General features: G+C 48.1%; 2 protein-coding genes across 2 annotated transcripts in view; one reads left to right on the plus strand and one right to left on the minus strand.

Annotated features, from left to right (window-relative positions):
* LOC144150254 (uncharacterized) overlaps positions 1–10,081 on the minus strand; it is a 15,517-nt gene extending 5,436 nt beyond the window's left edge. The window contains exons 1-5 of the mRNA XM_077682111.1: positions 9,846–10,081; positions 6,500–6,537; positions 3,080–3,161; positions 2,929–2,957; positions 2,009–2,063 (exon numbers count right to left, since the gene is read on the minus strand). Of these exons, the coding sequence (XP_077538237.1) occupies positions 2,009–2,063; positions 2,929–2,957; positions 3,080–3,161; positions 6,500–6,537; positions 9,846–9,888 (247 nt within the window). The 5' untranslated portion in view covers positions 9,889–10,081. The remainder of the gene's footprint in view (positions 1–2,008; positions 2,064–2,928; positions 2,958–3,079; positions 3,162–6,499; positions 6,538–9,845) is intronic.
* Positions 10,082–31,325: 21,244 nt separating this feature from the next.
* LOC144149345 (chymotrypsinogen B-like) lies at positions 31,326–60,542 on the plus strand. Its single transcript, XM_077680905.1, has 8 exons — positions 31,326–31,434; positions 37,604–37,640; positions 38,392–38,471; positions 39,250–39,333; positions 46,432–46,550; positions 53,193–53,437; positions 59,064–59,206; positions 60,328–60,542. The coding sequence occupies exons 1-8, from the start codon at positions 31,375–31,377 to the stop codon at positions 60,496–60,498; spliced, it is 939 nt and encodes a 312-aa protein (XP_077537031.1). The 5' UTR covers positions 31,326–31,374; the 3' UTR covers positions 60,499–60,542.
* Positions 60,543–60,948: the final 406 nt, after the last annotated feature.

Below are 60,948 nucleotides of genomic sequence, written 5' to 3' on the forward strand. Positions count from 1 at the left end.
TTGGTTTACTGCTTGTACATAGTTCATTTGTCGCTTTCATTTTCATTCCCCATACCTTCCATATTCATTCCTTTCTCTTTCTGTCCCCAGTACCCTCCCCCCAGAGGGAAGTAGCAGGCCCAAGATCAATTTCTCAGGCCGACCTCTTCTCCTTTTTCAATAAACATTTACTCTCTCTCTCTCTCTGCGTAAGCTGGCACTTCGTACTCTGTTAACACTTCTGCCCACGATATGCTCATATTTCACGAGTTGGCTTTTTAACTGTGGTACCACATCGAGCAATGAAACGCCGATATCGTTTAAACAATGCAGCAACTGGCAGCAATTTTCGCGTGTTTGTGGCTCATTCTACATGTCTTACTATTCGACGCGCAGAACTTGAGATGAAAAGGTCACGGCTGCAGGATTAGCCAAATCATCCTTGGCCGATTGTAAACGTTTAAAATGGCCTTGTTGACCAGCTGACTTCCAGCTCTTTTGTCACGAATTCTTTGTCAGCGTTGTAGCAGGAAAGCTGCCTCTTGAAAGTCTACGACCAGGACCTTGTTTACAGACCACATGTTCTTCCTTGCGAATTTAGCAACCCAGACAGCTGCATAGCCAGTTGCCAAATATTTACGCCCGCTCTAGGTTCATATATGGTTTAACTTCGATTTCAAGTGCACTATTTCGCGCCGCGGCTATGGATTCTGTAACTCCCTAACTCTCACTCCATAACGCCCTGCTTTCGATAAGAACGAACACGGCAGTTATTCATTTTTTTTTCTCCGCCTTTGAGAAAACAGCTCAGTCGTTTGCGAAGGAAATTATACGATTATATACGGAAGGTATGTGATGACCGATATTGGTGTTGAAGTAACAAATGCGATTCCTCTCTGGACAGGACAGCGCAAAAAAAGGCCGCGTAAGCCTTGCTCTGCTGGAAACGACCGAAGACAACGGTTCTCTGCCACCCCTGCCTCGTAACACATTACCTCTCCCTTATACCTATCACGCTCTTTGCTTCCCCTTCTACTGCTCGCATGGCTAATTCAATTGCGATTTGCCGAAGTCAGTACAATTGTCACGCACTCGCGCTGCTTTCGTTGGTTAGATACCACATATAGGTAACCGGCAAGAAGCGCAAAGGCTCAAGGGTACGTCGTCTGCTCCCGCCACTTCTGGTTCGATAGCTCCCCTGGCCTCCCGTACACCGGCGGCTTTCTCGCGCGTATATGCCTTTTTATGTGCTTTCACCAAAACAAGAAACTCATGCACCGCACCGTCAATGAATGACAACGATTGAGACGCCGGCGTACGGGAGGCCAGGGGAGCTCTCGAACCAGAAGTGGCGGGAGCAGACGACGTACCCGTAAACCTTCGAGCTTCTTATCTCTCACCTATTGCCTCAGACACTCCGGAGATATTCTTGGCGCTGCATAAAGTAAAACATGTATGACCCACGTGATTGGTTTTGGTCATTTGGAGCGGTTACGCCAAGGTATGAGTAAACACCGACTTCGAATAATTTTGGCGGGGCGGTTAAATTTAGTGACTCAGATGGACAGCGAGACCAAAATGTGCGCGTTAAGTAGCCCAAAAAGGCCAGTCTATACTTTCGGTCACCCGCGCTGACAACGTCGCCGCCGGCCTCAAACCGACGGCCACACTGCTCCCGTGAACCCGATTAAGGCTCAAGTCTCTATCTACCTCTCTATCTCTCTCTCTCTCTCTCTCTCTCTCTCTCTCTCTCAGCTGGACAGGGAAAACTAGCGATTTGCATAAGCGCTTCTATTCGCCTCTTCCTTGTACACTTCTGCGCGCTCTTCCATACTCGCATGTATAAACTCGCCCACACGCAAATGTTCCTTCCAGAAGCTTGGCGGGCAACCGTATTCTGAAGACCCTTGAATGCATTCATAACTATTCGTCATTTTCGCGCAGGCTGTTTGTCCAAACGAATCTGCATGGTGGGTGCGCCGTTATTCACATCAACATAAATTTTAAGGCCGCATTTCAAGATACTCACATTCGTATGGGTCTGACGGGCAGTCCTTCAGGCGGCACTCGTAGCCAGGTTGACACTGGCGCAAAAAAAAAATGAAATTTTTCAGACTCTTCAGAGAGATCACACATACCTTTCAAGCTAAAGCGATTTGCATTTTTATTTACCTTCACAATACCAGCTGGCTCCCGAAAGTTTCTCAAGACGATTTATTTAGTACTCCTTGAATCAATGGCAGGCGTTCTTCAGTTGCATGTCGGATTAGCATTGAGGGACTCTGCTAAAACTATTGAGGGAGTTTAACGCGCCGAAACTATACACCCGGGCTAGGACGCGCGCCGTAGTGCAGTACTCCAGAGTAATTTAGACAATCCGGGGATCTTTAACATGCGCGGAAACCTCAACACACGATCGTTTTCCCGCGACTAGAAACTAATCAGCCCAATGGAACGTGGCTGTTCCGTACAGTTCCAAAATCCCGAAGAACAGCAGTTGGACAGATTTAAAAATACAGCTAGCGTTTACATGGCAGCGACAGTTTTTACCGCGTCGACGTCATGTAAACGCGGGAATGCGCTCGGAAGACGCAGCGAAGTCGCTGTGCCAGAAGGCTTGGACGCATTTCCTTACAGCTTCTCTGGCTCGTTGCGATGTGGTTCTGTCACAGCCATGTAACCGCAGCAATAGCCGGCTTGCTCCGCGCCCAGAGGCATCACTTTAAAGCGAAGCTTTCTATGATTCACCGATGTCCTCGTTCGTCGCGAAAACGCCTTCTTGCAGGGCAGCGAACTTTGCACAATGGGTTCCTTAAAATGACCATCTTGATAAGCGAATGGGGAAAGTTTGGCGTTTTAATCATATTTCCCTTAAGAATTGGGACTTACATTTTTTTTCGGGAATTAAGGCAAGGAAAGGCTAGTACAAAACAGCGCAAGATAACTCACCGTGCACGAAGACGAGGAAACGTCCACGCCTGCGAACGACAGAGAAAGCAAGAGCCTTATCCAGCAAGCGCGTATAATCTGCTAGAGCAATGTTATAGCCTGCATGGCAGCGTAGATATCGCGTATACATAAAAAAGAAAAAACTACTTACAGTGACGCTCGGTCTCGCAGTTAGCGCGGCTGGAGTAGTTGGCGTGCAGAACGCAACGCTGTCGTCCCGCACAGTCAGCATCCTGGCACAAATAAAATGTCATTTAAGGAAGGAACACAAATGGCAACATGCATTTTCGAACGGCAGACAACCAATCGCCACACTGGAAATGATTCTTGGGTGGAATTGCAATGACATGTGAACGTCCGATACCTAGAAGATAGGGTTCTCCAATATACACATGTCCGCCGTGCGAGGCACGAGACACGCATACGTTGGAGCCGGCATTTTGGGCCACTCGCTCACCGCCGCAGCAAGTCGCTGTAGAGAGATCACGCTATAATTTCGGTTGCAACGCGGGTTTCCTAGTGAAGCTTGAATAATCTTATTCATTTCGCGTTGCTGTGTCTTGTGGGGAACGAAAACTGTGCGTTGAGCACTTTAACCCATTAACGGCGGCACGGACCGTTCAAAGGGTGCTTCCACACTACAGGAACCTTAGCAGAAAGCATAAACATTATCCCCCCATTGAAAAAGGGGCGTGGAGAAAAAAAATCGATTTTGTAGAATTCAAATTTGGCGCCCTTGGAAGACCGCCTCATAGTCTCTACAATGGCAGAAAGAGGGCGCCAGGAGTCCGCTATAAGTAGGAGTTACTGTATAAACATCCCCCTCGCGAGGGGCACGATCAAATGCAGAGCATTTCCGGGGGCGCACGACGTTAAGTAGTTTGCGTTACGTTAATGTTGTTGCACTTGTGGCAACTGCTGACGAGAGAGCGCTCGTCAGCAGTAATTTGAATGAGTCAACGATATAAGGCACGTTCGTAGCGTCCCATTCTGTGTCGGCTTTGTGGCGCAGTGGGTAGAGCACCATGTACATTGCGTTCCGCCCGCAGGGTCGAGGGATCGAAACCTGGCGCCGGATAGTATTTTCTTTTTTATATAGTAGGGACAACGACGGTGTGGACTACGGACGTCAACGCGGGTGACATCGTGAGTGAAATGCTCTGCATTCAAAATTTAAGTTGGCCTCACTGATGTAGAAGACAGCTCCGTCACAGACACAATGACGCCGACTGGAACGCAAGCCTGATGTAGTAGCGACCCATCAGCCACTTCCTCGCCCGTCTTTATGACTTCAGTGATGTGTTTGTGCGATCGGCGGTCGCCGACTAAGACCATCAAGAAACACGCTGTGCGATGACACTGGTGCCTCGAGTTTTGCGCGATCGTATCACTTGCATGCTGACGTGCGGGTGGGGCTCATACGTATTTATATCCCCCATTATGTTAGAGAGTTTTGGCTGACCGTTTCTGGCGCTCCACTCCACGCCGATAGCAAGCGGGAGCGCCATTGCGTATGCGTAGCGCGAGGGCACTAGCGGTGATACCGGAGCGGGGACCCACCTTCCTAGCCGGGGCCTCTTAGCGGTAGCTCACGATACCACGCGGGCTTTTACGATGTCTGCCCCCTGCTACGGCGAACTCCGTTTCTCCAGTTGAAGCGCGAGCGACGAAACCGCTAAAGCGCTCCCGAATAAGCAATGGTGCCATGCATCACAACGACGTTTAGAACACAAGCGAAAAACGTCCACCGAAACGCGGGCCTACTTTTATGCACCTCCGAGAGAGACAGCCTTGCCTTGGCTATCCGAAAGTTGAACGGCCTCTTTTAATAAATATTTAGGACCGTTATATCGTGTCAGCGACTATATGCTATAAAAAAAGTGAAATGAGGCAATAAACACCGCACTTTTCCTTATTTGAGTGCCTAAAATACCTTGTCTTATAGTTCGTTTGGGTGAAATTTTGGTTTACACGCGCTCACGGCACGAGCAGTGATGCCAATGATTCCCCGCCGAGAGAGATAGGGTTGCGCTAAGCTAAAAGCGTTTCGGCTGCTATCGCTCCGATCGCGCTGAGCGGGCCACCGGCAGCGGAGCGGACCGTTATAAACGGTCAGCTAAACCTCTTCATCGAGCGCCGACATCGCGTAGCGCGCAATGTGCAAGCTCTGATATTATCTTTTTGGGACGAGAGGTGGTATTAAAGAGTATTTTGGGGTTGGAGTTCGGTTGAGTGAGTTACCGGAACCTAGAATTAAACGAAGTGTTAGTTTGCCTTTATGTCGCTGTAACGCAAAAAAAAAAAACGGGATAACTTAAAATTATGCATAATTAATATAAATATCAATTCCCAACAAGGTTAAAAATCGCACCACCAGCCATTCCTGCGTAGTGACAGCACATCTTAGCAGTTTCCAACGTTGAGCGCTTATTTAAGCCAACTAGTAAAAACTGTTGTATGAAAGCGATATTCTACGCATACTTCGCGTTCGCGTTAGGATTTTGAATTATTACAAACGACGAGATTTTACACACCGAAACTACACCTGCGCTATCAGTGGTGCCCTAGTGGAAAGCTACGAAATATTTTGACAATTTGGGTATGTTAGCCTACGCTGGGATTTTGACACTGGCGTTTTTGCCCCTCGCCGTGACCTGAAAAGTGGCTGGGGCGCTTTGGGATTCAGTTTGATGGCATACTTGCGTAGATCTGCCTCGGATGTTTAATAAACTTTTTTTGAAGTGCAGAAATCGTATCGACCAACGTATCGTAAAAGATACACCAGCTTTCGGATTTTTTCACTCGCACTTGGGCCTTGCGACCGCGAAGAAATGCCTACTATCATTTCTGACTCCTCCTAAGCGATTTGCAAGAAAACTACAGCTGGATAACTGGCCGCATGGAGCCCCAAAGGCAGTTTGAAAGATGGATTCCTCCATCGTAAGCGTGCCCGGTGGGTCTACACGGATATTTTTAAGCGGTGTATCATACACTTTTTTAAGAGGTATATGCCACATTATGTGTCTATGTTATGTGTAGGTACACATATACCTACATGTAAATGGATATATGCTACATTATAAATAATCTAGATATATATACCTATATATATGTAGGTATGCGTATACTTACTTTTTATGCGTTTATGATATATTATGTTATTTATAACAATTGGAGAAAAATTTTTGTCGCGTTTGTTATTATTTGTGTCAAACTAATTTGATTGTTCTCATTATCTGGATATTACAGGGTTAGGATGAATCTCTTAAACCTGATCCTCCGCACACAGGGGGCACGCGCCTTCAATGCTAACTACGCAAGAAAGCTTTGGAGAACATTCAGGAACTGTGGAGGGAATAGTCGAAGTAATGTCATGCCTAGAACACGACCTATCATACGTTGATACCAATCATGTAATTTGTTAATCCCCTAGTACCCAATTCTGTCAATTGGCGAAAGGAGTGCTATGTCTTTTTTAACATGTACTCATAAGTACCAACGCTGATAATATTTTGTAGTGTAATTTTGGGAATTGGACGTCTTCAATGCAGTTTTATTCAAGCGTACTCACCGTCTGGCACGTCGCTGCGGAAACTGCCAGAACACAGCCTGAAAAAAAGGGGGGGGGGAGAAATTAATCACATTCGTGAATCTATATTGCTACTGCCGGTTAGGGCTTCCAAATGCAATCGCTCAAAGGGATACATTCATTTGTGAGCGAGAAGAATCGGAAGAGAAAAAAAGACGCTTCGAATGTTGAATTTTCAAATATTAGTGGCAGTCTCGAAGGGACGCTATGCGTACGATGTAACAAACAGACGTGTGGTGTCACGGTGCGATCTCATAATCGCCGCTAGTCAGCAGACGAGCCTGTCTATCTTGCTCGATCGGGATGCTTTTCCACACCGAGTCACGTTGTTGCTAGTCGGAGCCTCTTTTTCCTCGGAATGTTAGAAGGTTTAATGTTTCCGACGCGCTCAAATGGTGTAACAAAGCGGCAAGCAGTAACCAATTCGCTCCTTTCGACTGACTGCTCTAACACTGGTATTTCTACCTAGAAATCTAGGGTCGTACAGTCGCAGTCGCACGTCTGCACTTTTTTTTTTTTTACTTGGGGCATGCGTGAGCCTGCTAAGCATACTTGGATACGAAAAATACAGAGCGAATCAGTACTTCTATGCCTTAAGATGTGGCCGCGAGTACGGAGTTGCTGTTTTAGCGCAAGAATGCGACTGTTTCGGTGTTTTGAAGCGCCAAGCGGCCCACAGCAGGGTCACTCATTCTTTGGCAGAGCTGGCCGCAGTGACCGGGCCGCAAGATGTTCGAAAAAGAATTTGGAATTTTTGTTTTGGTAATTAGACGTTATTTATTTGGCATAATTTCATATTATATATGGGGCACAATTTAGTTCATGTATGTTCATATTTTACGCCCTTGATTTATTTCGGTCAGCTTAGCGTAAATTTTTGCGCAAATTTTGCAATTTAGAGAATATGTTGGCGTTGGAATCCGTTTCTATCAGAGAGCAAATTTGGTGTGAAGCCACGGCTGGCAACCATGCCTACCGAGCATTGACCGGTCCACCGGACGGTGAGGAAACAAACTTTGGTGCGCAGTTGCGGTTCTTCCTGAAGTGACGTATCCCTTCTTTTGTCTGTTTTAACGCTGTCTTCCTTTCCGCGCTCCTGTTATCTATGCTCCCCATTTCAGCTGCAGGCGAGCGAGCGCTTTTGGCTGCCACTTCCAGTTTCTACTGCGGTGATGACGTCTCGCAGTGAGCGTTGGACGAGACCAGCTGAAAGCGATCGGCTGGCGGCCACGGAAAACAGCTCAATGAGCGTCGTAACGCTCCCCCGCTAAAACCACTACGGCAGATGACTGCGACACGGTTTTCTTTGTTGGAGGCAGGGATAGGAACTCAGACATTTGGAAGGATGCATAAGGAAGCGAGAAAAACGTGCTCAAACACAAATGTAAGAGAAACGTTTAATACCCGTTTTTGCGGGAGACATATATAGGGCCTTCGAACCGTGTACGCGAGTTAAAACAACAGAACGACCGAGTACTTGGGGAGATGAGTGGCGTCAGCCGAGCTGGCAGCGCCATTGGTTGCGGTGGCACTGCGTTCGCGCTTCTAGGGAGACGAAGTCGAAGCGTGGCTCGCGACCACCTCCGTCCATCGGACTGCGTCTCAACGCATCTGGTAATCCCTCGTAAGCGTTGTGCAATAAATTATGCAGCACATGTAGGGCCCAACAAGCAGCAAAGGAGAATAGACTGGGTAAGACGACGCGAAATTCAGATGTAAATGGACAACAAAAAAGCGGGGAGTCAGTGCCGCGGCTAGCGAGCAAACGTGACCAGTGAGATGGTTAGAATGCGAGGAACGGTTGGTCCGAAGTGCGAGGAAGAAGCGCCGCCGTGTTGCGGGCTCATATAGCCGTAGAAAAGCTTGCGCGTTTGGCCGAGTTTCGATTTCTCGAGGGAGACGCTTCGCATTCCCAAACATTCATCAATGGGACCCTTATGGTTTTGCATATGTAAGCAAATACCTGGGAGTTGCATGACAGCAGCTGTCCGCGGCGTGTGGGGCCCACGGCCCAATTTTTCCTTATTGAAACGCTTGCCTACACACAGAGAGATTTGAATAAAACATGGAGGTCTAGACCCTAGACCCTCCGATTGACGCCCGTTCACGCTTCCATGGAGGGCAGCGAATACGCCCCCCAACAAGCGTGCGCTTTTACCCCGCAGGCTGTGGAGCTGCACGAGGGAAGTCACCTGCTTGTCGTTTGCAGATACACAACCCAACATTATCGCTTTCGCAGGCAGACCCTACCTCTGCCCCACCGTGACCTATCCAGGGAACAACAAACTACCACATGGCTCATACAATCCGGCCCCTTCCCACGCCGATGCGTCTTCGCTCAATGCACACGAGTAGCTACGACGCTGAACGTAAATTTTGCTCAGAAGTAGGTACACTCCGCCACATAATCGGGGTGTGCGACGTTAGCCCAGAGAACCCTCCTGTCTTCCCGTGAACATCCCAAGTAGAGCAACGGGAGGTGTTGCTGTCCAGCGCTTCTCTGCCTGTCCAGCTTCAGCTGGTGGCCACAGTACGGGTGACGCACACTGCGTATGGGCTCTTATGCAGTAAGCTCTATCTTGGGCCCGTGGGTTGTTTTCAATGCTAAAAAAAGCATTTCCGCCACGTACTCTTCTTTCTCGTGATCCAATCGAATCCTGCAACCATACGGTTGATGCTTCCTTTTACGGGGAAGCTCTACATAGTTAGGGCAAACAGTTAATCTGTTAGCGAGCATCAACCCCTCCGAAGTTTAGAGGGCGCGTGCGCGATAGCAGCCTAGTGCGGGGGGCGACAAGCCACAAAAGGAAAGGGAACATGGGTCTATCCAATCCAACTGAAGGCTACGAGAAATTCTTATTAAAGGGTGTTCCGGTTTACTAGTTGCGCTGCCGGACAAACAAAAAATATTAAATCGACCCCATTTTTTAACCTTACAACAACACATACAACGGCCAAGTCGCAGCTGGCTGCAGTAAGAACGCCCACTTCAATCACATAGCGGCCACTCCCCCTGGCCACTGCACCCAAGCCTCTGGATTTGCCTTTGCTATAATACTGCTCTCACCGCTACACTTCCAGCCGCGCACAGCTGTCACGACGTTTAGCATAGTTTGATGTCCCAATAAATACGAGCACAGCGCAAAACTGCAACCACCCTATCATGCACTCGCTGAAACAGTGAACACCAGTATCGCAGGTTCGACTAATAGAGTAGTTGCAAATGTTGCGAACGATGAGGTGCCGGTAAACTTATTGAAATCAGTTTTTTGCCCGGGGCAGCCCCCCCGCAAGTACTGCGACTAAAACATTTTAGAATTGCGCTTACCCAGCGCCGCCACTGCAGCCAGCATCAAATGGAAGAACGCCATCGTAGAAGTGAGCCGAGCGTCTAAGTCCTTCCGGAGTAGTAGCACCAGGCACGTCCCACAAAGCAATTGGCAACTGGCCGGACGGAAACAGCTCTCCGCGTCTTTTTTATGCCTACCGCCTGAGTCCGCTGTGAGGGCTTGCAATCGAAGCGAAAGCTTGCCGCACTGGTCGCCAACTGAGCGCAGGGGGAAGTCGAGTCGCGCCTGCGTAGCACACCGGTTGCTTATCTTATGAGGGTCAGCAGCCTCGCAACCCGTCTGGCATTTCAGCACGTGCGGTGTGTGAATGCACGTGGAGAAGGGGGCGTTGAATGGCTTCCTGCGCTTCAAATACGTTGAACTGTTTGCCTAATTCATGATGTTCCTCGATAACGTGTTACGAAAGGATGTGAAAAGGAAGAACGGGAGAGGGCTGTGAATTGCGAAACTGGCGGCAATTTCAAGTTTTCCGAGTTTCCTCTTGCAATACATGGCTTCCTTCAACGAGAAAATAAACAAGAATCAAGATGCTTCTCACACGCGGTGCCGCGATTCCTATTTCATGGGCAGCAAGAAAGGGAAGATCGAGGGAGTGAGTAGGTGCCTTTATAGCCATATAGCAGTGTTTACATACAACCCGCCGCGGTGACTCAGTGGCTAAGACGTTGTGCTCCTGAGCACGAGGTCGCGGGCTCGATTCCCGGCCGCGGTGGCCGCTTATCTGATGGAGGCAAAGAGCAAAAAAATTCACGCATCTCCACGAAGTGAGTCACGACGAGTGGGCGAAGCACTAAGGATCGTTCTGACCGTAAATCACCCGTGAGAGGGCTTGCTGCTGCTGCTAAAATTATTTCCAATCCAATGCAATACAATTCAATTTATTCCAATCCAATCTAATGCGAGGCTCCTCGCGCATGCGCAGCACGGCTCTCCAGGAGCTCTCTCTCTTTCTCTCTTAACCTGTTGTGAACCTTTTATTTTGTTCTTGTTAACCTTTCGTAAACCTTTTTTTCACAGGTGTTTCGATTTACACGGTGCTGTGCCGTGAGCACGGACGCCGCTCGCCGGACAAGCTTCGGCCTTGAGGTTCTTCGCCCCTCAAACGCCCGTGTGCACGATATTTCCGCGCTTGTTAAAGATCCCAAGGTGGTCAAAATTAATTCGGAGCGCTCCACTACGGCGTGCCTCATCGCCTTTCTTGCGTCGGCGCGTTGAACCCTACAATCAATCAGTGCATACATACAGCGGTGTCATGCCTCTTGAGCGATATATATAATTAGCGTGTCCCCGTCACACCTTCCAACAAGAACATAGGCGTTGGTGTGTGTCCGCACCTGCATTAACTATTTATGCCGTTCCCACGTCGTATCGCGTTCCTGAAGGTCTCAGAGCTGGCGTATTGGGAGTAATTGCCTGTTTATTACCAATGGAAATATTAACTGCCGCGTTGCCTGTAAATCTGGCACCGGTGTGTCACAGTGGTGATTCCCAAAATGGTCGAAGCGCACAGCGATTAAAAGTTAGGAAAAATTTCGTGAATTTGCTGGTGAAATTCGAACCTGGCGATTATGGAATGCGGGTCAATCACGTACCCCCTACACTGCATCCCAGACTTGGTCTTAGCTTACTAAAGATAAACCTACCAAAATTTCGCTGAAACACGTTTTCAAACTTTTTTTCTAGATCTTAAATGCTTTCGGAACGTAGTCAACAAACACATCCGAAATTTAGAGTAGGGGCACAAAGTACTTTCTTCAACCATAAATTACTGCTCTATGCCCATCACAAAATTGGCCGCGTATCTGCTCCTTTCGTCTTTGTAGACACTTGCCAAGGAAATGTCCCCCTTTGCTTTCCCGCTCACCTCTCATGCTGTTCTCTGGAACGCGTGCCTCTAAGTACAGAACTCGGTTCGAGACGAACCGGGGGAGGCCAAGGCAAAATCGAAGAATGCCCTCTCCAACAGTTATAAATGGACGATGCCAGGAGATCGATACTTTTCCTTTTCTTTTTGCGATTTCCGAACTTGCCGCTGAAAGGCCTCCGTTACTGGCAAGCCCGGATCGTTGTTTTGTCCGCAAGCTTCCACATGTCTCACAAAGTGAACCGCGTTAGCACGCGCTAGAACCGACGGCAACCGGCTGCGCGACCTCGGCCTCAACTGGAGAAGAGAAGAGCACGCGAGAGGTCACGCCACGAACGCTAGGCAGTGTCCTCGAAGTTGGAGTTGGAGATTATGATGATGATGATGATGTCCTAAAAAATTTTGGCACGTACCCACTAGGGGGATTGGCCAGGGCTAAATCGGTTGTTGACATTAGTGGAGACTTCAAAATACTAAATTATTTCCGGAAACATGTTGTAAAAGTAAACTTATAGTTATTAATAAAACCCGAATTAACCCTTAATTATCACCTTTGAGCAATTCAAATGACCTGAAGCAGAAAGAAAATTCTGAATGCAATTATATATGTCCCTTTTTGCAAACCCCAACTTTGATGCACCAACAGATGATACATGTAGAATCGAAAAAGACCCCAAAGGCTCAACAGGGTCCTTCAAAAGAAGTTCTCTAGCTGTTGAGAAACGGCGGCAGTCGAGAAAAAAATGTTCGATTGTTTCAGGGACCTGGCACCGCACACATAGTTCCGTAGGTGAAAGTGTGATCTGAAGAGATAGAAATTAAGCCTTGCAATCCTGCAGCGCAGCTCGGTGAAGGTCTCCTCGCATTGCCGAGAACCACAAAAATGAACATTCCACCGAAATTTAAACGTTGGTACTCTTCTAATGATAAAAGCGAGTCTCAACGAGTAGCGTCTAAATGCCAATATCGCCTTAATTAATTTTGAAGATGCAAATAGAGCCAGATTAGCAATACCGAATTGAATGGGAGCTGTGACAGCGACATTAGCTAAATGGTGCGCTAGCTCGTTGCCCCTTATGTCCGTATGGCCACGCACCCAAGACAAGTGTACCTCCTTCACGTGCATAGGAACAAAAAATAATTGTGTGTGGTACAATGGAGAGTCGGAAGAGGAAGTTGATGCCTATATAACTGCCGTCGAATCGGATACTATGATAATTTTTATACATGCTGCGGTACTTTGCATAGAGCGAGAGCTATTTCTGAAAATTCGGCCATAAAAATGGGTGTGTTATCCGGGATTCGTAGCAAATAAGTCTAATCTAGAGATTGTGAAAAATACCAATTCCAGCTTTCTCGTCAATTTGAGAAGCATCAGTATAAATCACAGAAGAATCAGGATACTTGGATAAATATTCATTTAAAATAGTGGCTAATAGCGAGCGTGGGCGAAGTTTTTCAGCCGAAGGGAAGGGGTTTTGAAAGAAAAACTCAGTTTCTCGCTCAATTGTGGATACCGGAATAACTTCATATAGGTTAACCGAAATACAACCCAGGCATGATTGAACGAATGGCAGACTTGGGGGGAAATACGTTTAGGGAACGGAGATCTAAAAAATAAATACGGATGACAAATAAATACAGGCTTGTCAGCTGCAGAGGGGGCTTCGTACATGCGGAGGTAAGTTTGAACCGTCAGCAAGAGAAATCGGACCCTGAGCTCAGGAACGCGTGCCTCTAAGTACAGAACTCGGTTTGAGACGAACCGGGGGAGGCCAAAGCCAAATCGAAGAATGCCCTCTCCAACAGTTATAATTGGACGATGCCGGGAGATCGATACTTTTCCTTTTCTTTTTGCGAGCCCCTCACGTGTCACAAGCACACGCGCAAGACTGCACGACGCCGGGCGCTCCTCCTGAGACGCACGCTCACATGCGCTCGGTATTTTCTTCGATTTTTTTTCTCTTCATGATCTGCGCCACCAAGAGCTTAAACAGCTCTGTGGTTGAAATCACATGTCTTCGAAAAAAATCGCACTGGTGGGGCTCATACTCAGGCCGGTAACTCGAAAATCTGCAATTGTAACCTTACGATACTTAGGCCTAACAGCGAAGCTCTTTTAGTAGTTGCTGAAAAAAAAATTGAGGGAGTGTTGTAAGCGGATTAGGAGATGGCGATGGGGGCATACAGGCAGCGCCGGGCTTTTACCTACGTGTGAACGGAATGTCGGCACCGAAATGCGATTCAGCTTTTTTTTATTCTTTTTCGGGATTTTGTATTCTTGTTCAAAATTCCAGCAGCGTACAACAAAATGTATCTTACCGCTTGATTCCCGCAGAATTCGCTTTCTACGTCCAAGGAAAAATGAAAACTATCTTTTATTACAAGCGACTACCTCCTGCAGCTCCGCGTATACAAACGTTTTGAACAGTAGGAAGGAAGAAATGAACCTTGGCAGCTGGCGGATTACGTTCTTTTGCGATGGCTGTGTGTGGATGACCACAGCACAAGACCGCCATGAATGCGGGAATGAATGGGCGAAATGTCTTCTAAAGGTACGTTGGTATAGGACATGGACATGCACACTAAAAGTGGTAGGTGTACGGTTACGTCAAAATGCAAGCTTCTCAAGCAACAAATGCGTGCTGTAATCAGGCATACAGCAAGAAAAAAGTATTTGCATTGTTAAAAGTAGTTGGTTTAGAACCGAATCGGAGTTTTATTCCAACGGACAAACACGACGCTGTCCCTTTCCCTCCCGAGTCGTACGCTCTACATTGTCTGCGCACAATCAATCCCAAACCGCTCGACTGCGTAAGACAGCAGTGAAGTCGCATCGTAGCTTGAGACGTCCACGTTGGAGTCTCCCACCAGAACAACGGGCGTGTTTTCAGTGGGCGAGTGAAGCTTGGCTGGTTGTAGGAAAGGAAAAGGAAAGGAAGTGCACTCGGGATATTTTCGAGCTCGGCAGGGAGCTCACCTGCATACAACCCAGTGGGGGGAAAGGAGGTAGAGGGGAGTGAAATGATAAAGGAGAGTGCTAAAGAGATGGAGATAGAGATGAAAAAGGATAACACATAAGACTGTCAGTCCGGGCACATGAGTCAGTCACAGCAGTCCGGGCTACAGCCGCGGCGTGAGGCCGGTCGTCTCCAGGTAATGGAGCAGATGGGCGAAGACTTCCCGTTGGGTTGCCGCAGGCCTCTTCGGGAACAGAAGGTCCTCCATGCCGGCGCTGGGAAGGCCTCGGCGCTGGAACGCTCGCTGGAGCTCTGCTCTCGGCCCCGCGTGGTGGGGGAGGAAGCAGACTAAGTGCTCCAGCGTCTCTGGTACCGAAAAGTCCGCGCATGCAGGGGTGTGCTTGCGCCCGTTTCGGGGCAGTCGCTCCGCCACCTTGCAGCAGTCGAGCCGCCTGCGGAGCAGCAGGCAGCCCGTGAACGCCCTTCCCACCTTCCCCCACTCGGGCACGTATAACCGGTCATGTGCGCGTGCTTAGACGGGAAAGACACCGGCCAAAACGCTGCTCCGCAAGCCCTTCAAGGTGCTCGCGTCTGGACAGGAAGAAACACTGGCAATAACTTCCCTCCATCAGCATTTCAAGAACACATCCCAAAACATTAGCTCTAGAGACGATTTTGCTGACGGACACGATATGTATAAACCGAGAACTTCGCTGCAAAATTTCCGTTCTACGCGACCTTGGTGACGGCACGATATGTGGAAACCGAGAAATTAACAGCTTCGTTGTAAAGAAATTCTCCTTTATGGCCCAGAGTTCTCTTTAACTACTTTTTGCAGTGTCGAAAACTAGGCGATACACACTGCGCACGGGTAAAGTACAATACAAATCTAGTGTAACCCCAAGTATTGAAGAATCTGTTCATTGCACTAATGGCGGCTACGCTATGCTAAACGCATGTACAGTTTCAAGGGAAGCCCGACCAGAGCAGGCAATTTTACCGGAAACATCTGTTAACATTTCATCGTTAGAGGCTTATGAATTAATGCCGTCTGCTCGCAGCGCGAGCTTTTTTTGTCGACGTCGCTATCGGCCGTACGTTGCCCGCTCGTGTTCCAGTTCATAGGCCCTGCGCCGGGGACACAAGGTCACCGAAAGGATGGAGCTCGTGTGCAGCGTTTGAATAGAGAAGGGTTTGTACTGTTTAGGCGAGTTTTGACCCGCTAGCTGAGTCACATGCACGTGCAGGATTTGGCTTCTCTGTTGTTTCATGGCAGCAGACGAGATTCAAGCCGATACTATATGTGGAAAGGCCACTTCTTTTAAATGTCTGCGGGTTGAGTTGGAAGCAAAACAAATAAATAAGTGCAATTCGGCAGCTGTTTATTCCTAATCTCACCATGAGAAAACAATTAAAACTGCGGTGTGAAAGCACTGAAAATATTCCTCGGACCGGCTAAGTATGCTTGCTTTCTTTGAAGGCGAAGGTCTGACGATACTTACTAACATCTTCTTCGCTGCAACATCGCATTTGCGTCACTCTCTTAGCTTCAGTTCTTTTTTTTTTTTTTTTTGCTCATTGGTGTGAAATAACCTCAACGGCCTTCTTTTGTGCTACACCGTGTGTGGTGTACGAGATTTAGGCGCACGTTAAAGATCCCCAGCTGGTCAAAATTAATCCGGAGCCCTTCACTACGGCGCGCCTCATCGCCTGCGTTGCGTCGGCACGTTAAACCCTACAATCAATCAATCAATCAATCAATCAATCAATCAATCAATCAATCAATCAATCAATCAATCAATCAATCAATCAATCAATCAATCAATCAATCAATCAATCAATGAATCAATCAATGAATCAATCAATCAATCGATCAATCAATCAATCAATCAATCAATCAATCAATACAACGTGTATGCGTACCTTCACTTCCGGTCTTCGTATACTGAGAATTACGTCCGCAAGCAGACGGGCACCCAGCACAGCTTTCCTAAAATCAAGATATTGCGTGGCTGGTGTGTACCTGTTTTGATCCCGTGCCATCACTCTCAGGTCTCATGCGGCGCGCATTCTCTTACAACGTTTACCTTCAGAATTCGTAGTTTTGTGAACTTTGTTAAGTGCGAACATTTTTAACAACATTTATTTTGCCACAGGGCATAGATGAGGGAGTATGAGCTGTTGATGACGAAAGTTGGCGATATTATCATAAAAATGTTCGCTTCGCGGTTGAAGTCTCGGAGGGAACCATGATGGGGCCATGAGTCCATGCAGTGTATGCATATGTGTCGTCTACGTGGAGGCCCGTCGCCGCCACATGTCGCGTCCTGGTCGGACGCAAGGCCAACTCCCGAATCCTGGCCAATCCCCCCCCCCTCCCCCCCAATCTGTGTATGTGTCACGAAGGGAAGAACGATTCTTTTTCTACGCTGGCAATGGGGTGGTGGTGGGCACCCACTAGCAGCGGTGGTGGGTGGGTGGTGGGTGGTGGGTGGTGGGTGGTGGGCACCCACTAGCAGCGGTATATGTGTCCAGGGCGCAGGAGGTCCTACCCCCACATTTCCAGGCCCCAGCCCCTTTTCTTCACCCACCGTGGATGTTCCCTCCCATGAAGATCACGACCACTGTTCCTGGCTTCAAGCGAAAAGCACCCATGCCGGCCCCAGCTTTGAAATTTTTTGCCTTGGAGCTCATTAATACTTACTATAGAGCCCATACGCATGTGTACACGGATGGATCAGTGACGGGTACCTCTTCGGCGATTGGGATTTGGATTCCCTCGTCGCGAACCACCATTAGCGTCCCACTTAGCTACAAGACGTCAACGATGGCTACCGAGCTCGCTGGGCTGCGGGCTGCTTTTCACTACATCCTAAAGCAGCCACCCACTAAATGGGCTTTTTTCACTGATTCCCGGTCTGCTCTAGTGTACTTAAGATCACTGCCGAAAGATCAGATGACATGGGAGATACATCATCTGCACCTCCAAGCAACACAACAGCGACACAGCGTCGAACTGCAATGGCTTCCTGCTCACTGCGGAGTCGCCGGAAATGTTGCAGCTGATACTGCAGCCTCTTCGGCCCACAGCCTCTGTGTTCCACCGCTGCCCGTTCCTTTTACAAGAAAGGATGCGGCAACCCTCGCTCATTCCATTGCCTGGAGATCACAGCGGTGCATTTGGACCGACAAGAATCGTCAGTACACGCCTCTGCATACCATTGACCCTAAATGCAGCTTCAAGATGCCTCCTGGGCTCAGCAAGCGTGAGGAAGCGGTAGTGCACCGCCTTCGTCTCAACGTGGCGTACACACGGCATTTCCTCAGCAAAATTCAACAGGACATTTCACCACTCTGTCCAACATGCCATGTAACAGAAGACATCAAACATGTCATCTGTACCTGTCGAAACTTTACAGTGCCAAGGCAGACTCTCCAAACATCTCTGTGTATACCACACCACGCAGGCCTTGAACTAAGGGCAGTTATGGGCCCTTGGTCGGACCCACGCCAGGCCGTACGGGCTACCAAAGCTCTGCTCGTATTCTTGCGTAGCACTGGCCTGGAACAAGTGCTGTGATGAACTTAACTTCCAAACTCTGTGTATGTGCTTGAACACTCGTGTGCATTACCTCGTTATTTATTTATTTATTTATTCATTTATTCATTCATCTATTTATTTATTTATTTATTTATTTATTTATTTATTTATTTATTTATTTATTTATTTATTTATTTATTTATTTCAGTTCACAGACTCTCATGTTTTCGTTCCCTCATATGGCGTAGCATGCTAAGCGATATGGCTCGGCTAACCTCGCTTTTACCATTAAATGCATTCTCTCTCTCTCTCTCTTATTGAGCTGTTCTCTTTGAGAGTAATCTTTCAGTCCAGGAATTCATGACCCAACGGGGAGGTCTTCTCTGGACGCCAAAAGAAGCGTGACCTCAAATTGCCTGCTGGTCGTCAGCTTCTTTCACAGCTCAGAGAAAAGGAGGGGAGAGAAAAGATGGGGAAAGGTTTTAGTTTTGTGCACACTCGACGATGATGGAAGGTAGAGATGGAATTAAAAGAAATGAGAACAACGGAGCGCACAGCCTCCGACTAATGCTGCGCCATCTGGCTGCAAAGTCAGTAAACTGCGCGCGTGCGCCCTTCTTACAGGAGGCGATGGTTTGACAGTGTGGCCCACATTTATTGGAAATGCTTGACTAAGAAACGACGCCGGTGGTTTATTTTGGGGTGCCTTTTCACGCTGCGTCGCCACTGAGCATGGATGATTGATGAAGGGCATAATATCAGCTTGCTGTGCGCTTGGCTCCCGAATGTAGTAGATAACAGGGTGCTCAGTGGCGACAGAGCATAAAAGGACGCCTAAGAATAAATGACCGGCTTCGCTTCTTTATCAAGCATTTCCCCTAGCAGTAGGCCATACTCTCAAACGCTCTGAAAGCACTACGCGTGTGCGCATTTTACTGACAGTGCTGCCAGACGGTGCGGCATGCGTCGGAGGGTGTGTGCTCCGTTCGTATTTATTTTAATCCCACCTGTACGGTACCTCGTTTATTGCAACATTGGCATACTGAAGAGTTTCGGTCAGAGTACATAGAATGGAGCCGGGTGCCGAGGTAACGCAGTTGGTGGAGCTCTGGGCGGCTAATATGCAGCCCCGGGTTCAAATTCCGTATGATTAGAGGTGTGTTTTTTTATTTATTTAGTGTCTACTGCGACGGAAATTTTCAATTATGTTCAACAACAGCGATGCGTTCTCGCAGATATGGCAGTTAAGGCTTTCGCTTCCAAATAAAATGAATCCCACGCATAAGTGGGAATCGATATTAATGGAAGCTTCAATTGCATGCCGTTCCGAATGCGTCCGCCACAAAGTGTATTTCGAATTATTTCACTGCACCAACACACAAGAAGCTCGCTGCTCCTGCAAGGCAACGACACGATGCTGTTCTGGATGTCGCTTGTGAGAATAGTATAGCCCCACAGAATTTCAAATTTCCAGGGACTATAGTAATAGTGCCGACCACGCGCTCGTTTTCCGCGGCGACGCATACGTGGCCACCACACAGTGCAGACACCAGTTCCAAGCACTGGCTTCAATTTTGCTTCGGCTGGTGACTGAAGCGCGGTCGATGGCGCTTCCGTCTGCGACGTGAATCGGTTCAGTCGGTGGACGCAGAGTGGTTGATAGCGCTTGCGTCGGCGCCGCGGAAACCGAAAAAGGAGCTTGCTTGACCTTGGCTCAGCTTGAAGGTCCGAGAGACGTTACCAGGCACTTCCTGTATTTCTAACACGAGTTAGGTTTAAAAAATTCAGTGCCCGTCGGCTTTGTGAAGAATGATGACCGCTAAATCTGGTCGCAGTCCAAGAACTGCACGAAACAAGCACGTCGTTTGTAATTTGTGATTAATTAGCTGAAGGAAACCTGGACGAACTACAATCTCCTTCTCGATGAAAAACATGGGGTTGTCCGTTTTCCTCTCGTAGAAGTCCATGTGCTGAAAGCAGATGGGAGTTTCGCAATATCTACACTTTTTCTGACGAAATTGTGAAAAATCGATAAAACTTGGAGTCGTCATTCCGGCTTGTTAGAGTCATCTTAGCGGCTAATTATTATTACAACGTTTACAACAGCACTGTGAACTTATCAGGACAAGTAAATGCCACTCCGTGCAATGATAGAGTCGTCATAGCGGCCAATTTCAGTTTAATTTTTTCTAAGATGTGTGCATTCGGTTGAGAGCTGCAAGCCTACCCCAGAATTTCGGCTTTGCCACAAGAATATATTTTGTCGAAGCGACTTTTTTCTATACAAATTGCCGACACACGCAGTTTTCGTCAGAAAATAGCCTAAAAGAGCACCGCTGTTTGGAGGGTCGCCGTCCTTGGCTTCCGCTGGGACCTCGGTTTATAACTCCCGCGTCTGGTAAGGGCAGCGAAGGGTTGCACGATATGGGAGCGCTTGGTTGTTTTAAAGACGATACTCTTTCTTGGGCTACTTAAACCCAGAAATTTTGGTCTGTCTGTATGTCTGTCCGTCTGTCTGTCTGTCTGTGGCTCGATTCAGCCACCTGGCCAAAGTAAAATGAATATTGCGCAATAGTCTTATATACTCACAGCCAAATGTAAACATCTAAGCCCGGTTTATGTGTTCATACTTGTCAACTTTGTTGAACAAGAACAAGACATTACGCAAATATAAGGCAGGTAATTAGTACACAAGGGATATTTACAGTGTTCCTTAATTAAAATATTCATGGATATTTGATTTTTCGATAAAAATATTCTACATCTACTGAAGAAAACCGCCGCCTCCTGGCGGCATATGAACAATCACGCGGCAACAGCAACGAAAGGTTCCACTAGCTAGGTTCCGCGTTCTGCTTGGAACGCACGTGGAGCACGGCCACGCGGTTCGAAAAACCTTGTAGTCGGCCGCCTTCATTCACGCGCGTCTCCGCCGTACTGCAGCGCTGGCATCGAGGAACCTGGCCTGTAGCAGTGGAACGCGGTAAATTCAAATCGCCTTGCGCAAATCTTAAGTGTGCTTACCTTGGGATAAGCGCGATGGTACAGGAACAGCATGAGAGGTGAGCGGGAAAGCAAAGGGGGAAATTTCCTTGGCAAATGTCTACAAAGACTACCGTCTTTTGACGACATTTGCAACAAAAGGAGCAGATACGCGGTCAATTTTTTTTCCCCAGGTGGTAACGACGGCTGCTTTTTGAAAAAAATTCGTGAGTTGTCAAGGGAACATATGGGAGTGAGTTGAAAGCTGTTACGAACCACTCGAGAAATAAGTATTTTTGTGCGGCCTCCTTTGTTTTAAAGAATTGTTAGTACATGAAGCATTTCACATAATTCAAAATGTCCGAGGACGCCATGGCACTTCTTATGGGCTGTGAACGCGATGTTATGAATATCCAGTTGAACGTCTGAGACGCCTTGTTGAGAACGCCTGAGTCGAAAGGTATCTTCCCGTTTGACGCACTTTACTTCGTGATGCGCCTTTCGAATGGCTCCGATCTCTGTTCTACGCATCGCGCTACTGCTAGTTCCTGCCGCCGTGTATGGAAGGGCTGACGACGCTGTTCTTCGCTACCTCTCTGTTCGCGCTCGTTTGGCTGCGTTCCTGCACTGCCATACTTTTTCTGCATTGTGCTATAGATCGCGCTGTGGAAGTCTTCCCAGGGATACGTTCTACGGCTTCCGGCTCCCATGGTGCCTGTTTCGCTCAATAAACGCTTTATTTTTTTCACAATAAAAAGTTTTCGACCAACTTAATCCCCAAAAACGCCCTTCCTTAAAGTTGTGGTGGCGTCCGCGACTGGGCCAACGCAAGGCAGTTAAATGTCCAATATTTCAGTTTGCGGCCTTCGCGTAGCTAGAAATGTTTTAGTTCCTTCGCCGAGTTTGTTGCCTGGCTGATTCGTTACGCCTCATTAGTTTTTCTGTTGCCCCTATTCACCGTCCTACAGTCATTCCCCTCCGTGAGCTCGTGTTATACTTTACTCTACTTTCCCTTCCTGCGAGCTTGTGCTTGTTGAGCTCGTCATTTCTAGTTCTTGTCCTAGTAATGACTTCGTGTGTACACGTCAAGTTTTGTTAAAAATAGATCAGCCATTTACTTACATTCGCTGGGGTTCAATGCCCAGGGCGTCCCCCGACAGGCATCGTAGGCAGTTCGGCCCTGCACCCGCCGCGGTGGCTCAGTGGCTAAGGCGTTGCGCTGTTGAGCACGAGGTCGCGGGTTCGATTCCCGGCCGCGGGGGCCGCTTTTCTGATGGAGGCGAAAAGCAAAAACGCCCGTGTGTACGAGATTTTGGCGCACGTTAAAGATCCCCCGGTGGTCAAAATTAATCCGGAGACCCCCTCCACTACGGCGCGCCTCATCGCCTTCGCTGCGTCGGTGCGTTAAACCCTACAATCAAATCATCATCAGTTCGGCCCTGCAATCACTGAACTAGGAGTGCCACTAGTCTCAACAGATTTATTTATGTTATTTATTTTCATACCTCAAGGGCCTCGGCGGTGGAGGCATTACATGAGGGGTGGTACAACAAGTGCACTACTACAAGAAACGATGGTGGTGGAGAGGGTGTTCGAGCATCATAACAGAACACTAGATACGTTAAAAAATAATTGATAGAAAAAAAATTACATAGCAGAACGCGTTTTACATCGAGAATCAAGAAGTATCGAAACAGCTTGTAATGAAAAACGCTGTAGTACAGTTGTACGAAACACGTGCAATTAGTATTCAAATTACGAAAAAGAGCAAAAGGGCGGTATATACGACACAAAAAGATCAGATGGCAACTTAAAATGGGTATGCAGCGCTCCAGTACTCCAGCTGCACTGAGAACGATAAAATAAATAACAAAAAAGTAAAAAAAAATAAAGAAGAGGAAAAAAAGAAAAAAAGGAAGACAAGAAAGAAACGAGGTACAGGCACATCACGGGCGCCGTGAGCAGCGATTTAAACAAGGCAGGTTCTTTGGTGAATACCACGCGATTAGTGAGGTCGTTCCATTTTTTGGCAGTGCGAATGAAAAATGACTGTGCAGATGTGTTGGTACACGGGCGAGGATATGAATTTGTGATTTGTTTTTGCTATGACTTGACGTATGTGACTTCGGCGTGACGTAAGAGTTGGGTGGTAACGAGCAATGAACCATGTGAATTATAATGCCAGCCTTGCGATCTTGCGATCTTACGACGGTGGTTCAGGCGAAAAGGCCTGCGCGCGATTTAAGGTTTTTGACGCTGGTGAATGATGAAAAATCTGAGAAAGTGAATCTAATTACACAATTTTGAATAGCCTCTATATTATCCATAAGATAGGGTTGAGGCGGGTCCCATATGGCGGCGGGGTATTCAAGTTTTGGGCGGATTAGAGTTTTGTAGCCTAGTAGTTTTAAGTTTGAACGGGCGAGTTTCATTGTAATATCGTGATAAATTGAACGGAACCCGCCGCGGTGGCTCAGTGGCTAAGGCGTTGCTCTGCTGAGCACAAGGACGCGGGTTCGATGGAGGCGAAAAGCAAAAACGGCCGTGTGTGCGAGATTTCGGCGCACGTTAAAGATCCCCAGGCGTTCAAAATTAATCCGGAGCCCTCCACTACGGCGCGCCTCATCGCCTGCGCTGCGTCGGCGCGTTAAACCCTACAATCAATCAATCAAATTGAACGGAGTGCGTGGCTTTAAGTACATGACCCGCATCCTGGTGACGCGCCGCGTATGTGCAGTGCGAAGTCACGAGAGTTTGTGACCAACCTTGATAAGGAAAGACCATAGAATTTCCATCGTCTGTTGGGCGCTGAGCCCGAAATAAAAAATAAAGGGATATAGCTGCATGAGCCGTTTTCGCTCATCGCAGCGCACAAAGATAACGCTGGCCTGAGCGGGCGCCGAACGCGGTGGGAAGACAAACCAAAACGCTCACACGCCGAACGACGGGTATTTCCATATCAACGTTGGACACAAACTCTCGTAACTTGTTCGTCTCCAGGATTCGTGGCATGTACTAAAAGCCACGCGCTCCGTTTTTAGTATTTCAATTTATCACGATAGTACGCTGCAGATAACCGAGCGATCTTCTAGTGCTGGCAATTATTGTGTTCACGCGTGCAGTCGAATATAAATTACTGGTAATATGAACGCCTAAGTATTTTTACATTTTTGTGGTTTGTCAAGATGACCCATAGAGAATATAGTTATAAACTAAAAGGCATGCGCGTAGGGTAAATGACATTAATTTGCCTCTTGATACGTTTGACGACATTTTTAATTGCACCAGTTTTCAATACGGATAAGGTCAGAATGAAAGTTCAATTATTTTTGCTTACATTTAATTTTGGCATACAGCACACAATCATCCGCCAATAGGCGTATATTATTTGTAATGTCACACGGCAAGTCGTTAATATAAATCAGGAACAGCAACGGACCGAGCACTCTACCCTGTGGCACGCCGGACAAAACGGGTACTGTGTTAGATTGGGCGCTATTTATCGACGACAAATTGTTTTCGTTTAAGGAGGAAGTTTCTAATCCAGTTAAGGGCTAACTGTTTGAGATTGAGTAGCGATAGTACATGCATTAAGCGACGATGAGGTAACTTGTCGAACGCCTTTTTCTAAATGGAGAAAAATTACATCTGATTGTATGTTACTGTCGAGATTTACATGCAGATCATGTGTGAATGATGCCAGCTGCATTTCGCAAGACAGCCATTTGCTGAAACCTTGCTGTGAGCTGGACAGGAAATTATGGCGCTCGAGGTAATTAATGATATGCGAGACAAATACATGTTGAAAAATTTTTGATGGCACGGATGTGATAGAAAGGGGGCGGTAATTTAACGGGGATGTCCTATTACCGCTTTTAAAGGTGGGGGCAATCTTCTCTAGCTTCCATTTTATGAGGATGAAGATTGACGCTCAAGCATGACACTGACAGGTTCTTTGGCGTTTTTTTAGGATATTAGAGTTAATTACGTCGGGTCCTGTAGCCGACGATAGTTTCATTGTGTTTGTGTGCATTAATCTGCCGGGTGTGATTACTATCGGTGGCATTTGTTCAGTAATAACTAGTTCTGAGGAAGTAATAACTAGTTCCTACGAACTACTCTCATTGTACGATGTTTGAAGCTCAATCGGCTGCACAGCTTCGCTACCGATCATTTATTCACAACCAATTTTGTTGCGCACTGCGAAAAAACAATCGACTTACAAAAGTAGGATATCAAGCCGCAGGGACACTCCATCCCTTTTCCATCGACTTTCGTACGAAGTCGCAGAATCTTGTTTGTGAGATTTCTTCCGGTCGCAACCGCCTAGAAACGAGAATGAGTGATTGTAGTGGGGGCTTCCGATCACGTTTGAGCGTAACACTTGAATGGAGACGTGCAGGTAACACACCGACTAACCCTGGCTGTCTCACCTGCCGAGAGTGAACATAGTGGCTTGGGAGGAACATATGCAGCGGATTCGCACGAACATTATTCGACACTGCGTGGACCCGGTGAATCGAAAACTATAATTAGGACCTCGACATAAGTCCTGTGGACAAGTTTGTTCTCTCTCTCTCTCTCTCTGACTGATAACTACGTTTTTATTAATGGCCCATATTGCACCATGTCTACTTATATTACCTCACCGTAGCGCCAAATTTCGGAGCTTTTAACAGGGAAGCTGTTTTACAAATCGTAATTTTTCGTGTCTGTAGGTACAAATACCAAGAAATTGCCGAGCTCGCGCACGTGAGCGCAGGCCTCTCCGACACCGCCCGGCAGTTAAAAAACCAATAAATTCCAAGCCCTCGTCTGTGCGTCCCTCGCGGAGGACGCCCAGAGTTCCCCGCACACGTGTGTCGAGCCAAGCATACCCACCGAGAAAAATTGCCCAAGATTAGCAAAAAAAAAAAAAAAGAAGAAAAGAACTCCAGTGGTCGTCGTAATCATGGCAACATGCACTTGCCCGGAACAAGAAAGACTCCAGCGTTCACCGTAAGCGTGGCAACACTTGCTTGGAACGAGAAAGAGACGTCATAGCGTACGGCCCTTCATGGTGACGCCCAATGATTATCACTTCCAAAAAAAATGTAAAAAAGCTGACACTTATAGCGCTAATGATGTAGTAAAGGTCGTTGCGGCAGCGAAGAACAAGCAAATCGGCTGCAATCGTGGACATATGAACCTTCGTCATGGTCGTGAAGGTTGCGTACGGTTTCGCTCTTCTAGTCTTGCGATTTAGTGTGAGCTTCCTGTATTTTTTTATATTCCTTGCATTTTTCGGTTAATAAAAAGCATCTTTCGAGGCCGGAATGGAACTGAATCATGGGCTGGTTGTTTCAAATATAAGAAAGGTGTACTGATCATGACGCATTTAAAGAACCACCGCCGATCTTGGCTCGTCGCACAAGCAGCATCGCCACGAACATGGGGCACGTGCTCCGAGCAGTTCTTGCCAAACACGGCCACCGCTTTCAAATGTCAGACGAAAGCCCGCCCTTGCTTTTTTACAAACAAACACTTCGATCAAACTTGTCCACCTGTCATACTCACGCTTGAGAAACCGATAATAACCACACGATGTTCTGCGCACCACGCGCGGCGCCTATATTTATGCCATTCGGTAGAGACGCACGCCTGTCGGCTGTGGTGAGCTTTCACTAAACCCCTGTGGCTGATAATAAGCCCGAAGCAGTGTGAAAATGTAATAAAAGAGACGACAGACATGATTTAGTCTTGATGAGTGTGAACAAATAGTTACGCTTCAGCAGTCTTCGTATCACCGCTAACCGAACGAGGAAACACGAGCAGGGAGTATTGTTGAGGTCTGTTTCACTGGAAGGTGTTATTTGCACTTGCAGCGACAGCTAACGCAGGCCTGCCAAGTGTGTGCGACAAGCTGTCAGAGCCCCTTTCAAGTGCGCTGCGCTGTCGGCGGCGGCTTATCGAAGGGGTTAGCGAGGTCAACCGTTTTGCAAAGCAGTTGGCGCGAAACGCAGAGTGCGGCACACGTGGGTACGGTCCATACGCAAGGAGAATGGTCGCTTCAATGTTGCCATTGTAATGCATAGCATCCTTTTCCGTGCTCCCCCACCCCAACCGCGAAACGCGCTGCTTTTGCACAGAAATGTATGATTGGCGAAGTTATCCCGTTTAATTAGTTGTAAAAGTTGAAATGAACGTCATTGGTCAAACGGAATTTCAAGAAACCAAAAATACAAAAAAGAGTACAAAAATTGGAAAACTGAACATTCTAAATAAAAAATATGCACCTAATGCACCTCCCCCAAAAAGACGAAGCCAAAAATTATGAAAGCCTAGAAAAGAAAAACGGAAACACGAATAAAAAAATCGTGAAAACAGACCAACCGTTCGCTGTGTCTTGCATCTGCACAAAATACTTAATTTGCAAAGTTAAGGCAGTTAACGCTACGAAAATGCGAATGTAAATCATTGGAGAAAGGGAACAAACGAAAACTGTAAAAATAAAATCACTTAACGTATTTGGCTACTCATAGCCAAGCTTAACGATTCTTATGTAAATATGTTTTCAGCAAATGAATTCTTCCTCTTCTTATTCTCCTTCTTCCAACAAAAGCTGGCTCTACAATATCCCAGTGAAAACACGTGGCGTGAGAATGCTGCCCATTTGGAATATAATTCTGTGAATTTCTGCGAAGTTAAGTATGGCTCGTTCACTAGTTTTCTGCCACGCCTACACACGCCCAGCGCTTCCGTCGAAGCAAGCGGTAAACCGTTTCCAGATGATTAAAAAGTGTGAACTGGGAGAATCATGGACAATTACACTGTGAGCAGGACAGAGGGGGGTTGCCTCATTGTGGTTGTCAGTAGTTCGCCTGTCGTCCCTTAAAGGTCGCCTCAGTGCTTGTAAAATGCTCTGTAGCTCTTATTAGTATATAAGTATGTTGCAATATACGTAGGTTGCAAAAACGCCGCAAAGACTGGATTGTCATTACGCCGAGTTTCATTTCCTTGTCATCATTAGTTAGTTCACAGTGCAGTTGTAAACGTTACAGAATTCCCGTCTGCTGGCAATACGCGGCCACCTACGGAGGGAGCACGGTTAAAGAAAGGGACTGCAACTGTTGTCTTACCAGAAATATCCGGAAAGAATTTACACCACAGTTGGCCGCTAAAATCACTGTAAATTAGAGGAGACTTCAAAGGTCACTATGTTGCGGTGATACTGCGGTGGTTCTACAGTAGAACCTTGTTATAGCGAAACGGGTTATAACGAACTAGTGGGCATTATGAAGCAATCGTAATTACCCTTGAAATTCCTATACAAGTCCATGTATTTAACACCTCGTTTCAACGAAGCTAAAATGTCCTCGCAATGGGTATAACGAACCTTTATACCTCCACAACGAGCATCTACGGACCATTTTGGTGCCCGTCAGGTCAATGTATTACAGCGCGCCCCGGATTACGTCGCATCCGGGATGCGGTAGTTCAAAACTGGCGCTATAGCTAGGGGCCGCAACTCCAGCGCGACAAAATGGCTGCAAGCGCTTGGCAACACGCGCGAGGGTGCGCGTCCACAGGCTCCCGGTAAGGTAGGTGCCTGGATGTTCCTCCAGGCACCCTACCGGGATGTGACAGACCTGCTGCGCCGCTTCTTCGGCGCTCACGATGACGGCGAGGACGGACTCGAAATCGCGGCTGCAGCTGAAAAAGCCATCATCCCCCAGAGAAAGACGCGGATAAAATCTATTGAGTACTTTTTCTGCGAGAAGTGAGCCGCCATCTCGTGTCATTTTGAATGATCATAGATTATCGGTTTGGCATGAACAAAGTTACGTTTCTTTGCTGTTTGTTTTTTCGCTTCGTTTTCTTGTTTTCGCGGGATGCTGTGAGTCTCGGTGGTACGTACAAATGTAAATTGTCCGTAGAAACGGGCATTGGCTAAAACGAAGTAATGGTTATAACGAAGTAATTGACCCCCCCTCCCCTTTTCAACTTCTAACGAGGTTTTACTGTATTTACAAGATAGCGATGTGAAAAAGACGCTATAAAGTTTCCCTGAAGTTTCCATAAAGTTTCTACGATCACTGCCGAGTTTCATATATTTTCATGATTGCATAGCCCACAGTGAAGTTGCAAATACTCTGTAATTTCCGTCTGCTGCCAATGCATGCGCTTGCGTATTCGGGAGGGAAACGAACAGCCACGGGTTTGTCCGTTTAGTTGCATATTAATGCTTTTGCGTTCGCAATTTATAAGAAGCTCTTAGGGGCCCTCGCAATTTTTAATTAGCCCACGCCATGAGCTTAACAAGGAGCCGACGAGTCTTTCAATCGGCCATCAGCGATTCAAACAGCCAGCGAACCCTGATCCAGTCAGTCAGTTAATTAGTGCATTGCTGAGTTTGACAGCTAGCTTGATTTCCGCTCAGTTGGCACGCCAAGTTGTCATTGGGTAGCTCTGCCGTTCCGTAGATCGATTGTCCACCCCGTGCATCATTCAATCAATCAGTCAGTCGTTAAGTTGTTTCGTGAGAGATATGCCGTATTTGCACGATTATAACGCTCCCTTGATTGTAACACGCAGGTATGCTTCCGCACAAAAAATAAAAAAAAAATATGTCGAACGCCGATTGTACCACGCAGATGTTAAAAATATGACACCACGTACCAAGCAGAACACATTTTTTTTTTGACGTATGGCAACCATAGCAACAAGAAGCACTTTTGCGCCCTAAACTTGCTTGTCCAGCTTGTGCTGGAAATAAAGCTTAAGCGGGGAACATTGACACTGCGATTTCGATTTCAAGTGCATTGACTTTGGTAATTTTAGACTTGACGTGCCCCATCCGCGGCGGCCGCTTTTTTGATGGAGGCGAAAAGCATAAACGCCCATGTGCACGAGATTTCGGCGCACGTTAAAGATCCTCAGGTGGTCAAAATCAATCCGGAGCCCTCCACTACGGCGCGCCTCCTCGCCTTCGTTGCGTCGGCGCGTTAAACCCTACAATCAATCAAATCAAATAAAATCAAATCTGGCTTGACGTACCAATTGCAGCAGCCGAAAAATATGCAACAGGTAGTTAGGGTTTGCCATTGAGTATGGATTCCACCAAGGTTTACTCACGTGGTGTCCAGAGTTTTGGAAGGAGTTCGTGTTCATGGCAATGGCGGTGGCCTCTTGAATTTTTATTTCGGTTTTCACCCAGATTGTAGCGCGCTCACAAATTCGGAGGCTACGTTTAGCAAAAAAAAAAAAATCGTGTGCGTTATAATCGTGCAGATATGGTATATAGGATAACCTTTACATGCGAAAGCCCTCGTTCGAGGCATCGCTTTGCGTGGTAGTAAGCCTTTAAAACAGACGATGGGTCAATAGATAAAGGTTTATTCCCCTGACGTATCGTCTTATTTCTTTTCGTCGACTTAATCTTTAAACAATCCTTATAAGGATATGTTCGATGCTGCGATTCCTTTTGATGTTGTTGTTGTCCATGGTTGTAGTAGTAGTTGTTGTTGTTGTAAACAGGGCTGTTTCTGAAAAAGTGTGCATCCAATGATGCCTGACAGCCCAAACTGCAAAGTGCGCCTATGGTGAGTGAACACAGCAAACAAGGCAAGTGAATGCAGCAAAAGAAAGAAACGCCAAAGAGAGCAGTCGCACATCAGGAAACCTGCTTTTCCTGTAACGTGTGCTCGAGGTTCTTTCAAGACACAGCCCCGTATATACAGCCGCCGCCTCGGGTAAAAGCCGGTGCGGGAAAATGGAGTGCACAGAGAGGCTTTAACTTGTATTAAACGCCATCGAATCTCCCCAGACGATGTTTTCCATTCGCGTATTCATCGTTTCTGTTCCTTCTTTTTCTTCTTCTTCTTCTTCTTCTTCTTCTCTTCGCAGTGCAAAGCTCTCCACGCCACTCACGGGAGCGAATCGTAAAGTTGTTCGCCCTACCAAATCGTATCGCAGTTCTGTTGCCCCGTCAGATTTATATTCCTTTGGTCACTTCGCCCGATTCGCGAGGCAGGGGAAGTTGATGACCGTCCCAGCAGCTTCGTCTAAGGCCAAGGCCAGAGGGGTATGAGCCGCGTTTTCTGGGCAAACACTGCCATCCTGGATCGCGTGGTGCGAGGAACCGTCGTCATACGAGAAGAAGAATTGTTCGAGTCCCCGACATGGCACTCATCCGGTCCACACCCTGCCTCGCCGTGTTTCTCCACCTATGCACCATGGCGGTAAGAATCTCCTGCTCGCTGTTTCTCGCGCTGTTCCGCGATATACCGCAGAGTAGAAGGCGCCCGAACGCGCGTTCAAACCGGGGTACATGGCCGCGATGAATGTGTATTGAGTATGTATGTGTATTGTGTGTGTATGTGGATTGATATGAATGTGTATGCGTAGTGTCTATTATCCCGTCAACCGTGAGAATTACCGTCAAACATTTCTCACGGCCGTCGCACCGCAATGGCTAAGAACGCTACCCGGAGATTCTATAGGAAAAATCCTTCCTAAAAAAGCTGTGTTTGCAGCTGTCCCTGTAGCTCTGTGGTATAGTAATTGGTTTTATACGCGAAGGCTCATGTTTCGAGTCCGACAGTGCGATGTTTTTTTTTTTTTTTTTTTTTTTTTTTGCTCTCGGAATTTTTTATCGTGCTTTTGGTGATGCCTTTTTTTGCTCCGGTTCTCACTATATCAAGAGATCGACGCGCAGGACTTCTAGAATGGGTTGAAATACGTTTAATATAGGTTGTGTTCTGTGTCGTTGGTCTGGGTTAGATTACCTTTGTTACAGTTTGGCTGGATTTGGGCAGGTTATGACGCGTTCGGTTAGATTGCGTTTGGTTCGGTGAGGTTATGTTACATTAGGTTACGTTGGGATGTAATATTATTTAGCAAATTTTAGGCCAGTCCGCTTTTATGGAAACTGCCCTGAGAATTTCCCGGAGGTGATTCTCACGGCTGCCGTGAGATTAGACGCAGCATATATAGATAGATAGCAGTGTCTAGAGTGCTGTCCGACGACGTTCGAATGTTTAAAACTTCTGGGATAGGGCAGAGCGTCTGCTGTCGTTGTGTAGAAGTTCCGTCTTGGCTTCGTGGTACCAAGGGTGGCGGTTTGAGTTGGGCTTTTGCCCACTCAATTTTTTTTACGTCTTCAGTGTCAATTATTATTTTGATGGCTTAGGTTAGCCTGCGGGGTTTTAAATTAATGCTATCTGTTAGTTATGTCGGCTTAGGACACGTTAAGTTTCGTTACATTACGTTACAAAATGGTGCAACACATGGAATCTTTCATTTTGCAAAGCGGAAGTGGACGTCGCTTTAGTAGAGCGCCTGTATTACCAGAGTACGGTAGTGTAGACAGCCTAGATAGATAGAAACTTTATTAAACGCGTTATGAGGGTGAATCAGTTGCCTCGGTTAAGGCAGCCACTGAAAGCCCTGTTGATGTGTATCGCCAGCTTCCGTTGTTCCTGGAGGTTTATCGCAACAGCCAGCCACTCTCACGTTATGAGTTGCGGGGACAATTCTGCACAAGATTGTCCAGGGGTGTCTGGCGTGATGGTTGTGAAATAATTTGAGTCGAGGATTGTGTGAATGATTGTTCATGGCGGGTAAGCCCGGTGTGGAGGGTATGCGACGGGTACTTAGAAGGTAAGTTATCGTGGGAATGGGAGGTGAAGGACTATAGTCTGTGTCGAGAGTATTCCTAAGTAACTTTTTTGCCGAATCATCGCAAGGTGCGCTGGATTCGAAGGGCGCGGGGTGTTAGGGTGTGTAGATATAACGCTGCTGTGACAGGTTGCAACCGCAGGTCCCAGTCCTGAGTGAAATGTTCAGCTGACGGAGGCGTGATAAACAGCTTATTGTTTACAGAAATTGGTTTCATGAGCGCCTTCAACGCTGAACCCCGCGCAATGACGACCATATCATTAGCCGTTTAATATAGTCAAACGAATTAACTGAACTCAATCTGACGCACAAATGGTGGATTGGTACGTTTATTTCGTTTTCAGTGCCGCATTTTGAGTTTAAATGTATCGATTATTTTGTCATGTAATGCAGAAGGCTGGAGAACGGGAGGACGGTGGGGTTTTATTGCTTATAGGTTGCACAGCTCTGAAAATGGTACCGAATGATGCAATTAGTGCGCAAAGAAATCCGTGGTCGCGGCATGTTTTCCGACGACGCCGCTACTGTGGTTGAGAACTTTATGATACGCCTGTCGGTCATTACAAGAGCTGCCTTAAGCTCTACATGTCCGTGTGCGGTCTGTACTTGCAAGCCATTCGCACGGGAGCGTTTGACTAAAAAAAAAAAGAAAGAGAGCGACAGGCTTTACGATCGAGCATTACGGGGTAGTGAATTCTTCAGCACCTGTACAACTTGGCATTTAGGAAATCGCCGCAGCGGCTTCGCGCTGTGTGACTCCGTTCATTTTCGATCGCTAGCGCTAAGGGTAAAAATATTCCCCTGTTTTTTAAATGCAGAGCATTTCAGTAACTCACGATGTCACCCGCGTTGGCGTCCGTAGTCCGCACCGCACCCCTCCCTACTATATAAAAAGAAAATACTATCCGGCGCCCGGTTTCGATCCCTCGACCCTGCGGGCAGAACGCAATGTACATGGTGCGCTTCCCACTACGCCACAAAGCCGACACGGAATCGGACGCTACCAACGCGCCTTATATCGTTGACTCATTCAAATTACTGCTGACGAGCGCTTTCTAGTCAGCAGTTGCCACAAGTGCAACAACATTAACGTAACGCAAACTACTGAACGTCGTGCGCCCCCGGAAGTGCTCTGCATTTGATCGTGCCCCTCGCGAGGGGGATGATGTTTATTTTTTATTAATTTGCTATTCGAAAACAAACAAAGCAAAACAAAAGCTTCCGAGTACGGCAACTACTACCCCAAAAGGATGTGTTACTTCCTAGCCGACAATTGTCCTTTTTTTTCTCGTTCTTAAGGCTCAATTCAAGTTACGTGGTGCCCCGTTATGTGCATGCGCGCAGCTACATGATGCAGTCTTTGTACACGCATCTGATACCCGCATTTTCTATTTAAACCATTGCTGTGTGGCGTTGTCTTTCGTGATCATTCCGTAACCATGAACTTTTGCGGGCCTTAAATATCGCCCTTTTTGCATAATTAAACTGTCAGTACATTCACGTAATTTCTTACGCAACCATGCCTGCGAACCTTGGGCAACGAAATTTTCTACCCAAATTTTCTAATGTTCATTAAAATTTTCTTCGTGTCATTTAACAATCATTTGGTGTTGGCGAACCGCAACGCCGTTGACGGGTCAAGCATGCACTTCACTCCTGTAGCCACCCAATGTCTCAGACGAAAAAAAATTTACACCATCTTCCCCTCGCGGGAAGACGGTGTAAATTTTTAACCGAGCGTAAACTGCGCGCTAACGCACAGCTGGCACGGCGACGGGAGCGAGCGCAGCCGAGCGCATGCTGCGCGCTGACCGCGCTGACGCACAGATGGCGCTGTGGTTAGAGCGGGCAGCTGCCGCGGCGAGGAGAATGGGGGAGGGATGCGGACTACGCCGCGGGACATGGCGAGTTAAAGAGATGTGTTGCATCTAATATTAAAAATGTAAATGGCTAGTCATCATGATGTTGATAATTAGGACGGAAGTGATGTTGGTGCCTAAAGGCCTGTCCTTTGCAATGGGATTACCTTATCACAGATGTCATCTCACTGCTGTAGATGATTTATGTTCTGCTCTGTACGTTTTTTAAGCTAAGATTCACGTTTCCGTTTTGACTACGCACTCAAATTAATCGGTTGTTATAGCCCTGTGTTTGCCATTCCCCGCATTTTCTTGACTAAGTCTCTCATTGCTTGTATACCCAGGACACCCGTTCTTTTTATGGGCAAGGTACAACTCGCCAAATCAGCAATGTACTCATCCCCACACATCTCCTGTCCAAAACAATGACAGACAAGCAAGAAATCATTTTTTCATACATCAAATTTTCATTACAGTATAGGTACACACTTATACCATTTCAGATGTTGCGTTTTTTTTAAGTGGTGTTTACATTGAGAGCACTACATGGTTCGAGCCTCGAAAAAGGCGTCTCTAAGTGTGACGCCTTCCAGTCAACGTTGATGTGGGCATTGATGAGCACGGCATTATTTTGCATCGTGAAAGAATGCCATGCAAGCATGACAGTGTGATTAGGCACCGTCGGGAGCGCTTGGAGAGCGTCGTCTTCTACCTTTACTCACTCCGCGGTGTCCCTATTATAAGCGCCATCCGCTATTAATAAGCTCGATGAGGTTGGGACGGGAAACAGCTAGATCACTGGATTAAGCACAAGGGCTACTGCCTCAGCAACTGGAGATACAGCAGCTGCACACTAGGCACATTAGATGGTGGTGTGGAAGAACAGGGTGTAAATTGCCGGGTTTCGGCTTGCGTGCCGTTTTCCCCTTGGGATGCGGCACTTGTGACGTCATCTGCTTCATTGTCCCGCTTTTTTTTTTGTTTTTGAAAGTGGATGTCCCAAGCTTTTTGAATGATCGTCGCGCTCATCACGCAAAAGAATCGTCAGCGACGCCAGGCTGAACGTCCGTCCGTTGACTCCGGAGTGCTAGTTAAACTCATCAAGCAAAAAAAGCCCCCTTTCCCAGGAGAAAAATAGTTGAAACGTGAAGCTTTCTCAGTGCCAACTGTGTCAAATCGCAGCCTGGAATAAGCACTCCCAAATTCCGAAATCCAACCAGCCAAATTACACAGCCAAGTGTACTTGAAATCAGCCACAAAGTCGAAATACAACGCCCGCGCAACGAACCCAAAGGGAATGCTGAGCGATCCGAATGCTTTGATGGCGTAGTAGCGTAGACCTCGGCTTCACAACGCGAGGGCTCAGGTTTCGGCCACGGGAATCGTTTCATAGATGCAAAGCAGCTCTTGCTCTCGGCTCCGTCGTCCGTCCGTCGTCCGTACGCACCTCTCCCCCTCTCCCCACCAGCTGTGCGATAGCGCGGGCGCTTCTCCTCCTCTCCCTCTCTCCATGCCAGCTGTGCGATATCGCGCGCGCTCCTCCTCCTCTCCCCCTCTCCACGCCAGCTGTGCGATGGCGCACGCGCTACTCATCACCGCAGCTGCGCGATAAGCGCGCATGCGCGTCTCCTCTCTCATCTCCTCCTCTCCACTCCATCTGCTCTATATAATAAACCCGTTCCGCGCGCCGCTCCCTCAGTTGCTGCTTCGGTTGAGTCACGCTGCGCCGCCCGGAGTTTCGTCATTTTCCGTTATTTGGATACCCAATCTCGTGAACGTTTCGGAACCTCCGAGATGCGTCGCATCAACTCAGGGTTCCCTCGAGGGATGGTGGTGTCATTTTTTCTCGTTTTATCATCATAATCATCATCATCATCATCAAAAACAACAACAACAGCAACAACAAAGTGTGCCACCGTATTGTGTAAAGTTGGCTCTCTTGCAGTGCATGTTGGTTACGACACCGCGATCACTGATACCAAGAAAAGAAGAAAAAATTAACCGCGTATCTGCACCTTTCGTTGCAACTGTCGTCAAAAGATGAGTCTTTGTAGACATTTGCCAAGGAAATGCCCCCCTTTGCTTTCCCGCTCACCTCTTATGCTGTTCCTGTACCGTCGCGCTCACCCCAAGGTAAACACACTAAAGGTTTGCGCAAGGGGATTTGAATTTACCGCGTTCCACTGCTACAGGCCGGGTTCCTCGATGCCAGCGCTGCAGTACGGCGGAGACGCGGGTGAATTGAGGCGGCCGACTTCAAGGTTTATAGAACCGCGTTGCCGTGCTGCACGTGCGTTCCAAGCAGAACGTGGAACCTAGCTAGTGGAACCTTTCTTTGCTGTTGCCGCATGATTTCTCATATGCCGCCACGAGGTGGCGCGGGCAACAGCAGGCGGTACGCGTTGTTCTGCAGTAGATGTAGAATATCATTTGCTATCGAAAAACCAAGCATCCATGAATTTTTTAATAAAGGAACACTGTAAATATCCCTTGTGTACTAATTTCCTGTCTTATATTTGCGTAATGTCTTGTTCTTGTTGAACAAAGTTGACAAGTATGAACATATAAACCGGCTTAGACGTTTACATTTGGCTGTGAGTATAAGACTATTGCGCAGTATACATTTTACTTGCCGGGTGGCTGAATCGAGTTACAGACAGATAGACGGACCAAAATTTCTGGGTGTAAGTAGCCCAAGAAAGACTATCGTCTTTGAAAAAAGAAGAAAAAGAACATAACCAAGATAACCACAAGCGCAACTCACCTCACGCGAGCGTTATCATTCCCATTCACCGTACTGGGATGACCTGTTTCGTTGTTGGTACCCGTTTCGTTCATCTCTTACTAACGCGTTTGCCTTTTTCGCTCTCAGGTGTCGCAGAAAGCACCAAACTCGGATTCAGTCAGAGGTAAGTCCCTATCTGTCTAGCATACGGAACTGAAGTTGCTTCTGCGGAGTCTTGTGGGAAGGATCTACAAATGGTGGCTTTTAAGATTTAGTTGATGAAAGCTTCCACAGGCTACACCCGCTGGGCTGAGCAAGCGTTTACAAAATATATGAACATCATTACAAAGTCATAACCGCGTGGAAGCTTTAACAGAGAAACATTCAGATCCCCCATTAACTAACTTATTAGGTGTTGCGATCCCAGAAGATTCCCAGTATTATAAAAACCATATTTTTTTCCTCAAGTTTCAGCGGTCTGCTCTGTGCTCACAAAAAATTGGCGTGCTTCATCGAAGACCTCCATTTTCAAAATAATTGCAGTGTGACTGAATTGGTTCGCATGATGGTACATTATAAGTAGCTTTCCTTCTGTTCGTGTATATGCGGCTTTGGGAACAATGTCCCCAGGCAATTTAAGGCGTCTAAGGAATTCATCGTACTAGCGAACATTAAGACAGGGCCAAAGCTAAAGAGAAGAAACACACGCTCTGTGTTTTGTCTTTTCTTTAGATTTGTCCCTATCTTAATGTTCGCTAGTACGATGAATTCCTTGGTCAGAACCAACTCGCCCAACTTAGCGCTTTAGTAATTTAAGGCGCTCCCACGCGGCATGTAGAAGTACGGCAGCAATCTTTAAATCACAGTGCACTCTAAACCAGTTTTCCCACACAGGCTCACACTCATACCGGCACTCTCTTCCCCCCTCTGTGCAGCGTACAGCGGGTGCGGCCAAAATGCAGACACGAAAGTGGTCGACGGGAGCTCGTTGACCAACAACAAGTACCCCTGGGTGGTGAGTTTTTCTGCTATCGAATTCTCCATCATTTTCATTATTTCCGCCTATGTATACGCAGCGGGTGTACGTGCGCGTGAGTTTAGAATCAAACCCCGATGTAACGAAACTTAAATATACAGATCTCCCGGTATAAAGAACAAATTCAAATCCCCCCGCCCCCCCAAAACCCCATAGGCCTCATGCTTTCTAAATTTTTGCGAAGTTCGGGATTTAACAAAATGGTTTGGGGGCCGAGCGAATTTATTAAACTGAGGTTCAACTGCGTACAGGAGACCAAACTTTCGTCAAGGGACCAGCCTCACGCGGTTTGAGTCCCCGTGAGCCTTTTCTTACTCACTTGTCGAATATTCGTTTAAAAAAAAACCTTGCGGAGTCTTTACGGTTTGGGTATTTTGTTTTATTAGTCTGGAAGGACACGGCGAAATTTCTCGCAGCAATGCAAGCGATAAAACTGGCTAACAAGGTTCTGCGAAAAACAAAAGCGGGAAGTAAAATCTTCTCGTATGCAGCACTGAAACAGTTCTTGTAGTCCTCCATTTTAAAAATTATGTATGAAGTTTCAGACCTGATGAACTACAACATCAACTCTATGCCAAGATATGAGTGGTGCAACCAGCAGCTTCGACAAGCCGTTTAAAAGCACTAAGGAAATGTTGGCAAAGGTTCACTGTAACTTCGGTCATGAATGACGTAACGGTCATTCGAAATTTCCCGCCCACCGCAAACTTATTTTCTTCACTGTCACATTTACTGATTTTATTCTCCCCTGCCTCAGGTGCGCATCTCGGCATACTACACTCCCATTGAGAATTTCAACCAGAACGGCACGGACGCGTGCTCCATCGTCAAGACGGAGAGGGTGGGTGTTTTCATTTTGCGAAAGCCGCCTTCGAGGATAGGACTTCTAGTATACGGCATCTCGTGAGGGCTTCTTTTTAAAGCAACCGTGAAGACAAAATACAAATTTGTTCAGTTCGAAATAACTATAGCCTTTGGTAACTCACTCAGCTACGCTCGAACCACTAAAGAAGGTTATTAGGGAATACAGCGTTTGTTGTCTTTGCGTACGCTAAACGCTAAATTTTTGCGTTACCCTGCGTAAACACGGCGAGGGGAGTTTTAGTAGAGCGTCTCATCAGTTTTGCGTAGCGACCCGCTAATGCGTGCCGCGCCATCTGTCGAATGTTTTGCGAAATAACTCGCCGTCTGATCCGCCAGCGGAGTGCCGGAGTGCTTGGCGATTTCACGACTACCCAAACAAGTGGAAACTAACACTTTCTTTATTGAATGCAACATGCCCATAACACGACATGAATATTCTCTTACCTGAGTATGTTCCATAACGAAAGCGTTAAAGCCCCGCGGCACTTCCTTCGGACAATCGCACAGAGTCCCCTAAACCGAATTTCCGGGTTTGACGCATCATTCAACTTCAAAACAATCCAGGAATGCGTCTCCAAAGAACACAACGTCACGACATGCGTTGCAAGTCGGAACCGCGATTGACAGGTGATCGGTTGCCTCCTCCTGCCCGTCGTAAATTCGGCACTCACCTCGCACGCGGATTCCGACAACGAACAGCAAGTCATTTAACTCTGGCGCGCAAGCCGAGAAGGCCTTTAGCCACACACACAGTACACACCCGATGCGAAGTTGAGTCGTACGTCGCTCGGGAAGGATAATCCAGAGCATGGGAAGCACTGCCCACCCGCAGAACCACAACGTCTAACTTTGTCGCGACGCGAACGCGTCCACAACACACACACACTTACACACACTGACACACACACACACTTACACACACTGACACACACACACACACACACACACACACAAACACACGCACGCACACGCACACACACATACATACACGCACGCACGCACACGCACACGCGCCCACACAGCTTCGGTCTCTGGCCTGGCTACAAAGCTCCCTTCGCACAGTCAGCGAATACAGAGCTGCGCGAGGGCGACGTGCTAACTACGCGACGAAGTTAAAAACACAGGAGCAAAGAACTTAATCAATCGGAAGCAAATTACTGCACACAGAAGAGCGGAACCGTGAATGGTTGTCGCGCTATACTTGCCGCCATGTTGGAAACGCAGGCGGTCTCGCCTACGCACGCTCTTTTGCTGAATTAGCGTCCGCGTCCGCTCGTCATCCGTCCTCTAAGCGCAGAAGCGGCTTAGCGCACGGCGCATGCGCAGTACGAGCGACGCAAAGAAATAGCGTTCGGTAGTGTGTCCGTACGGCTGCGTACGTTATTCTAAAATTTTCTATTAACAAAAAAAAAAAAGCCCCCAAAATACTCAAGCTTTCTAGTTCGTGCTACACTTGCGTAACACGGGCAGAAGTGACGTTATATAGGCCAGCACTGCGGACGTATTTGTCAGTGTGTAACTGCACGTCAGCATTCGAAAGATACGATCAAACGGAACTACGCGACCCGCTGCAACCGGCTAGCCGTGATTCTTGGCGGTGGCTTAGGAGCGCGGCGGCCAGTTCCGTGACGTCAAAGAGACCACGGCGGTGCGAAATACGCAGGGTACACTCGGTTACAACTCGAACGGCCCCATCTCATGTAGTGTATCACTCCGCCAAAGCGCCGGACCCGTGACGTCAGTGCGCGCGCGTTTTGAAAGGGGTTTGCTATGAATGCGTGATATCGTCTGCCTTGTCTCACGCAGTTTGTTTGCCGTCACTGGAGTCGTTTATAAGCATATTAAGTCCAAAAACTCACGGGAACGGCTCACGCCATGTTCAAAATATTCCCAGTAACGCCCTACTTGCGCCGCGCGGAGAAACATTTGGCTACGGTGATAAGACACAGCGGCAACTTCCGGTGCCGTTCTTAAGTTGTCACCGAGTAGAGTAGCCACTGCTTCATCTGTTCTCATTATTATCTGCGTGATTTGTTTCAAGTTTCTAATAAAATTTGTATCACTGTTATTGGGACGAAGCAGTGCTTTTGACAAACCAAACTTGTGTTCTGTATTCCTAAGCTTTCGTGTCCCGCGTTTTATTGAAGTGCACTTACTAAAAACTCGTCGCACGTTCGCCTGGCAACCGGTATTGGTAACATTTGGAGTCCGGAAACAGATCGAATTAAAGTTATGGATTTAAAGTTTAACTGTTTAAAGTTTAAATTTTCACGACGTGGAAAGTTGAAAAAGAACTTTTTGTGCAGTGGCGCCTCAATTAACACCGTTCCCAATCACGTTAGAAAATACTCACAGCTGTAAAAAAATCTAAGCTTCTAAACAGGGGGGATTCTGTTTTGTAACATGAAAGTGTTTTATTCCCGGATACACGAAGGTTTCTCTGACGTCATATCCGTCACGCAAGTGACGTAAGTACAACGAAGCAAGCGGCCTGTCAGGGTGCATCCCTACACACAGGGTCTTCTTGCGGGGAAGCAACCTTTAGTACAGAAGAGTACTTTATACTTAGGGTTGTTCGTTTTGGGGTTTTATATTTTAACACGAAAGTGTTTTATGCCGGGATACCCCAAGATTTCACTGACGTCATATCCGTCACGGAAATGCCGCCAGTACACCTTTGCTGAAGCGACCCGCCAGAAGGACGCCGCTCGCCAAGCACACTCACAAGACAGCCACCGACCCGAAAATCATGCTCAGCTGCAGATTTCGCTGCAAATTTCCCTTTCGTGTTTTACCGATTCCTATGACAGAGGAATCAACCACAATTTTTTTGTGTCTGCCAGCATCTTTCTTTCGAAGTGTTTCCGATGCTCCCAGAGTGCGTGAAAGTCGCAATTTAGCCTTCAGACTAAGCATAGTGGAAGATACTGGAGGGACGGAATGTGTGAGAAGGCGTGGTCTATATCCTGGAGCCATATTTTGTCCACGTGCACTCAGGATGGCGCCTTGCTCAACGCAATGTGCACAACGAAGCCGTACGGGTTCCGAAACGTCAAATAGCTTCTTTACTTTGTCGGTGGCCGTGATTTTCACTTTGAAAATGAGAAGGAGGGGATAGAGGTCCCTTACCTTCAAACCAAGGAGAGTGGACGAATGGAAGGTTGGGTTGTATGGAAGGGGGGACAGGGGCGGCTGAGAAGAGGGAATGTAGTTAAACACAGATCTGTCACACAGAGCCAGAAGAATGCTAAAGACTTCACACAGACAGTCATGTCATTTTCAGCGTGCATTACTGGAAACCAGGGATTAAGACAGACGTCCAGTGCAGGTTTTTCGAACGTTTGGAGCCCTTCCTTTCCGAGGGCGCTTTGGGCCAAAATTCTCTGTAAGCCTTTGAATTAAACATTCTCAACCGCGTTGAGTCGTACAAGTAGTAACTGCTCCTCCTATAAGAGGCAGTTCCCGCATTCTAAGCTAGGTCATGACAGTCTCGTTTCTGAACATGATTGAAAGCAAAAGTGCGCACAGCGTCAGGCAGTTTATAGAACCTGAAATCGCCCCCCCCCCCCCCCGCCGCCCCTCCAGCCGCGCAGAGTAGTGAGACATTTCTTTACAAAAGTGAAATTAAGTGGGTGTTTCGCGCAGAAGCTATACACATGGGCTATGTGGCGCACCGTATGTCTCCGGAATAATTTCGACCAGCTTGGGATACCAAGAAGACATTTCTCGACCAGTCTCGAAGAGAAAGCGAGAGAAGGTGGGTTCGTTTCATTAAAAATGTGAAAATTATGGTTTACCAGACATTTCTCGACCAGTTAAATCCTAAATTTCATGTTTTAATCGAATGAACACACCCTCTCTCGCTTTCTTATCTCCGCAAACCTTGGTCGTATATAGAAATTCGATGAAATCTACATCCACGGGCGTATTCCCAGCAGCTTTAGCCACTCGGTGTTGCCCCGGAGTTACCCCGGTGTTGCCCAGCATAGCACTCGACGCACGGCTCGGGCTATCTGATCGTGCGCCTGGCCCTCTCATGGCATACTGGGTTCGAGCGGCCTCGGCTCATGCTCTGTGGCTCTCTTGGCCAGGTGACCGCTCTGCCAAGAGGTGGTTGGGCTTTGACATTGCGGCGCCCTTGAAAATACTACTCCGTAAATGGCGATTGCTTCCCGGCACACGCGCCCCAGAGAAGGCACGGGACCTCAAAAGTACTTCAACCTCTTGTAAGTTCTTCCCAAGAAGTGGCCGACCCTCTTGTCAGCGGCGTTAGTAGGGGCGTGAACTTTCCGAACAGCTCCCGCAACCACCAAGCACTCACCGTTTGAGAACGTGTTTCTAGGGCGTTTAGAGAATTTGAGAACGTTTTCGAGGCACGGCTGCTCTAAAATACCACAGTGTGTTCTACGGAGTAGCATAACCTGGTGCTCTTAAGTTGGTTTCCGAAGTGCTAAGCCGTTCTGTACTATAAGAGTATCCCGCGTATCCAACAGCTGCTGGACGCTACCAACGAACATCTTGGGCTACACGCACTATTACACTGTACAATAATATACACCGTTGAGGCTGTATGCCACTGTCTATAAAACCATTAAACCCCGGCAATAACTCAAAGGAAAGAACCCTTTCAGGTTGTTATGTCGGTTGTAACACTCTTACACCCTAGAAAAAACAAAAGAAAACACCCTTTTAAAGGGCCCCTGAATAGGCTTCCGAAGGTCCCCGTTTCAATCGCGCAATCGCTACAGTTCCCCTTCACGACAACGTATACCAAGTATTCCGCCTCTGCGTAAAGCAGGGGCCCGCACAAACACGCAACAAAGTTCCTTTCTTTCTTTCCTTGCTCACCTACCGCTTCCTCGCCACCACACTGCCGTGCTATGACGTGCGGCAAAATGCTTGTGACGCATCCTCTATGACGCACGAAGCACTGAACAGTACGCAGAGCTATTGGTGGGCCCCTTTATATGCTGCACCAAATCAGCGTTCCCGGCTCTGGGGGACACGCGGGTGCGGTCCGCACTCCTACACTTGCAGGACCGCCAGTCTCAGTAGCGACGAATGTCGATGTCGCCATCCGTCACACGAGCCTAGCTGAGTTTGTAGTTGTAATTGTCGACCGTGCAGGCAGATCGTGCATACACCGCACAGTGGGCCGCACGATGCGGCATACACGGCAGCAGCTAAAAGTTGTCACCACTGTCCAGAACGAGACTATTGCTGAACATCAGTTTATAAATGCGTGAAGGAGGGTGATAGTGCAGTGAAAGATTGGGCTGGGGACCTCGCAATGCGGTATCTGAATAACTGCGGCGATGATGAGCCTTTTCTCCTATTTCGGACGGACCACTGCCGCGACAGCGCCGCATGCAGAAACGCTACCGGTCCGCTAGTCGCCGGTGGCAATCTTCAAGCGCTGGACACATGTACGATTGGTACACGCGATTCGCATGCGACTGATCGTTACGACTGTCACCACTACTAGTCGTACGCGTGAATTTGAGACACATGACCCGATGCGCGCATGCGATGCGTCGTCGGCGTCGCTCCGCCCACCGTTTTTGCTTCATGGTCAACTACGACTATCGCTGAGCTGAATTTGTAGATTCCGCGCGTTCAATCGCAAAAAAATGGATAAATCAGGCAATCGTGAAGCGTTTCCTGCCTTCGGAAACGGTTCGCGCACACGCCGGCCGCGCCTGCCAGCTCGGACACTCAGCGACTCGAACCGGCGCAGACAACGGTAGCAACCGCTTGTCGCTGCTCTTCTGAATCAATCTGATCGTTAAAATGAAGTTCTACATGCAAGAAAGTAGGTGTTAGTGTGGTGAAAAATTGTGCTAGGGATTGTTATCAGGGCTTATTTTAAAAGCGGCGATCAGATGTCTGCCGCGATGCAGCCTACGCTGACCGGCCGCCGCGGCGCGCGGCGGGCGGTGCGCCGACCGGTCGAGAGATGGCAATACCTGCGCGGAAGCATCGAAACAGGCTACGCAGATGTTCAACTACGACGATCGCTGAGCTGAATTTGTAGATTCCGCGCGTTTGTTCGCAAGAAATTGATAAAGCAGGCAATCGCGAAGCGTTTTCTGCCTTCGGAAACAGTCCGCGCACACGTCGGTCGCGCCTGCCAGCTCGGCACACTCAGCGGCTCGAACCGGCGCAGACCACGGTAGCAACCGCGCTTGTCGCTGCTCTTCTGAATCAATCTGATCGCTAAAAAAAAGTAGCTTATGCGAGAAAAGGGATGATAGTGTGGTGAAAAGTTGTGTTACGGATTGTCATTCGCAGTCACACAGATAGCGGCGATCAAATATCCGCCAGTATGCTAAGCCTAAAGTTTCCAACACCCGAGCCGACCAGAGCAACGCACGCCGGTTGCGGGGGCTTGGGGCTCAGCGGGCTCTCATTGGCTGTGGCCTCACGACGATTGCAACGATGGCACGACTGCATCTGGCTTGCCAGACGCACGTCGTGAGCCTCCTCCGATCAGCGATCGACGCCAAAACGGGTCCTAACGATCAATCGTAACGATCAGTCGCATGCGAATCGCGTGTACCAGTCGTACATGTGTCCAGCGCTTCAGTCGTCGTGAGCGAGCGTGTTGTGTTAGGAACCCGCCTATCAGGTTTTCAAGCGCTCAATCCCGCGTCGGGCCTTATTGCGGGCCCTTTTTAATGAACGATACCTCGGCTAATACTGAACGCTTTTAAACCATTTTTGAGGCAGGAAGTTCCTTTAATAGTGCTCTAACGATCGCGAACGTAAAATCGCAACCTTTGGAACCCTGTTTAGGCCCCTTTAAAGGGCATTTTATCTTTAATTGCACGATTTCAAAGGGTGTTTTTTTTTTGTTCTTGTTTGGGTCTAAGGGCGTTAGTTATAGACAAAAGGGTGTTAATAATTTACAGTTACACCGTGCAGGGTACTTACGCTGTTAAATTTGGTACACGGTGACAGATTGTGACGATGCGCTGCTTTCGCTGTAAAGTGCCTGATATTTTTTCTGTTTCCTTATAGCTATGTTTGCACGCATAGCATTTACATTTCTTCTGTTGCACACGCTGGCTTGCAGAACAAGATGAACACGGCCCGACTGGTGACCAAGAACCTGCAGACGATCGTGGCTCTCTGCGGGGGCTCCATGATCACGAGGCGGCATGTGCTCACCGCCGGCCACTGTTTGCTGCCCGAGTAAGCTCTCGTAAAAGACAAGGGGTGCCCCTAAGCTTTCCTCGGAAATTATCCGTCTCACTATGGGTTGTATTCACTGACGAGGGACGTATGCAGGTAACGATGTGAATGCGCCGTAGATGGTTACGTCTGGCGTCGCGGTATGGTGGTACTTGTCCGTGCTAAGCACGTGCCGTGTCGGACGTTCCAAACGCTACCCCACTGAACGCAAAGTAATGCCTCGACTCTAATGTGAGTGCGATTAATAACATCTCTGTTGGCACCACCATTGAGAATAAGGTTGAAACGGAGCAGGCGACGCACGGCGGTTTTTTTTTTTTTTTTTCTGCGGCGTGCCGGACTGGTGGCTTAGACGAAGCGCCATGTCCGTGGCCCTTCAGACATGTCCGTGGGCGTTTCAGTGTTGTCAAGCGAAGAAATTGATAGCTAAACGTTACAGTGAATACCATCTATAGTAATAAAGGAATACGCCGGACGGTTTAGTAAACTTTAGAAGTATCGCGGCGGCAGCCGGCATCTAACCACATCTTGTGCACACGTCCACACAACGAGGCCAGGGCTGTGTGCACGTAAACCTGTGACTCAGTCACGGCGTGGATATGTGCCCAAGACAATTGGACTATGGGCCTTGTGCGGACAACGGCCCTAATGATTCAGGACTGGTCCTCTAGTCCTTGACAAGTCTCCGAGGTCTGCCTCGTCTTTTGTACCTAGGATTTTTTCCCATCAAGGATGATGCATCATCTACGACAAAGTCAGCACTTACGATGAAGTTATAAGGACTTTGACGAACGTGTACGCCAAATAGCGGGCATGTCTGAGTAAAGCTTGGTAAGGGGGAAGGGGGGGGGGGCGCTTCACATAACAAAAAAGTTTCCGTACACGACAGTTAAAGTTTTTTGATCATAGCTCATAACTCATAACCAGACCTCATTCTTGAAAGAACGGCCTTAGTTACAAGAAGAGAGTGCCTCCTTACTTTCTGTGCGCTTATGGATTCAGGCTATTTGTACAGCTGCAGGAAACGGCTTCACTTGTTAGCGTGGTGAGTTGCGAGTGCCTTCCCTCGTCCCGTATTCAGCGATGTTTTCTACACCGCAGCGGAAACCATCCGTCTCATAAAACGGCCTAATTGGCGTGTTGCCTCCGAAAAACATTTAGAAACTCCAGATGAGGAATTTTGATATAGTGCGGAAACGTTTTTCCAAGGAGCTTATCTCTGCACAAACACCTCTACGTACGTTTGTCTTGGAGGAGGCACTATAAAGACCAAAACTTTTTTGCTGCAAAGCAGTATATGTACAACAGCCCCCCCCCCCCCTTTTTTTTTTCTTACTCCGGTGAAGCCGCTTGCTCGGCTCCGCAAATTTTGCCTCCCTCCCTCTCTCCGGCGTTCGTTTTCTCCGCCGCTGAACCCTCTTTCACAGCTGTTATTTGCCGGTGCCTTTCACGCTCAAGCACGCGCACACTAGCGGTTGCAGATTTATGCGTGCGCATGCGGGAAAGGGGAAGGGAGGGGGGGGGGGCATTCGACGCCATATGCTGTATTCGCTGGCGTGGCACGCATGCCGGCCACCATGTGTGTCGCCTTAACAACGGGAACGCGCGTGCTCGGCCATGGCGGCGCCCCCATAAGGCGTCCCAACGAGCTCAAAAGCATTATCTCGACGGTAACCACTGCTTTTTAACCTATCGCAAAACACGAGCCAAGTCGTCCGCACAGGTCGGCTGATTGCCAGCTGCCGTGTTTTGGTATCGGCCACTGATGGCTCACCTGTCGGCGCGCGCTCTCTCTTTCGGTCGCTTGCCGATGTCGCTAGCCTCCCATCTAACGACGTGAGCACCGACGCTAGCGCGCAGCGCTACTCTGCTGCCGTATCTCAACCGGCGTGCGCGTGAGCATTCACAATTTCTTCGGAAGCCCTATTTGGCTTTTGTACCGAACGACTTTGCCGTGCGCAAGGTGCGGGCGCACATGTGTTGATCTCCGTGTTCGCACGCGACTGCGCTACGAACACGGAGCAACCGCAGCACTTATTTTAGATGCAGAGCATCTCATTCACTCGCCTTGTCCCTCCGGCGTCGTCGGCGTTGTCCGCCCCTCCCCCATTCTCCTCGCCGCGCCAGCTGCGCTCTCCGCCACTCACCCCCTCTCCTCTCCGATAGAGAACACTCTCTCGCGAGGGGCATTGGATTGGATTGTATTGGATTCGATTGGATTGGCTTGGATTGGATTGGATTGGATTGGGTTGGATTGGATTGGATTGGCTTGGCTTGGCTTGGATTGGATTGGATTAAAGTGGATTGTGTTGGATTGTGTTGCGTCATAGCCGCGGCAGACGCGGTGGGGCCGGCGCAGGTGCAGTACTCTCTCTCCCGCGGTTTCCTCTCCTTCGGGCGCGCTGCGCATATAACCGGTGTGCCGTTCTCCGGCGAAGCAACATCCACGCTTGGCTCAAACACCTAGAGTCCACGCCGCTTTACAAGTACGCCAACGTCGTCATCGACTGGGACCGGCTTACGCAGTCCCCTCAACGTTATGCGCGCTATAAAACGCGGTCCCTTCGCCGCTCCGCCTATGCGTCGCATCTACACAGGGGTTCCCGCGAGGGGAGGTGGGAGTTTTTATGTTAAATGCCCCCTGCGATCCACGTTTACGCGACGCACATCCTGAAATTCGTTACTAACGACAGACAGAACGATTTCGGAAAAGTCCGCAAAGAATGTTTACGCACAATTAATACGTCTGCGTCCAAGCATATGACGTACGATTCATAGCTTCGCACAGCGCAAAAAACGAACAACCGCAGAAAGACGTAACCCGTCTTTGCGCTTGCGCCTGCCTTTCGGTGGTTGTCCGCTTTCTTGCGCTACACGAAGCTAAATGTAACAGACACCAACTACCTTGAACCCACACTCTGCTAATATAACCTACGACGCTCCAACAACCACGCTCGGTCGACAAAACGCGACGTGGGATCGAAAAAGAGACATCTGGTAGCTGGGGCTCTTAATTGATGCTAAAGGCCTGTGCATTGGCGAAGAAGGGAGGCTTTAATAGGGAAGAAAACGATCAAAATGACCCCATCAAGATGTCGCAAGCGAGACTTTAATGATGCCCGAAGGACGCCTGGCAGAGGAGACGCGTGCAGAGCAGAAACGTCGAACCGTTGGCGAATAGCCAGGCAATATTTCGCGATGTCCTCTGGTCGTCCGTTTCCGCGGCGCTTAAACTCGCGAAGCTGTAGTAACGCATGAATTTCTCCGTTTCATCAGCTCAAAATGTTACAGTATGGTGCCGTATACTTGATTATTACCTAACCCCAACGCCACGTCTTGCTTGTGTGTGCTTGCACCGGTGGCTTAGCAACAGCGACCGCCAAGTTCTTGGATAAGTCTTCGACCTCGCCGGCTTTATCTCGAATGCGCCGTGGGAGCCGGCAGACGGATTAAAAGCACATGCCTTGAGTAATTAGTGAAACGTGTTAAATTTATTCGGCGGGAATTGAATCTTAGCATAAAACATGAACAGTGACCAGGCGTGACAAGTCGTGTCATGGTTCGCGAAAAATTGGTTTCACTGACATCCATCCCCTCAGGGACGCCCGTACTTCGTTATGGAACAGCTGCGGTGATCACCTCCCGAACTGATTGATTGATTGGTTGATTGACCGAGTGATTGATTGATTGATTGATTGATTGATTGATTGAAAAATTGGTTTCGCTGACATCGATCCCTTCAGGACGCCCGTACTTCGTGATGGAACAGCTGCGGTTATCACCTCCCGAACTGATTGATTGCTTGATTGATTGGTTGATTCATTGATTGCTTGATTGAGCGAGTGATTGATTGATTGAAAAATTGGTTTCGCTGACATCGATCCCCTCAGGACGCCCGTACTTCGTGATGGAACAGCTGCGGTTATCACCTCCCGAACTGATTGATTGATTGATTGATTGATTGATTGATTGATTGATTGATTGATTGATTGATTGATTGATTGATTGATTGATTGATTGTTTGAGTGAGTTATTGATTGATTGAAAAATTGGTAACACCTCCCGAACTGATTGATTGATTGATTGATTGATTGATTGATTGATTGATTGATTGATTGATTGATTGATTGATTGATTGATTGATTGATTGATTGATTGATTGATTGATTGAGCGAGTGATTGATTGATTGAGCGAGTGATTGATTGATTGAAAATTGGTTTCGCTCACATCGATCACATCGATCCCCTTTTGATTGATTGCTTGATTGATTGGTTGATTCATTGATTGCTTGATTGAGCGAGTGATTGATTGATTGAAAAATTGGTTTCGCTGACATCGATCCCCTCAGGACGCCCGTACTTCGTGATGGAACAGCTGCGGTTATCACCTCCCGAACTGATTGATTGATTGATTGATTGATTGATTGATTGATTGATTGATTGATTGATTGGTTGATTGATTGATTGTTTGAGTGAGTTATTGATTGATTGAAAAATTGGTAACACCTCCCGAACTGATTGATTGATTGATTGATTGATTGATTGATTGATTGATTGATTGATTGATTGATTGATTGATTGATTGATTGATTGATTGATTGATTGTGAAGTTTTACGCGCCGACGTACGCTACACAGGCGATGAGGCGCGCGTAGCGGAGGGCTCCGAATTAATTTTGACCCCCTGGGGATCTTCAACGTCCGCCGGAATTTCGAACACACGGGCGTGTTCGCTTCTCGCCTCCATCAGAAAAGTGGCCGGAGTGTCCAGGAATCGAACCCGCGTCCTTGGGCTCAGCAGCACAAAGCCTTAGCCACCGAGCCACCGCGGTTGGTCACCTCCCGACCTGCTTTACAAAGAAAGTTATATGGACTCTTAGCTGCTTAATCTATAAACGTACTCACCGCTCGCCAAACAGGCATTTTAAAAGACCAAAACAATGACAGAAGTATTGTCCTTCGTACCGATATGCCTTAATTACACTGCCATGGAAATATAAGTGTCATGGTCACGCATCTCATGCGAAACACAAGGGCTATTTTTGGCTTACACGGATACAAATTGTACGTTGTGTCTGGCGAGTCTAGTTCAGACGACGCTGCCCTGAGTGCGCTAGAGTGGTTATAGTGCAGCTAAAGAAACTAGTGGTGTATCATCTCTCACCTAACAAACCCTAGAGATCGAAGGAGAAGTGCGATTCTTTCTCAACGGAGACTTAGTTGTGTACGTCAACGTTACAGTCACGGAGGTTCTGTATAGCGATGGCCGGAGACGATGCAGGTATGCATTCGTTCGACAACAAAGTGAGCGCACCACCTACAGGTGCGACTGCCGAGTAATTTGAGTACCAGGTTGCTAAACTAGATATGCTTGCACACATTGGAACCTATCTTAACTGCGCATCTGTGCACGTGGAGGGAGAGTTCGGCGATCTTCCGGTACAGCGATGATATCTCGGTGAGCCAGGATCGGCGCGTTGGTTTCGAGTCATCTGCGCAAATGGACGCACGAAGGGAAGCTGAAGATTAACGCATACAGGGGCTGCATTGTGTGTGTGGAAGGGGGAGGGGGGGGGGTGGTTGATTTGCGGCTTGTTGCATTCAACCACTTTTTAGTGCCTCTTCACATGAAGGGAAATGGTGCGTAACATTATCGGGGCGACAGCTACATTCCTTTTTGACGTGCAGGAACTTCTTCACACGCGAAGAGGTGTAGTTGGAGCTGCGCCACTCAACGTAACAACGTCGGCACCCTGGGACGACCCCTTATCGATCACGTTTCTATTTACTGATAATAATCATCATCAACGTGCTTGTATCCACAGCAGCATGAAGACCTCTCCCAAAGGTGTCCGGCCGCTTCTATCGCGAGATTGTGGAGTCCGTTCTTTGCTCCCGAACTTGGTCAGTTCATCCCTCCATCAAATCCTTGGTGCATCCCCCTTTCGTTTACTACCCCATGGCAACCGTTTTGCTAAAGCTACCATAAAGGCAAAATACAAGTTTTCTTCAATAAAAAGACTGCCTTGTCCCGATAGAAAGGATCCCCGCTTTTCCGCAACCTTCAAAAAATAATCCAGATAATAAACAAAACCGATGCGTTAGTGGCGACTCTCCAATTACTTTCCGGCGATTTCCCTAGCTATGACGTCACAAAATCTTGTTTGTTCGATTGGCGACCGCCCACCAGAGTCGCCGCCAAGAAACCTGACTGGTCGATTGTATGGAGAACTCTAGTCACTTTCGATCATATAACTTGGATGCTATCCCGCAGTTCTATGTCCCTCCCGCCCGTATTACGTCACTGTGGCGCGAAATTTGAAAGTTCTTCTACTTTCCAGCGCTTTTATTTTTCTTTTAAAAAGCGTTTTTGGGGTCTGGAACACAGCTGTGTAAGTTAGTAGAGCCTGCAGGGCCGTAGCCAGAGGAGGGGGGGGGGGGGTTGGGGTTCAAACCCCTCCCGAAATCTTTTCCAGGAAGCGCGTAAGCAATACTTACAGTTGCTTTCGGAAAAACTACCCCGTTCTCAAAACCCATAACCCCCTCGAAAAAAAAAAAAATTTGCTACGGCCCTGAGTAGAGGTCAGCTCCTCGTGCGCCCTGCGTACGGATGGTCCTAACATTTCCCACCGATCATGCGCAGGGAGTTCCAGCCGCGGTACGTGGTGCGCTACGGCTCCGCGCGCACCTCGCGCCAGTCGACGGCGTTCGTGGCCAAAGTGTACAAGCACCCCAACTGCCACATGGTGAATCAGGACCGCGCCGTGGACGACGTGGCCGTGCTCGTGCTGCGCTCGGCGCTGCCCGTGCCCCCCGTGTGCCTGCCCCGGGCGGGCGCCTCCCTGCCCTCGCAGGTCACCGTCGCCGGGTGGGGCAACACCATTCCCAGTGAGTGCCCATAAAGCTTTTCATGCGTCAATCTTTCATAAGATCAGGGCATGTCCTGGGCTGTGTTGCGGATGTGCAGTTACATATTCCTGTCAACTGCACCAATTATGGGACCGCTAGCCCAGCCCACTGATAAAATGGCAGCTCCCACGATGAATTAAACCCGGTACCAACCAGTGTGTAATCCACTAAAACAGCGGGGCTGTGGATTGTCTTTACGCGGATTCCGTTTATACTCGGTTACAACTTAAGAACGGTAACGGGAGTTGCCGCTGTGCCTCATCATCGCAGACGGAATTTGCTCCGCCCGGCGCAAGTAGGGCGTTACTGGGAATATTTTGAACATGGCACAAGCCGTTTCCGTGATTTGGTGGACTTATATGCTTATAAGCTACTGCACTGACTACAAATGAACTACGTGAGAAAAGGCAGGCGATATCACGCATTCATAGCAATCTCCTTTCAAAACGCGCGCGCGCCCGTTGACATCCGGGTCCGTCGCTTTGGCGGAGTGATACCGTACATGAGCTATTGCCGTTCTTAACTTGTTCCCGAGTATAGCTTCGGTGTATTCCTTGCGCGTTTTGTTGCTGTTCTCTTAGCGGATAATTGCCGTATACTCTGCTTCCGGGTAGTTCCGGCGAAACGAGAGCGAAAGCCGTTTTCTGTAACCATACTCCTTCCGTTGATGGCCATGCGTTGACAGCGTACAGTAATTCTGCAGCGTATACAACTCCACTGAAACATAACTGAAATGAAACACGGCCTAATGGTCCAGTCGTCTTTGCGGCTTCTTGTCATATAATTTGTTTCAGGATAATTTTTGATGACATAAGAGTTAGAGCCGCTTTCTCTAATCATACTCCCCCCGTAGATAGCCACGCTTCACTGCGCAACAGCTAATGTGGGAAAGCCAGCTTACAAAACCAAGCATACACCGATCTCCTTAAAGGCGGCTTCACCGCCGAACAAAAATGCATTGCTGGCAAGACACACTTTTCAGGGCAATATGTGAGCCGTTTGCTATCAAAATAGGAAGAGCCTAACAGGTTTTATTTTTCTGGTTTCTTTCTATACTGGGGATCGGTTTTTGCTGGGCGGAGACCTTCTTCGGAGAGCGTGACACGATACAAGGACAGGCTGTCGTCAAGCCCATTTCAAGAAGAACTACCTACCCTTACGCACACTCGAACACAGACAAATATGTATGCAATTATATTGCCGCCAACATGTCTGTTTTAGGGCGAAACACTTTAGTGGCTGGGGCTGTTGGCTTTTCCTGTCGTCGTCGTCGTCGTCGTAATCGTCGTTCATCTCATGTAGTCACGGTACTGAAACACCGGGAAAATTGTTTACGCTTCGCGCTAGAGAGCTTCCTGCTTCAAAGACAACGGACTTTCACAGCAAAGCCGTATACCTCTGCTTCCCAACGGTTTGATCTCCGTTGGCGAAAACTCCAAGGCGCCAAGAATACACGTATACAATTCATGCTTCGCCCCGCCCTAGGTTTCGCGTTACTAGAGATGGACCGGGATTTTTTCAAGCGTCTGGCCAAGCCCGGCTATCTCATTCTTTTCGAGTCGAGCGCGGGTTCGCTCTTGTCGTGTGCCGCGACGGGCACTCTTAGAGTAATAGAAAGAGGGTTGCACCCTATCGGCACTAGCCTCAATGTTCTCGCTCCAATTCGATGGTTGCGGGAAGAGTAGTAGTGGGAATGTTCGCCGCGGCAACAGCCGACGTTCGTCAGTGAACGTCACTTTGTTGACCACTTGTGTTTTCTGTGTTTTTTGGGGGAGCACAAGTTCGCTCCACTAAACGTTCATTTCTACAAAAATCCTCGCTTCTTTTCTCACTCCGGGACGATCTATATACTGCAATACAACGAAGCCCTCGGAACAAAAAAACTCTTCTTTATAAGCGCTGCATCGCTAAAAGCGGAAAATATTTTCTAACAATGGACCTACGAGGGTTTGCTGTAGGTATATATCGAGAGGACAAGGTTTACTGGATAGGCTGGTGTTCACACTGATCATTTACCCGGACGCTGCTGCGAAGATTCAGCTGGCACTCCCCATGGTGATGACTCGTAGAGACCTGATTTTCCAGGATTTAGGCGCCTATAATAGCCACTTAGATGTGCCGTTTAGGGATAGATATGCACCGAATACTCCCGTTTAGGCATATATAGGCTCAATTCCTTTTTGCTTCAGAAGCACATTTCAGCACCAATCTTTGACTTGCAGTGAAACCGCGGACACATAATGTGCTGCTGGAAAGTAATTTTATTTTCTTCCGTAAAATAAGCAGCAGAAGAGCTATAATTTTAAAATTTAGGTGAAATTTATGGTGATTCAACACCAAAGACAAGATTGAAATCCATGAAAATCCACATGAATCTCAATGATTTGCTGCTTGAAGTTGTACCCCCTTTCAGTCGATAATTGTGCGGGAAAAACAACGCCCAATGTCCACTGAAGTTGGGGGAACGTTCTTGTATTTGGGGACGCTTCATGATATAATTCCGTTTGGAATATCACAATGTTTGCTACTCAGAACATCCTGCAGTTATTTTAGCACGTGGAATCCAGTGAAGTGAAGTGAAAGAGGCTATTGATCGCCGGCAACAGACGTAATAGCTCCACAGCGCCCGGACGTAGCAACTCGTCAAACCTGGTGGCATTCTAGTAAGCAACACTTTCGCTACTCACTGCGGGGTGGACACCCTTGTCCCCGAAGGGAGGGCGTCGGCCCGTAGCTTTCTCTCTGGCGCTGCCGTTCGAGAGCCGTTAGGACCCGCTGGACGGCTCAGAGTTCAAGGAATCCAGAAATTTTATGTCAGGCAGATTTAATGAACCGGTCTTTCGGGGATGGTGGTGGATCGGTCCTTGATCTCCGAGATGAACTCAGCATTCTTAGACAGAGTGGCGCCAAATCTCTCAGCTGCTGAAATGCTTTCTGCTGAGAAGGCGAAATAAGCACACGAATGCGCCCTGTCCCGTTGAAGTGTAGCGTGGGGCAAATACTTTGGGCTGCGACGCATTTGTCCATTGCAAAGCTGTTGACAAAACCGGAGTGTTTATGGTATAGTTTTCCGCCCTTAGTCGAGTTGTTTAATGGGTAACGACGGGCTCTGATTGAAGCGGCACAATGGGTAACTTCTGCCTGAAGACACAACTGCGCTTCGAAGAAAGATTCCGCGTGGCTGCCGAACGCGAGCTCACTTGGGCGCACGGAGGCTGCGAGGGGCCCTAGCCGGACTTTTCTCCGTTCCGTCTTATTTACGAGGTACACGTTCTGGTCAAGTCTGGCTTATGTCAGAAGGATTTGTTAACAGAGCAGAACGAGCTCCTCAGCTCTTCACAAGACAGATGAATCCCATCGATAGAACAGGGGAGTGCAATACTTCTGTAGAAATTACTGAGCTTTTCTGTTCTGCAGAAGCAGATGACTTATGAAGCTAGAGGAATAACACCATTCACTAACTATGCGCTATATACCGATTATCAACACTCGACAGCACGCAAGATTCTTTGGAACTAATTCCCTTAATCCGAGGTTCCCAGATGCCCTAAAAGACTACCCGGCCGCGGCAGATGACGGGTGTCACGACTAGACTACTTGTGAAGTGCTGAGATCCCCATTCCTAAGCTTCGTTTCGTGTTCCTTTTTCGTGCTACGCTTACTGCATAGTGCCAGCCGGCGGTGTACGTGTGATCGGCGCCTGACAGTGCACGTGTTCGTGGCATCACCTTAAAACTTTTGTGTCTCAGATCAGCACGTGGTTTCCCGCAGAAGGCGTGTTTGAACTTGGGCGGCATGCATACGCGGCTGTGCCGCGTTCATTTTTTGTTTGCTGTCTTTTTATTTCGTTAGCAATAGATATGGCACGTGGGCAGCAGTTTTCCCTGTTGGTCCGTGGACACAGCACGACAAAAGGACATAGAACGAAAGAGTTTGCGAGGACCGGGGTGACGTCGGGGAGCTTGGCTGCGGTGTCGCTGCGCGCGGGTTTCTGGCGGCTTGGCCGAGGTTGCGAGCTCGAGGTGGTGGCGGCTCGGGTACTGTTTGGGCTTGTCAGCGTGTTTGGCACGACGCGCGGAATTTTCTCGCAAACGGCGTGAAACAAACGCCCCATTGCGGGCTTCTGAAGCGAGAACAGTGCCTGCAGAACATCGACTCAAAAAATCGAAAAGAGGCATATCTAACACAAATAAGGCCTTTTTAGGCGCCAAAAATTTTATATAGTCAACATAGACACAAAAAAGCTCATATAGTCAAAATAGGCACTATGGGAACAATAAACTATTGCTTAAGATGCTCCCCTTCCCTTAGTTCGCGCTTATATGTTAAAAGGGATTGATACGGTCTGAAGGAAAAAATACGCATTTTGCCTAAAGTTCCGGTCTCTAGTGATGAGCATCGACAGAGATGAAGGCGAAGTTCTGGTGCGTCAGCTAAGGATGATGATAAATCACAGTTGAAGAGGGAGCATTATAAAGATTCTAGAAGAGTCCTCACACCAAGACTGGTTCTATAAGGTTTCATGAGTGCAGAGGCTAAGGGCGCTCACTACATGCATAATGAAGTCTTAGCGAAAATTGCGTTGAACACAACTAAAACGGTAACGAAGTCCGGTGTGCTTGCAAGCAAAAATGGCTCTGGTCTGTGCTAGTTGGTACAACTTCGTTGGGAATAAGCTTGAATAAAAACGAACACAACGGAAGAGGGAGATACACGACGCACTGCTAACTGAAATTTTACTAAAGCAAAGACAGATATGTGCATACAAAAATGCAAAAAATATAAAATATGTCCTTGCCGGTCAGTGATTTGCTGAACGAAGATCGCTGTGCAGAAACTCTTTAAATTCGTGATAGGGCCACAGACGGCACACTGACGCAGCTATATCCAGCTTCGTATATCGATGCCAATGCTTCTACTAATTCTCGTCCGATCCTGCTTTTCATCCTTTTGATAACCGCGATTTCTTGCAAATTGGCTTCCCAGAGGCAGTCTTGAACGTTGTTAGTAAGGTGGCCGGTAGGGGTTGCTCGGAGCGAAGCAGCATGCTCTCGAGCGCTGTCGTCCGCCTTTGTGTTCGTTTTTATTCAAGCTGGTTCCCATCGAAGTTGTAAGCCAAAAGTCCAGCCGATGCAGGTCAGGTATGGAGCGGGAAGAATACAAGGATACATGAACACGGCGCGATCAGGAACTAGGAGTAAGCATGGGTCACGTTTTTGCCGCAGCTTACGTAAGGTCCAAAATTAACGACGCCTTTACTCTTAGCACATCTCCTTCGAGACCCTCAACTGTTCCCACGAACTGACTTCTCTCGTTCGGTGATGAGAGCTAGCACCTCTTTCGTAACTCCCAACTGCTCCCACGAACTTGCTTGTCTAGTTAGGAGATAGGACCTAACATCCGCTATTTATAGTTTACACACGAGGGTCCACGCAACCAATTATTAGCAACGCGGCCACGTAATTATCAGAGCCGTCGATCGAATCCTCTTAACTCCTTCCCGTTCACAGACTCCTCAAACGATATAACCGAGCTCAACGTCAGTCCGCTGTTTGTTCCTCTCACGAACACTGGTCATTCCCACCATCGCCGATGATGTCCGCAGGCATCGACACGCTCCAGCTGCCAGAGTTGCTGAAGGAGGCGCAGATGCAGGTCGTCTCCAAGGACAGATGCCAGGAGGAGCACTCGTACGCCAACCTGCAGCACCAGATATGCGCCGAGCCGGCCTCGGGATTCCCCGGAGTGGTGAGATGCTGCCCGTGGACTGCGCACACGCCGCGTCACCTATGACAGCATTTATATTGCGTCTGCCTGAGCAGACGCACTGCCAACCTCTTCTGGCTCTCATAATCGACACGGTGGCTGACACGTTTCCTAGTTATAACGCGGACGACTGTTTACAATTGGCGACGAAGCAGGGGTAAGCTATATATAGCTTATCTTGGAACGAAATAAGAAACGTGCTTTCTTGCTGTTTCCGCGTTGGAAAATCGGAGCAAAACCCGTTCGTAAGTGGAATGCACAGCTGCACCCTCGGAGCATGAGGAACGAGACCGGACCTTCGGAGACCGGTTATTTGTACGATGGGAATCAGCTCCAAATACAACGGGCTTACGTGTCGGCAATTTAAATGAAAGGCAAGCACACGATAACTGAAACGCAAGGCTTGTGATTGAAAATAAAACGTCACAGAACAAATGCAATACAACAACACGAGTGTCAATGAGCGAGTCGCAATAGCAAACGATAGCTTCATTTGTGGCGCATCCACACTACCGGCATTCTGGAGGAGAATAGGAGAATGGGGGCATGTCTATACACAAATATCTACACCAGGGGCACTTCATAAGCAATGTTTCGGCATAATGATACCGCAGCCACAATACAGCTGCCAAGCTACTGCTTTGCAAAAATATCCCCACTGCAGTATTTACTTTTATGGCACGCTGCGAGTATGACCAGGAGCAACGGAGGAGGAGCCGAGGGACCATGGGCTCTCGAAAACGTAAAACACCAGCTACCACTCCCAACTCTACCGTCATGCTTGTACAATACTTCACAATCTAGTCTGCTTCACTGCAACATATCCTATGGACGTGCCCATCGCCTTCGCCTGCGTTACCTAACCTTCGCCATGGCAGGCCGCTCCCTACAACAGGAACTGTGCCGCCAAGCTAAGGACACCGCATTACCCTGCTGTTATGCGCTGTGCAGTGAACACTAACGCAGCTACCCATACGCAGTTGGCGGTTTTGCAATAAACTTCCTTTTTTATCGCTGTTAAAACGTTCGTACACTGCCAACGTGATTAAAGCGTTGTTCCAAAGATGTCCATTTGACTAGAGCAATCGTGTACCCTGCTCCAGGGCGACTCCGGTGGTCCCCTGATGACAAAGGGCCCCTCGGGCGAATGGACACTGGTGGGCGTCGTGTCCTGGGGCAACGAGACCCGCTTCCGGACGTCACCCTTCGTCTTCTCCGACGTGGCGGCGCTCCTCTCGTGGATACAGGACGTCGTTGCTCTTCCCACCTGGTAGCGAGCCCATCATCATCATCGGCCGCGGTCTCGTTGAATAAAAGTGTTGTTCCTCCGTTCGTTGCTTCCGTTCTCATTAAAGAGTTTTAGTATAGCGTTTTAGCCGTGGCGTCAACGTTTGCGCGCCGCAATCGCAAACGGATAGCGCCTCGTTACGCGACGGTTAGCGTATCCGCTAACGCTACGGGCGCGCTAAAGTGGTGCTTTCCGCTATACTAAAACTCTTTATTGACAGTATAAGGGCGCCCGTAAGACGGATCTGTTCTTACTACATGCCTCTAAATAGTCAGGGCAGTAGTTATGTAGTCTCACACAACTGCAACTGTGAACCGAGTTGAGTTGCAACTCAAACGGGAACTCTGAAATGCTGCTGGACGCCCCGACTGCTTCGCTGCACAATGCTACTCTTGAAGCTTTCAAGGTAGCGACTGCGCGCAGAACTTGACTAAAG

Source organism: Haemaphysalis longicornis, unplaced genomic scaffold, assembly GCF_048455015.1.
Source record: "Haemaphysalis longicornis isolate Haplotype H1 unplaced genomic scaffold, Haemaphysalis longicornis Haplotype H1 scaffold_8, whole genome shotgun sequence".
Taxonomy (NCBI): domain Eukaryota; kingdom Metazoa; phylum Arthropoda; class Arachnida; order Ixodida; family Ixodidae; genus Haemaphysalis; species Haemaphysalis longicornis.

Coding starts and splice junctions, on each gene's coding strand:
- LOC144149345 (XM_077680905.1), top strand. CDS start 31,375: ATGGCACTCATCCGGTCCACACCCTGCCTCGCCGTGTTTCTCCACCTA. Junction 46,551..53,192: donor GGCCACTGTTTGCTGCCCGA/GTAAGCTCTCGT, acceptor GATCATGCGCAG/GGAGTTCCAGCCGCGGTACG. Junction 59,207..60,327: donor CCTCGGGATTCCCCGGAGTG/GTGAGATGCTGC, acceptor ACCCTGCTCCAG/GGCGACTCCGGTGGTCCCCT.